Consider the following 72,089-nt stretch of genomic DNA (forward strand, 5'->3'; position numbering starts at 1 on the left):
AACCAGGTCAAAAGGGGAATGTTGGGATGCGATGTGGCGTGACATTGCAGATTCACAAAATAATCGCCCGGCTATTGATTCAAATCAAATGTAACCTCTATGTCTACTATTCAATGGCATTTTGGGATGTGAAATCATGCTCCCTTCTCTGCTGGAGCGCCCTTTTGATCTCATTCAAGAAAGTAGCTTCTGCAATCTGTTAATGGACATGTGTGTGATGTGCACCCGGCTCCATAGTTGGATAGAGGGCGCACTTGGCCCAAAGCCTGTTTTTCGCATGGACAGCGCCATTGAGGGCTTTCACCGTTTTGAAGTAGTAATTTGGATGGGACTTTCTATGGGTTAAGGAAGGATCAAAGAGCAAACACTACATAATTCCAGGTGGCAGTAAATCACCAACCTTGGCTTTCTACCTGTTCAGACCACAGGTATAAAGCCAGATTTGATTTGGAGATCCATCCTGGCATGTCAACACAGCTCTCTGAAAAAAAAAGTATATATTTTTGCAACCCAATAGAAACAAGTGAAGTCACACGACAACAAACTGTAGGGCTCGAGTTGCTCAAGTGTGTCGTTCATCACAGGGATGTCGAAAGACTCATCCAAAGGGAATTCAAATAAACAACTCATAACACGCATCCAAAGTAATAAACAGTCAGATTTTTCCAAGCCATCAATATGTCAAGAAATTATCCAACGGAGGCAGTTCCTGCTGTGATTCTTGTACTGTTCTCCTCTTTCACAGAAGGAGCGGTCAAGAGGTGAAGGAAGGACGAGGTGAGACTCAAGTTTGTCAACAGAAAAGTGTGTGTGTGTATGGTGTGTAGGGGGGGGGTTGTTCTTCTATCCTTGTGGGGACATCAAATCTCCAAAAGTCCCCAAAAGAATAGTAGAACAAAGAAAATGTTTCCTTGTACGGATTTCCCACTTTCCCCATGAGGACAAAGGCTATGTCAAGCTTAATGTTTAGGGTTAGAATTAGGGTTAGGGGTTTAGGAGTTATGGTAGGGTATGGGTTAAGGAAAAGAGGATTTGGAATGGAAATACATTTTAGGTTCCCACGACGATAGAAGAACAAAAATGTGTTTGTGTCAAACCAACATTTTCTTTCACTGACTATTTGTGGAGGCAATTTTGTAAAATAGTCCACTTCAAGCCAGTCATTTTATTCTTAGCAGTCAAAAGGGGAGAAATTATTCAAAGATTTGCAGTAGGCCATAGACAAAATATATGATTACAAAATATATATAATGACATCAAAGGAACATCAAAAGGAACATGGTAAAAAAAACATCTTCACAAAAAGAGGGAACATAAAAGCTGTGGCAATGTCTTCATTGATTTCTGTGGAATGCAGTAGTTAGTTACCACACAGTTCAAATAAAATGGGAAAATATTAGCTAGATAACGGCTACCTGTTTCAACTTCATTGAAATCAATCACATTTATTATTTCAAATATCTATCATTAGCAATGTTCTCTGGACATTGAGTATTATTTTATGTTTTAAATCAAACATTAACATTTTAGCAACAAAAACCTTCCCAAAATCAGACAAAATATCAACACAGAACACTGTCAGAATGTTCTTGGTGGTGAACTTCTTATTGCAGTAAGCCTAGGCCTGAGATGACATGGTAACTAAATGTACTTTTAGTATTTGCGATTTCAAATACACACAACTGGGGAAATTCATTTGGTTCAAAACAGGAGTCGACAGCACAACTGAAAGGCTGACATGTGCAGTACATAATATCAAATGAAGAGGGTGATAATGTTTTCCACACATTATTTTGGTTGACTTATACCAGGGTTTCCCCAAAACTCGGACCTCGGAACCCCAAAGGGGGCACGTTTTGGTTTTTGCCCTAGAACTACACAGCTGATTCAAATAATCAGCTAATCATCAAGCTTTGATCATTTGAATCAGCTGTGTAGTGTTAACTAAACGTGCACCTCTTGGGGTCCCGAGGACCAAGTTTGGGAAACACTGGGGACTTGTATATTTTTCTTTGCAATAACGATAGTGTCCATCTGGCATATTTCTTTGCTGTAGAGAAAAAGCAGAGAGACATGGATACTGAAAGAGGAAAATGTCCTGATATCCAGACAGGGGAAAGAAAGAAACAACCTAGACACTCGGCTGATCTTCATCACCTTCCAGCAGGGGAGGCTGCTGAGGGGAGAACGGCTCGTAATAATGGCCGGAACGGAGTAAATGGTATGGAAACCTTGTCTTTGTTGTATTTGATTCCATTCCACTGATTCCGCTCCAGTCATTACCACGAGCCCGTCCTCCCCAATTAAGGTGCCACCAAACACTAGCAACCTGCAAACAACTCACATGAATTGAAGTGAAAAACACTGTAGTCTATGGACTTGTTGATACAGACACCACAACACAACAATCACAATCACATGACTCTGTGTGCCAAGAGCAGGCTTAAAAAATACAACTAAAAAAAGGTTATTTTTCTACAAACATCATGTCACTTTATCAAAAACATAATTCATTACTACATCTTTTGGTTCTCCAAATCATCCAATAAGGATGTAGAAAAAAATATATGGATATCGTCGAAACCATCCCATGAAATTGTCTTTCGGATGTCAAAGTTGCAACCTTACATTTCAGGAGGTTCTAGCAAGGTCTCTCCAGTCTCGTTGCACTTGTGTTATTGGGTCCTTGGGTGAACGTGTCTTGCTGCTGAGTGGACAGAAAGCCCAAGGCTCGTATTCACAAAGCATCTCAGTGTAGAAGTGCTGATATAGGATCAGGTCCCCCTGTCCATGCTTTCTCATCTAAAAGGCTAAACTGATTCTAGATCAGCACTCCTACTCTGAGATGCTTAATGACTACGGGCCCTGGACACACAGGACTTTTAGTTGGTACAAGTGTTGATGTTCTTGCCATCGGCAGCGTCCTCCACTAGGGAGAGGTGGTAGTCGGTGGACAAGGTGAAGTGTGAGACGCAGCCCACCAGACCTCCACTGTACTGCCGGTTAGTGTGCAGAGCAATCTCCTTCATCCCCCCTAGGCAGAGCAGAGACATCAGGCATCAAAGTTCTAATCCTACTCGTCTTCATCATCACCATAATTACAATATGACATTTCTGACCCTCGTTTTCTTTGTCATCATCGTCATCACCATCATAACAATTATCATCACAGTCATAACCATTATCATCACAGTCATAACCATTATCATCACAGTCATAACCATTATCATCACAGTCATAACCATTATCATCACAGTCATAACTATTATCATCACAGTCATAACCATTATCATCACAGTCATAACCATTATCATCACAGTCATAACAATTATCATCACAGTCATAACCATTATCATCACAGTCATAACCATTATCATCACAATCATAACTATTATCATCACAGTCATAACCATTATCATCACAGTCATAACCATTATCATCACAGTCATAACTATTATCATTGCTGTTATTGCTATCTTAACCATCATCATCATCATCATGTCATGATCAACATAGGTTGTACTAGCTTACATTTAGTCTTCCAACCATCAGACAGACAGTGGAACCGCCAGACAGACAGACATTGGAACTGAGGAATTGCCAGACAGACAGACAGACAGACAGACAGACAGACAGACAGACAGACAGACAGACAGACAGACAGACAGACAGACAGACAGACAGACAGACAGACAGACAGACAGACAGACAGACAGACAGACAGACAGACAGACAGACATTGGAACTGAGGAACCGCCAGACAGACAGACAGACATTGGAACTACCAGACAGACATTGGAACTGAGGAACCCGCCAGACAGACAGACATTGGAACTGAGGAACCGCCAGACAGAGAGACAGACAGACAGACAGACAGACAGACAGACAGACAGACAGACAGACAGACAGACAGACAGACAGACAGACAGACAGACAGACAGACAGACAGACATTGGAACTACCAGACAGACATTGGAACTGAAGAACCGCCTGACAGACAGACAGACAGACAGACAGACAGACAGACAGACAGACAGACAGACAGACAGACAGACAGACAGACAGACAGACAGACAGACATTGGAACTGAGGATCCAGGAGACTATCCATGGAATGAATAGTCTGAAATCTGTCTTCCGCATTTAACCCAACCCCTCTAAATCAGAGAGTCGCAGGATGCTGCCTTAAATCGACATCCACGGCGCCCGGGGAACAGTAGGTTAACTGCCTTGCTCATGGGCAGAACGACAGATTTCTACCTTGTCAGCTCGGGGATTCGATATAGAAACCTTTGGGTTACTGGCCCAACGCTCCTACCCGCCAGGCTACCTGCCGTGATGATTTAGTGTAAACTACACAATAGTTTCTTAAAAATACGATGACATTGTCCTTTGGATGAAATCTGAATCAGTGGCAATTGAGAATGGAGTTAGTGGAACTGTCAGCCAGGGAGTCACGGAACTTTCAGAGGTGAAGTGACGCAATGTGCAACCCCACGAATAATATAGGTGACTAAATATCTGTGGTGGTGACATACCGACATACAAGACACCGTTGACGTTCAGCTGTCTCATCTTCCCAGGTGACCTGCCAGTCTGGGCCCCATAGTCATCCACTGTCAGCTTCCCAGTCTGGCCGTCCCTGAAGAGCACACAACAACAGGAAGGACACACAACAACAGGAAGGACGCACAACAGAATGACACACAAGGAAAGGGAGGGGAGGGAGATGAATGGATGAGAGGATCCAGATGAAAGAGAGTAATTACTTCTTTCCTCTTTCTACTCCCCCCCTGACACTCATATAATGGATGCTCAATAAAATGGAGCTAAGCAGGTCATGAGAGAATCAATCCATTTGGACCCTATGTCTGGATGTATTCTACATGAAGGTACATAAAGCTGTCCATTGATGGGGTCTTGGTGTACAATACATGTACATTTACTGTCATTCCTGTCATGTACTGTCATTCCTGTCATGTACTGTCATTCCTGTCATTTACTGTCATTCCTGTCATTTACTGTCAATCCTGTCATTTACTGTCATTCCTCAAGTCTTTTTTGTGGCCCATGAAGCCGCTCTACACTGGCCTAGAGACTGCATTGAGATACGCACACACATCAAGGCAGAGAAACACACACATGCGGGGTTAAACATAAATACACACACAGTTTTATATCTATTTCCCAGACTTGTCTAAAGAAGTCCAATTGAAGCAATGAAACAGACCTCCAAATTCTTCCCAAATGTCTTAGACACTGCCTGATTCCATACGCACAAAACGTTACAACAGATACCAGATCAAATGGGAGATTAAACTACAATGTCAAACAAGTTTGCCACCTGCAATAAGACACATTATGTTGTATTCCCAGAAACCCTAGTAGAATGTAATGCATTTTTCTTCTTTTAATTTCCAAGTGAGAAAGGCATTGAAAAGCACCTGACAGCCTTCACTCTGTGCCACCTTCCATCGCTGAAGGTTCCGTTGACAATCACATTGGCCACACCACTGCCCAGGTTATAGCTACAGACACAGGAAGACAACATTGGAATGAACTACTGCTACAACCAAGAATGAAACGATGCACATTCAACAAGGCTCAACTCAAAGGGTTGGTTTCCCAGACGCTGATTATGCCTAGTCCTGGACCAACAAAATGGTGTACGGAGCCTACTTTTTAGTCTAAGAGCTAGTTTTAAGGGTTAAGCTGGGATTCATCTTTTTCGTGCTATGCACCTTTTAAAGGCAATGTTCCCGCATTTGTGGAGAACGCATTCACGGGGAACGCTGCACATGTAAATCTCTAATCGGAAATGACATTTAAATGCAAATTTCCCTATATTGCGGATCTAACGCGAATCGCAATAAATCTTGGCCTTAATCTGTATCCAGGAAACTGTCCCAAAGATACGGAAAGAAAAGGCTGGGCAATGTTTTTACCAGCTTGGTCCCAGACCTGTGCTGTCTTACCACAGCATGACCAGGGGAGGCTTTTCTTCTGCAGGAAGCACTAGGGAAAGGGAAGGTGTGGACTAGAGGTCGACAGATTCTGATTTTTCAACGCCGATACCGATTATTGGAGGACCAAAAAAAAAAGTAGATACCAATTAATCGGCCGATTTTTATATATATATATATTTGTAATAATGACAATTACAACAATACTGAATGAACACTTAATTTTACTTAATACAATACATCAATAAAAATACATTTCTCAAATAAATGATGAAACATGTTTAAATATGGTTTAATTAATGCAAAAACACAGTGTTGGAGAAGAAAGTAAAAGTGTAATATGTGCCATGTAAAAAAGCTAACATTTAAGTTCCTTACTCAGAATATGAGAACATATGAAAACTGGTGGTTCCTTTTAACATGAGTCTTCAGTATTCCCAGTTAAGAAGTTTTAGGTTGTAGTTATTATAGGAATTATATATCTCACTATACCATTTGTATTTCATATACCTTTGACTATTGGATGTCCTTATAGGCACTATAGTATTGCCAGCCTAATCTCGGGAGGTGATAGGCTTGAAGTCATAAACAGTGCTGTGCTTCAAACATTGTGAAGAGCTGCTGGCAAACGCAGGAAAGTACTGTTTGAATGAATGCTTACGAGCCTGAATCCTGAAACTATCATTTCGAAAACAAAATGTTTATTATTTCAGTGAAATACAGAACCGTTCCGTATTTTATCGAATGGGTGGCATCCCTAAGTCTAAATATTCCTGTTACATTGCACAACCTTCAATGTTATGTCATAATTACGTAAAATTCTGGCAAAATAATTACGGCCTTTGTTAGGAAGAAATGGTCTTCACACAGTTCGCAACGAGCCAGGCGGCCCAAACTGCTGCATATACCCTGACTCTGCTTGCACAGAACGCAAGGGAAGTGACACAATTTCCCTAGTTAATATTGGCTGCTAACATTAATTTCTTTTAACTAATGCAGGTTTTAAAAAATATACTTGTGTATTGATTTTAAGAAAGGTATTGATGTTTATGGTTAGGTGCATTGGTGCAACGACAGTGCTTTTTTCGCGAATGTGATTGTTAAATCATAACCCGTTTGTCAAAGTAGGCTGTGATTCAATGATAAATTAACAGGGACCGCATTGATTATTTGCAAAACAGGACAAGCTAGTTAATCTAGTAATATCATCAACCATGTGTAGTTAACTAGTGATTATGTTAAGATTGATTATGTTTTTATAAGATAAGTTTAATGCAAGCTAGCAACTTACCTTGGCTCCTTGCTGCACTCGCGTAACAGGTGGTCAGCCTGCCACGCAGTCTCCTTGTGAAGTGCAATGTAATCGGCCATAATCGGCATCCAAAAATGCAGATTACCGATTGTTATGAAAACTTGAAATTAGCCCTAATTAATCGGCCATGCCGATTAACCGGTCATCCTCTAGTGTGGACTCCGGGGGTGTGTAACGTCAGGGGTTCATCATTAGGGAAAAGGAAGGTGGGGTCGAGGGGTGTGTGAGGTCAGGGGTTCACCATTAGGGAAAAGGAACGTGGGGTCGAGGGGTGTGTGAGGTCAGGGGTTCACCATTAGGGAAAAGGAAGGTGGGGTCGAGGGGTGTGTGAGGTCAGGGGTTCATCATTAGGGAAAAGGGAGGTGTGGTCGAGGGGTGTGTGAGGTCGGGGGTTCACCATTAGGGAAAAGGGAGGTGTGGACTCGAGTCATGTGTAACGTCAGGGGTTCATAATTAGGGAAAAGGAAGGTGGGGTCGAGGGGTGTGTGAGGTCAAGGGTTCATAATTAGGGAAAAGGAAGGTGGGGTCGAGGGGTGTGTGAGGTCAAGGGTTCATAATTAGGGAAAAGGAAGGTGGGGTCGAGGGGTGTGTGAGGTCAGGGGTTCACCATTAGGGAAAAGGGAGGTGTGGACTCGAGTCATGTGTAACGTCAGGGGTTCATAATTAGGGAAAAGGAAGGTGGGGTCGAGGGGTGTGTGAGGTCAGGGGTTCATAATTAGGGGAAAGGGAAGGTGGGGTCAAGGGGTGTGTGAGGTCAAGGGTTCATAATTAGGGAAAAGGAAGGTGTGGTCGTGGGGTGTGTGAGGTCAGGGGTTCACCATTAGGGGAAAGGGAAGGTGTGGTCGAGGGGTGTGTGAGGTCAGGGGTTCACCTAAAAATGAGTGCTCCGTCCTGCAGTCCTAAAGACAAGAAGTCACTGTTGGGCCTCACTTGGCTGTCGCCTCGCCATAGCAACAGACCATCCTTCGCCGTGCTCTTAAAGCGCATAAACATGTTGGTCCTGACGCCCGAAACCCTGGGGTGGGAAACACACAGGATATGTCAGCAGAGAGTGGCACACAGGATATATCAGCACAGAGAGGCACACAGGATATATCAGCACAGAGAGGCACACAGGATATATCAGCACAGAGTGGCACATAGGATATATCAGCACAGAGTGGCACACAGGATATATCAGCACAGAGAGGCACACAGGATATATCAGCACAGAGAGGCACACAGGATATATCAGCACAGAGAGGCACACAGGATATATCAGCACAGAGTGGCACATAGGATATATCAGCACAGAGTGGCACATAGGATATATCAGCACAGAGTGGCACATAGGATATATCAGCACAGAGTGGCACATAGGATATATCAGCACAGAGTGGCACATAGGATATATCAGCACAGAGTGGCACACAGGATATATCAGCACAGAGTGGCACACTCAGCACTTTCCTTAGAATCCCACAAACCCAGAGGGCTTTCTAGTTGACTGTGTTATACTCACATTGGCTGACTGTGTAGTGTACATCATCTGACTAAAGCTAATATACATAAACTATGTCATGCAGTATAACTCAACTACTGCTGAAGTCATAGTATTTCTGTCTGAACCTAATGCTTCAGAAAGTACTATTTTAGTGGTAGTGTTTTCACTCTAAAGCACACGTACATGCATACACACACACACACACACACACACACACACACACACACACACACACACACACACACACACACACACACACACACACACACACACACACACACACACACACACACACACACACACACACACACACACGTAGACAAACCTTTTCAGGATTTCACGATTGTCGTATGTGAGGTAGCTGCGGCCAATGAATTGTGGGATCTCAATGGCCTCTGTGACAGCTGAAAAGAAAAGGAAATGTACACAATGTGGCCACTAGATGTCCTCCTAAGCATGGTACTAACTGAGGGGGAACCAGGACACAGACAACGCTGCACAGGATAATGAACAGGGGTGTATTCATTAGTGCACACTGTAGCAAAAATATTTTGCAACTGAACACGTTTTGCAACGAATTTGAGAGTTTCTGATTTACAAATTCATGAGAGTTCCTTCCTGGTTTTTGTCTGTTTGTTCTGTGTGGTTCCTAGTAAATACACCCGAGGTAAACAAACAAAGTGTACAAACAGCGTTATTAAAGTCTGAAATGGTAGATGAACAGAGGTAGCCGAGTATTTACGAACATAATGGTGATAGAAAACTTACTGTTTAAACAGTAATTCCCACATTCTGCACAGCGAAAGCATAAACCAGATAAGACGACAGTTTAGGAGAGATTATGTTGTTCAATTATGTTACATACATTAAAATGTCAATTTAAATGCAGAATATTTTACACCAACATGTTGAAAATCTACCTTGTCCTACGGAATGTAGCCTACAGAGTTTAACTTGTGGAAAATGTTGTGGACGTGGGAACAATTTATTTTCCGTCTCTCACCCTTCTGGCAGTGCCGGCCATCGTAGCCGAGAGAGCAGTCACACTCGTAGCCATCCCATTTGGGCCTGCAGGTGCCGCCGTTGGCACAGGGACTCTGCACACATGGGTGGGCTGCGTTCTCCACATTCACCCCCAGAGCAAAGTCCTTGGTCAGTGGGATGCTGCGGTCATTCAGAACCAGCTGACACAACAAGTAGAGGGGAGGGTTGGGGAGGGGGGCAGGTAGAAGAGGTGAACATTAAATGAACAATCATTGTATTGTTTCCTTCTCCTACACAAACAAATGAATGAATGAAGTACTGAATGAATTAACAAACATTAATGAATTGAGTTGACCATTGTTAAATATATGTCAACTTGCCACAGTACACACATTAACAACAATCGAGGAGAAATATACACAAAAGTCCAAATACTGTGGTCAGCTGGGCCATCCCAACACTTTAATATGTATTTGAAAAGCCAAATCTGTTGTGTTTGTGGGATATCTGACTCTTTATATGACTCGTAATCTGACTCATAATCTGACTCATAATCTGATGCTTTATCTGAATCTTTATCTGACTCGTAATCTGACTCGTAATCTGACTCGTAATCTGACTCGTAATCTGAATCTTCATCTGGCTCTTCATCTGGCTCTTCATCTGGCTCTTTATCTGACTCTTTATCTGACTCATAATCTGGCTCATAATCTGACTCATAATCTGACTCTTTATCTGACTCTGACTCTGACTCTGACTCATAATCTGACTCATAATCTGGCTCTTTATCTGACTCTTTATCTGACTCTTCATCTGACTCTTTATCTGACTCTGACTCTTTATCTGACTCTGACTCTTTATCTGACTCATAATCTGGCTCTTTATCTGGCTCTTTATCTGATGCTTTATCTGAATCTTTATCTGACTCGTTATCTGACTCATAATCTGAATCCTTATCTGACTCTTTATCTGACTCATAATCTGGCTCTTTATCTGGCTCTTTATCTGATGCTTTATCTGAATCTTTATCTGACTCTTTAAATGACTCGTAATCTGACTCGTAATCTGACTCGTAATCTGACTCGTAATCTGACTCTTAATCTGACTCTTTATCTGGCTCTTTATCTGACTCTTTATCTGACTCTTTATCTGACTCTTTATCTGACTCTTTATCTGACTCTTTATCTGACTCATAATCTGGCTCATAATCTGAATATTTATCTGACTCTTTATGTGACTCATAATCTGGCTCTTAATCTGGCTCTTAATCTGGCTCTTTATCTGATGCTTTATCTGAATCTTTATCTGACTCATAATTTGGCTCTTTATCTGACTCTTTATCTGACTCTTTATCTGACTCGTAATCTGACTCGTAATCTGGCTCTTTATCTGGCTCTTTATCTGACTCTTTATCTGACTCTTTATCTGACGCGTAATCTGACTCATAATCTGGCTCTTTATCTGGCTCTTTATCTGGCTCTTTATCTGACTCATAATCTGACTCATAATCTGACTCATAATCTGGCTCATAATCTGAATCTTTATCTGACTCTTTATCTGATGCTTTATCTGAATCTTTATCTGACTCTTTAACTGACTCTTTATCTGACTCTTTATCTGACTCATAATCTGACTCATAATCTGGCTCTTTATCTGATGCTTTATCTGAATCTTTATCTGACTCTTTAACTGACTCTTTATCTAACTCGTAATCTGACTCGTAATCTGACTCGTAATCTGACTCGTAATCTGACTCGTAATCTGGCTCTTTATCTGGCTCTTTATCTGGCTCTTTATCTGACTCTTTATCTGGCTCTTTATCTGACTCATAATCTGACTCTTTATCTGACTCTTTATCTGACTCTTTATCTGACACTTTATCTGACTCTTTATCTGACTCATAATCTGGCTCTTTATCTGGCTCTTTATCTGGCTCTTTATCTGACTCTTTATCTGACTCTTTATCTGACTCTGACTCTTTATCTGACTCATAATCTGGCTCTTTATCTGGCTCTTTATCTGGCTCTTTATCTGGCTCATTATTTACTCAGAACTCTGTGACACATGCAGTAAGAACCTAACAACTGGGCTGCGTTCAATTAAAAACAGAAACAGGTGATGTTCTGAACGACCAGTTGGGAAAAAAACGGGAAGGGGTTGGGTTGTGGCTTGGGGAACGCCGTCGGAATAGCCCCTGCCCTTTAAATACGTTCACTCACTGCTTCAAGCCACACCTCGCCTCACCCACCAAACGAAGCAAACGTACCTCAAAATCAAGAATGTTCAAGAAACGTGTCGTTCAGTACAAGACGTTACACAATTTAGCAAACATGTACTCGAACTGAACGGACCCCCGGAGAGACTGTGGCACCCAATTCTCCTACATAGCGCACTATCTTTGACCAGAGCCCTATGGGCCATTTGGGACGCAGCCGGTGTAACAGGGCAGGAGGTACGGCTGTTTCTGCCCCTCAACCTGAGTCATCTATACAGTAACAGTACCTTCTGGATGGTGCCGCTGAAGGGGCGGAGCACGGCCGCGGCGCTCTTGGTTTTGTCATATTGTGGTACTCCGCCGATGTACAGAGGAGAGCTGCACTTGATCTGAGTGAAGGCTCCCTGGAGGAGGAGGAGTCACAGTAGAGTAGAGACACAGTAGAGTCACAGTAGAGTAGAGTCACAGTAGAGTAGAGTTACAGTAGAGTCATAGTATTCACAGTAGAGTAGATTCACAGTAGTGTAGAGTTACAGTAGAGTCACATTAGAGTCATAGTATTCACAGTAGAGTCACAGTAGAGTAGAGTCACAGTGGAGTCACAGTAGAGTCACAGAAGAGTCATAGTATTCACAGTAGAGTCACAGTAGAGTCACCGTATTCACAGTAGAGTTACAGTAGAGTCACAGTAGAGTGGAGTCACAGTAGAGTAGAGTTACAGTAGAGTCACAGTAGAGTCATAGTAGTCACAGTAGAGTAGAGTCACAGTAGAGTCACAGTAGAGTCACAGTAGAGTCATAGTATTCACAGTAGAGTCACAGTAGAGTCACAGTAGAGTGGAGTCACAGTAGAGTAGAGTTACAGTAGAGTTACAGTAGAGTCACAGTAGAGTAGAGTTACAGTAGAGTAGAGTTACAGTAGAGTCACAGTAGAGTCATAGTATTCACAGTAGTCACAGTATAGTAGAGTCACCGTAGAGTAACAGTAGAGTCACAGAAGAGTCATAGTATTCACAGTAGAGTCACAGTAGTCACCGTATTCACAGTAGAGTCACCGTATTCACAGTAGAGTAGTGGTACAGTAGAATCACCGTATTCACAGTAGAGTAGAGGTACAGTAGAGTCACCGTATTCACAGTAGAGTAGAGGTACAGTAGAGTCACCGTATTCACCGTAGTCACCGTATTCAAATTCAGTTAAAATTCCACGTGAGTATTGAGTCATGGTAATCTCCTTTTATGCACTCTGGACACAGTGGCAGAATAAATTCAACCACACATTTGTTTCATGACAAAACTGGAGAGCCACATCTGTCCGGCGAAGTCAACAAAACATATTGCATGTAACAAACAGTTACATGACTTATAGCAAGGTTTTCGGACTATTAAAAACAACTATTGATTTAGGACCACAGGGAGTTACCGCAAGTTGAAAAGAAAACAGGAGCTGCCTCCCCTATTCTAGCACTATTTCAACATCATCTAATTACCTATGCTTACTCTAATACAGTGACAACTAAAATATACCAAAAAAACATTTAGTCCAATCAAAGTAAGCTAAATATGACATGGCTGTCCATGGTATTGATTTCTGTGTGTGTTTGTGTGTGCATGTGTGTGTGAAAACGTGGATTTACTCGTACTTGTAGGAAAACGCCAATGCCATGCTCCTCTTTCATGTTGCCTAAACAGACTCTTTCATACAGTACACGCTATTATGTTTTGTTGTCCTAGGTTACTTGGCTAAAATACTTGCTCGCTAGCTTAATTTCATGGGCAACGGCACGCCAGGCCAGCTAGTTAACATTAGCATACTAAGTCTAGCTACATCTTGAACTTCCATCCTCTCAGGCCAGGGGCACAACAATGTATGTTTTAATGGTTGGATCAGAACCACCGCTATAATCATTGGCCAGTACGGAGAATTAAATACAACCACAAGTCCATCATCATCCATGGCTAATTTAGGAAAGGGATGATTTTAGCTCGCTAGCCACCGGAGGAAAACAACACAATGAGATGCAACAATTCATGTTTTTTTCCTGTCAATAATGGCGTTTGGCTCGTGATGTGATTGGTCTGAAGACAAAACCAAACTGGCTTCCCTTGACACTTTTTTTGTGTGCACCAGGACCAATCACAGCTGAGCTCACTCCGTTTAGCTCAATGCTGATTGGCTATTATTTTATATATTTCTTTATCAAGGGAGGCCAAATGCTCGCTGGCTTTCCTTCCATTCAATGCTATGGGCGGAAAACAATGTTTTTGCGACTTTCTCAAATCATCAGTAGCCTATAGTCGCATCATGCAGCCCAAATATATTTGATTTCTAAGACATTATAAGGTTTGTATCATTCACAACTAATGTTGTCAAAGAACTCTAAATCCAGTGTATAGGACCAGTGTATAGGACCAGTGTATAGGACCAGTGTATAGGACCAGTGTATAGGACCAGTGTATAGGACCAGTGTATAGGACCAGTGTATAGGACCAGTGTATATCACCAGTGTATAGGACCAGTGTATAGGACCAGTGTATAGGACCAGTGTATAGGACCAGTGTATAGGACCAGTGTATATCACCAGTGTATAGGACCAGTGTATAGGATCAGTGTATAGGACCAGTGTATAGGACCAGTGTATATCACCAGTGTATATCACCAGTGTATAGGACCAGTGTATAGGACCAGTGTACAGGACCAGTGTATAGGACCAGTGTACAGGACCAGTGTATAGGACCAGTGTATAGGACCAGTGTATAGGACCAGTGTATAGGACCAGTGTATAGGACCAGTGTATATCACCAGTGTATATCACCAGTGTATATCACCAGTGTATAGGACCAGTGTATAGGACCAGTGTATAGGACCAGTGTACAGGACCAGTGTATAGGACCAGTGTACAGGACCAGTGTATAGGACCAGTGTATAGGACCAGTGTATATCACCAGTGTATATCACCAGTGTATATCACCAGTGTATATCACCAGTGTATAGGACCAGTGTATATCACCAGTGTATATCACCAGTGTATAGGACCAGTGTATAGGACCAGTGTACAGGACCAGTGTATAGGACCAGTGTATAGGACCAGTGTATAGGACCAGTGTATAGGACCAGTGTATAGGACCAGTGTATATCACCAGTGTATATCACCAGTGTATAGGACCAGTGTATATCACCAGTGTATATCACCAGTGTATAGGACCAGTGTATAGGACCAGTGTATAGGACCAGTGTACAGGACCAGTGTATAGGACCAGTGTACAGGACCAGTGTATAGGACCAGTGTATAGGACCAGTGTATAGGACCAGTGTATAGGACCAGTGTATATCACCAGTGTATAGGACCAGTGTATATCACCAGTGTATATCACCAGTGTATAGGACCAGTGTATAGGACCAGTGTATAGGACCAGTGTACAGGACCAGTGTATAGGACCAGTGTACAGGACCAGTGTATAGGACCAGTGTATAGGACCAGTGTATAGGACCAGTGTATAGGACCAGTGTATATCACCAGTGTATATCACCAGTGTATATCACCAGTGTATAGGTCCAGTGTATAGGACCAGTGTATAGGACCAGTGTATATCACCAGTGTATAGGACCAGTGTATAGGACCAGTGTATAGGACCAGTGTATAGGACCAGTGTATATCACCAGTGTATATCACCAGTGTATAGGACCAGTGTATAGGACCAGTGTATAGGACCAGTGTATAGGACCAGTGTATAGGACCAGTGTATAGGACCAGTGTATATCACCAGTGTATAGGACCAGTGTATATCACCAGTGTATATCACCAGTGTATAGGACCAGTGTATAGGACCAGTGTATAGGACCAGTGTATAGGACCAGTGTATATCACCAGTGTATATCACCAGTGTATATCACCAGTGTATAGGTCCAGTGTATAGGTCCAGTGTATAGGACCAGTGTATAGGACCAGTGTATAGGACCAGTGTATATCACCAGTGTATATCACCAGTGTATAGGACCAGTGTATAGGTCCAGTGTATAGGTCCAGTGTATAGGACCAGTGTATATCACCAGTGTATATCACCAGTGTATATCACCAGTGTATAGGACCAGTGTATAGGACCAGTGTATAGGACCAGTGTATAGGACCAGTGTATATCACCAGTGTATATCACCAGTGTATAGGACCAGTGTATAGGACCAGTGTATAGGACCAGTGTATAGGACCAGTGTATATCACCAGTGTATAGGACCAGTGTATAGGACCAGTGTATAGGACCAGTGTATAGGTCCAGTGTATAGGACCACTGTATAGGACCAGTGTATAGGACCAGTGTATAGGACCAGTGTATATCACCAGTGTATATCACCAGTGTATAGGACCAGTGTATAGGACCAGTGTATAGGACCAGTGTATAGGACCAGTGTATAGGACCAGTGTATATCACCAGTGTATATCACCAGTGTATATCACCAGTGTATAGGACCAGTGTATATCACCAGTGTATAGGACCAGTGTATAGGACCAGTGTATAGGTCCAGTGTATAGGTCCAGTGTATATCACCAGTGTATATCACCAGTGTATATCACCAGTGTATATCACCAGTGTATTGGACCAGTGTATATCACCAGTGTATTGGACCTGTTTCAAATGATCACTTTAATGCACAAAATAGGACACTTCATATGTACACTTGTTCCGGACTGGGAAAAATATAGAATTATATTCGTATAACTATGAAATAAAATAATGGCACAGGAATTAAGCCTAGCTTGTCTGCTAAATGAATAAGCCTACAGCCTTGGCATGGCACATAGCCAGATAAAATACAATGGGCCGACTCATATTGTGTTTTTCTGAAATACATTTTCTTCATATCATAATGTTTCTTTAGACCTGCCTAAAATAAATCATGTATTTATTGTGATGGTGTATTTTATTCAATTAATTTGTTTGACTTTTTAAAATGTAGATGTTCCAAAGGTCTGGCATCAGTGGCTTGTATGTGTGGAAGCCAGGAGATGCTAAACATGTTCATGTTAACACGGCTGACAAAATGTTTTCTGGAAATCCCAATCGAACAATTCCCAGAATCAGGATAGAAAAGGACATCTGTAATTCTCCAACCAGGATTTCTGGAAAACCTGGGAATTTTTGGGAAAGTTATTGGAAAAGTCAAATCCTAGTCCAGTCCTGTACCTCAGCTATGCCCTCCATGGGCTTCTGGTTGTCCACCTGCAGGATGCCACTCTTGGCTGTACGAGAGACCCGCAGCTCATGCCATGTGCCTATACTGACCTGCTCCTCACTCCTACACACACATGCACACACACGCACGCACACACACAGAGACACACATACGCATACAGACACAGACACACACAGACAGGAAAAGCATTGGTCAAACAGTCATCATTTCCAATACATATGAACAAAGAGTTGCCAGCACAAGTCTACAAACATGATAAAACAGTCGTGACAGAGTCATATCCTGTAAACATAGATCTTTCAATGAAGCCTGTACCTAATGACAGACCCTCCAGAGCCACAGTCAAAGCGGAACTCCACGTATCCTTCCACCAGGTTGATGGCCAAGAAGTCCCGGCTGCTGGCGTCGTCGCTGTAGAGCAGCGTGCCGTCAGGCCTGGCCGGCTGAAAGGTGATCTCAAACTCCATGAAGGACAGGTAACTGAGGAGGGACTGGGGCCAAGGGGCGCTGGCGTACGAAAACATGGTCTCGTTGAAGAGTGGCAGAGACAGCAGGAAACCTGGCAGTGGTTTGGGATAGAGTGACAGGTTTGGGATAGGGTGACAGGTTTGGGATAGAGTGACAGGTTTGGGATAGGGTGACAGGTTTGGGATAGGGTGACAGGTTTGGGATAGAGTGACAGGTTTGGGATAGGGTGACAGGTTTGGGATAGGGTGACAGGTTTGGGATAGGGTGACAGGTTTGGGATAGGGTAACAGGTTTGAGATAAAGTGACAGGTTTGGGATAGAGTGACAGGTTTGGGATAGGGTGACAGGTTTGGGATAGGGTGACAGGTTTGGGATAGGGTGACAGGTTTGGGATAGAGTGACAGGTTTGGGATAGGGTGACAGGTTTGGGATAGGGTGACAGGTTTGGGATAGAGTGACAGGTTTGGGATAGGGTGACAGGTTTGGGATAGGGTGACAGGTTTGGGATAGGGTGACAGGTTTGGGATAGGGTGACAGGTTTGGGATAGGGTGATAGGTTTGGGATAGGGTGACAGGTTTTGACAGGTTTGGGATAGGGTGACAGGTTTGGGATAGGGTGACAGGTTTGGGATAGGGTGACAGGTTTGGGATAGGGTGACAGGTTTGGGATAGGGTGATAGGTTTGGGATAGGGTGACAGGTTTGGGATAGGGTGACAGGTTTGGGATAGAGTGACAGGTTTGGGATAGGGTGACAGGTTTGGCATAGGGTGACATGTTTGGGATAGGGTGATAGGTTTGGGATAGGGTGACAGGTTTGGGATAGGGTGACAGGTTTGGCATAGGGTGACAGGTTTGGGATAGGGTGACAGGTTTGGGATAGGGTGACAGGTTTGGGATAGGGTGACAGGTTTGGGATAAAGTGACAGGTTTGGGATAGGGTGACAGGTTTGGGATAGGGTGACAGGTTTGGGATAGGGTGACAGGTTTGGGATAGGGTGACAGGTTTGGGATAGGGTGACAGGTTTGAGATAGGGTGACAGGTTTGAGATAGGGTGACAGGTTTGAGATAGGGTGACAGGTTTGAGATAGGGTGACAGGTTTGGGATAAAGTGACAGGTTTGGGATAGGGTGACAGGTTTGGGATAGGGTTAGGGGAGAGGAGTTGGAAAATGTTTCAAAATCGAAATGCTGATCTTTCTAAGTAGTATACAGAGTGTGGCACATCTATATATATAAGTAGCATACAGGGTGTGGCTGATCTATCTAAGTAGCATACAGGGTGTGGCTGATCTATATAAGTAGCAAACAGGGTGTGGCTGATCTATCTAAGTAGAATGCAGGGTGTGGCTGATCTATATAAGTAGCATACAGGGTGTGGCTGATCTATATAAGTAGAATGCAGGGTGTGGCTGATCTATATACGTAGCATACAGGGTGTGGCTGATCTATCTAAGTAGAATGCAGGGTGTGGCTGATCTCTCTAAGTAGAATGCAGGGTTTGGCTGATCTATATAAGTAGCACACAGGGTGTGGCTGATCTATCTAAGTAGCATACAGGGTGTGGCTGATCTATATAAGTAGCATACAGGGTGTGGCTGATCTATCTAAGTAGCATACAGGGTGTGGCTGATCTATCTAAGTAGCATACAGGGTGTGGCTGATCTATATAAGTAGCATACAGGGTGTGGCTGATCTATCTAAGTAGCATACAGGGTGTGGCTGATCTATCTAAGTAGAATGCAGGGTGTGGCTGATCTATATAAGTAGCATACAGGGTGTGGCTGATCTATATAAGTAGCATACAGGGTGTGGCTGATCTATATAAGTAGCATACAGGGTGTGGCTGATCTATATAAGTAGCATACAGGGTGTGGCTGATCTATCTAAGTAGCATACAGGGTGTGGCTGATCTATATAAGTAGCATACAGGGTGTGTAGCACAAGAAAGAAACATGTCTATGTCTGATGTCAAGTATAATTGAATGGGCAGAAGTCAGTATTTAATATCTAAATGTATTCACAATTGGCATTATACAGTTTGTATTGTAGAGAAGTACAGTATGATGCATTCCAAATAGCACCCTGTTCCCTATATGGTGCACTACTTTTGACCAGAGCCCTATGGAACCCTATTCCCTACACAGTGCACTACTTTTGACCAGAGCCCTATGGGCCATGTGTGACGCAGACGAGAGGACAGAAAGATGACTCACTCTCTTCACAGAGCATGCCTCTGAAGCCCAGAGGGCACAGACAGATGTACCCGTCCGCTCGGTTGGCAAAGCAGATTCCTCTGTTGTCGCAGGTGACCATCTCACACACGCTGTCACTGCACTCACCTGGGGAACAAGCAGAAAGGATACACACAGGCGCTGCAGGGTTTAAAGAAACAGTTCACAACAACAACAACAAAAAATGTGTCCACTGTTAATACAATCCCAAGAAATTGTGCAGTCAAGTTTTCACTTTCAGAACAAAGCTACATTTCTGATGATGTGTTTTGTGTTTTATGATGATGATGAACTCTCTCTTTAACGGCCCCCTAACTCTAAATTAACTATCCCTTTAACGGCCCCCTAACTCTAAATTAACTATCCCTTTAACTGCCCCCTATCTCTAAATTAACTATCCCTTTAACTGCCCCCTAACTCTAAATTAACTATCCCTTTAACTGCCCCCTAACTCTAAATTAACTATCCCTTTAACTGCCCCCTAACTCTAAATTAACTATCTCTTTAACGGCCCCCTAACTCTAAATTAACTATCCCTTTAACTGCCCCCTATCTCTAAATTAACTATCCCTTTAACTGCCCCCTAACTCTAAATTAACTATCCCTTTAACTGCCATCTAATTCTAAATTAACTATCCCTTTAACTGCCCCCTAACTCTAAATTAACTATGCCTTTAACTGCCATCTAATTCTAAATTAACTATCCCTTTAACTGCCCCCTAACTCTAAATTAACTATCCCTTTAACGGCCCCCTAACTCTAAATTAACTATCCCTTTAACTGCCCCCTAACTCTAAATTAACTATCCCTTTAACTGCCCCCTAACTCTAAATTAACTATCCCTTTAACGGCCCCCTAACTCTAAATTAACTATCCCTTTAACTGCCCCCTAACTCTAAATTAACTATCCCTTTAACTGCCATCTAATTCTAAATTAACTATCTCTTTAACGGCCCCCTAACTCTAAATTAACTCTCTCTTTAACGGCCCCTAACTCTAAATTAACTATCCCTTTAACTGCCCCCTATCTCTAAATTAACTATCCCTTTAACTGCCCCCTAACTCTAAATTAACTATCCCTTTAACTGCCATCTAATTCTAAATTAACTATCCCTTTAACGGCCCCCTAACTCTAAATTAACTATCCCTTTAACTGCCCCCTAACTCTAAATTATCTATCCCTTTAACTGCCATCTAATTCTAAATTAACTATCTCTTTAACTGCCCCCTAACTCTAAATTAACTCTCTTTAACGGCCCCTAACTCTAAATTAACTATCCCTTTAACTGCCCCCTATCTCTAAATTAACTATCCCTTTAACTGCCCCCTAACTCTAAATTAACTATCCCTTTAACTGCCATCTAATTCTAAATTAACTATCCCTTTAACTGCCCCCTAACTCTAAATTAACTATCCCTTTAACTGCCCCCTAACTCTAAATTAACTATCTCTTTAACGGCCCCCTAACTCTAAATTAACTATCCCTTTAACGGCCCCCTAACTCTAAATTAACTATCCCTTTAACTGCCATCTAATTCTAAATTAACTATCCCTTTAACTGCCATCTAATTCTAAATTAACTATCCCTTTAACTGCCCCCTATCTCTAAATTAACTATCCCTTTAACTGCCATCTAATTCTAAATTAACTATCCCTTTAACTGCCCTCTAATTCTAAGTGAACTATCCCTTTAACTGCCCTCTAACTCTAAATGAATTTACTTGTACAGCCAGACTTGACCAATAGATGGAATGTGGATGACATTACCACAGACGAAGAGCCAAGCGTAAGTGAAGTCTATTTTTTCACTGCTGTCTATCCCTATTCTACATATCATCATTATGGGATGAGATGTGTATTTCATGTGATATTTCTTTTGACGAATCGCCTCGTTGATTTCACCTATGTGGCGCTACAGTGTGAGTTACCACTTTGACACAGAGTGAGAACCAGCGATGCATCTCCCTCGTTCTGTCCACTCTCATCAACATTGACTGTCCATTCAACTCCACACCCGGTATAAATGCACTAATCAATATGGTGTCTGACTGTTGACCTACAGAAAGCCAGACAACTCTCCAGCCTAAATCTGACCTGGGGACAGATTCATTCCACAGACATGGGATGATGGACTACAGTACATCTGAATATTCATGGGATTTGGACAAATTATTTGGACAAATAACAAATTCTGTTAGAAGTGCTAGAACTAAAACTAGAGGTAGAAGACTATGATTATAAGACTTGAATGAAAAACAAAGAAACATCAGAAACCATTGGGAATGAAGAGGATATAAGCCAGCTGGACATCCAGACGTGTATGGATCGGACCCCCCTCCCTTACCGATGTCTGCCCCGCTCAGAGCGCTGCCTAGGGGCCAGGGTCTGAGATCCGTGGCCTTGTTGTTGATGGTCAGACTCTGCATGCAGCCCTGAAAGCCCCGGTTGCTCCCTGTGGCCCTGACCAACCAATAGGCACTGGGAGCCCCTCCCAAGTACAACGGGCTTCGGAATGTGATCTTGGTGTACTGTCCCTGTGGGGGACAAAGAGAGGGTCAACCATTACAGTCAAGCAAATCTATAGCTGATCCTGACAAAACATAAAAAGAGAAATAGAAAAAGCGATGCACTAAAGCTCTCTAATGAGAGGGATTATCACCTGTCAATCATGGAGGTATGCATCCCAAATGACACCCTATTCTCTATAGTGTGCACTACTTTTAACCAGAGTCCATAAGGAAGCCCATCGGGCTCTGGTCAAAAGTGGTCCACTATGTAGGGAATCAGGTGCCATTTGATACACAGACCATTATAGATCATATTTCTATCTCAGTGAAATATCGACCCATTCTAAAATCTTGCTGTCTCCACTGGTGTGTTCTGCCCTCACCTGTGAGCGTCCTGAAATGGGCGTATCGTTGTCCATTCTCAGCCAGCCACTCATGCCGTCCCTGAATACGGTGACAGTGTGCCACTGTCCGGGCACCATGCGAGTCTCGCTGACTATCTGTGCTGCCCCAGTGCCACAGTTAAACCTGCAAAACCACAACACACTGTCTGTCTCCCCCGCCGCAACCACACTGACCCTATCACAGCATGCCTAATCACTGTCACACAGTCTGGGATGGATTTCCCCCTAAGTACAGATCTAGGATCAGCTTCTCCTCCCCCAATAATAATCTTAATTATTAGTGGGGAAAATGCAAGACTGACACAAGATCAGCATCAAGGGGCAAATTCACCCTACACCCTGACAAACCCGCCGCAACCACACTGGTCACACACCTGTAATGCAGTTTGCCTCGTACAAGAGCCAGAGAGGTGAAGTCTCCACGGCCATGCTCATTCTCCCCACAGTACAGCAACAAGCCATCCTCCGAGTCTGCCTAACACACAACACACACACACACAGATACAGACGGAAATATACATAGACATGCACGGACCACACACACAGACACGCAACCCGTGGTATAGTACTGTACCTTGAATTCAAGGGTCATCTGAAAGGTCTGGTAAGAGTTCTTCAGAGGTTCAAAGGTCATGTGGGAGTGGCCATAGAACCTTGGGAACTGCACCGTCACTCCTGGCAAACACAGAGCAGGAAACACCAGCTCATCACTGTGTTTTACAATGGCATCCATCAAGTCAGTGTGAACATGCAACACACTCAACTGAATTCAAATACTGGGGCTCAAAAACATAGGAGTACAAGGCAGAACCAGGTGGAAGATCATGATGGTATTCATTAGGGCACACCGTAGCAAAAGGCTGTACAACGGAAAGCAAAAAGAGCGTTGGTTATTGGACAAGCTCAGGTATAGTCCATCCTTGTTTTAGTTTGTTTCTTCTGTTTGGTGAATAATGAATACGACCCAGTTGAATTTAGGTGAAACACAAACATTTTCGAAACTCTGACCCCCCTTCTCCCTGTGCTCTACATGATCAATTTATGTTCATGACACAGAATTAGGCCTACACCAGAGACACCCTATCCACAGACCCTATCTCCACTAGAGAGACTTTTTCAGAGAAAGAGAGGACACAGATCATTTCCAGAACGATGTCTATAGGCCCAAACTCAGCCACTGTCTCTGGGGTACCCCCCCCCCCCCGAGGGTGAGGAGCATGTAGAGGAGCAGGATGAGGAAGAGCAGAAGCAGAGGAAGAGCAGGAGGAGGAGCAGGAGGAGGAGGAGTAAGAAAAGCAGAAAGAGGAGCAGGAGCAGAAGAAGAGGAAGGGCAGGATGAGGAGGAGCAGGAGGAGGAGGAGCAGAAGAAGAGGAAGAGCAGGAAGAGGAGGAGGAGCAGAAGAAGAGGAAGGGCAGGAAGAGGAAGAGCAGGCAGAGGAGCAGAAGAAGAGGAAGAGCAGGAAGAGGAGCAGGCAGAGGAGGAGGAGCAGAAGAATAGGAAGAGCAGGAAGAGGAGCAGGCAGAGGAGGAGGAGCAGAGGAAGAGGAAGGGCAGGAAGAGGAGCAGGCAGAGGAGGAGGAGGAGCAGAAGAAGAGTAAGGGCAGGAAGAGGAGCAGGCAGAGGAGGAGGAGGAGCAGAAGAGGAAGAGCAGGTAGAGGAGCAGGCAGAGGAGGAGGAGGAGCAGAAGAAGAGGAAGGGCAGGATGAGGAGGAGCAGGAGGAGGAGGAGCAGAAGAAGAGGAAGAGCAGGAAGAGGAGCAGGCAGAGGAGGGGGAGCAGAAGAAGAGGAAGAGCAGGAAGAGGTGCAGGCAGAGGAGGAGGAGCAGAAGAAGAGGAAGAGCAGGAAGAGGAGCAGGCAGAGGAGGAGGAGCAGAAGAAGAGGAAGGGCAGGAAGAGGAGCAGGCAGAGGAGGAGGAGGAGCAGAAGAAGAGGAAGGGCAGGAAGAGGAGCAGGCAGAGGAGGAGGAGGAGCAGAAGAGGAAGAGCAGGTAGAGGAGCAGGCAGAGGAGGAGGAGGAGCAGAAGAAGAGGAAGGGCAGGATGAGGAGGAGCAGGAGGAGGAGGAGCAGAAGAAGAGGAAGAGCAGGAAGAGGATCAGGCAGAGGAGGAGGAGCAGAAGAAGAGGAAGGGCAGGAATAGGAAGAGCAGGAAGAGGAGCAGGAGCAGAAGAAGAGGAAGAGCAGGAAGAGGAGCAGGCAGAGGAGCAGGAGCAGAAGAAGAGGAAGAGCAGGAAGAGGAGCAGGCAGAGGAGGAGGAGCAGAAGAAGTGGAAGAGCAGGAAGAGGAGCAGGCAGAGGAGGAGGAGCAGAAGAAGAGGAAGGGCAGGAAGAGGAGTAGGAGCAAGAGGAGAAGAAGCATGAAGAGCAGAGGGAAGAGGAGCAAGAGGAGGAGAAACATAAAGAGCGGGAGGAAGAGGATCAGGAGGAGAAGCATGAAGAGCAGGAGGAGGAGGAGGAGCAACAGGAGGAGAAGCATGAAGAGCAGGAGGAAGAGGAGCAGGAGGCAAAGCATGAAGAGCAAGAGGAGGAGGGGGAGGAGAAGCATGAAGTGCAGGAGGAAGAGCAGGGGGAGGAGAAGCATGAAGAGCAGAAGGAAGAGGAGCAGGGGGAGGAGAAGCATGAAGAGCAGGAGGAGGAGGAGCAAGAGGAGAGGCATGAAGAGCAGGCGGAGGAGGAGGATCAAGAGGAGAAGCATGAAGAGCAGGAGGAGGAGGAGGAGCAAGAGGAGAAGCATGAAGAGCAGGAGGAGGAGGAGCAGGAGGAGAGGCATGAAGGGCAGGAGCAAGAGGAGGAGAAGCATGAAGAGCAGGAGGAAGAGGAGCAGGGGGAGGAGAAGCATGAAGAGCAGGAGGAGGAGGAGGAGCAAGAGGAGAGGCATGAAGAGCAGGAGGAGGAAGAGCAAGAGGAGAAGCATGAAGAGCAGGAGGAGGAGGAGGAGCAAGAGGAGAAGCATGAAGAGCAGGAGGAGGAGGAGCAGGAGGAGAGGCATGAAGAGCAGGAGGAGGAGGAGGAGCAAGAGGAGAAGCATGAAGAGCAGGAGGAGGAGGAGCAGGAGGAGAGGCATGAAGAGCAGGAGGAAGAGGAGCAGGGGGAGAAGAAAGCTGGCAAGTCCCTGTCCTAATCCAAGGTCCAAGTCCTGTCATCACAGGGTTAACTCCCCCTGTCCTGACCTGGACTGACTCACCGTAGGAGCAGATGTCACCACTGCGGCCCAGGTTGCAGTGGCAACGGGAACCTCCGCTGTCGTAGTCACTGAGGCAGAAGCTGTCGGGGGGGCACACCGTGTCCTCACAGGCTAGATCGTAGAGCCTGGGCACGGGACCCATCCACTGGGTCATGGGGGGCGTGGGGGTGGTGGGAGGCAGGGTGGTGGAGGAAGTGCTGTCGGTGGTGGGGCTCATGGTGATCAGCTCAGGGGTGACGGGGGTAAGTGGGGAGCCCAGCTCTGGGTCAGATGGGGGTGAGGGGAGGAGGATGGTGTTGGGTGGGGCAGTGCCCATCCTGTAGATGACGTTCCCGCCTGGCTGAGAGGACGGCGTTCCAGACCGGGAACGGAGCTGGGATCTCTGGTTGTCACCGTTGGGAATGGCAGGGAACGGCTTCAGCTTTGAAACGGCAAGATGGAGTAAGAAGGATGCCACTGCCACGGTTAGTTTAGTTTGCTGGATTAGTTATTGGACAGACTGGGTGGATGCCTAAAACAAACAGTGTTGCCAAATGTATAGTTATACTTATAGAGCTGCTTTCCTGGACCTAAATGTATCCTATTCCTGGACCCAAATGAACCCTATTCCTGGACCCAAATGAAGCCTATTCCTGGACCCAAATGAACCCTATTCCTGGACCCAAATTAAGCCTATTCCTGGACCCAAATGAAGCCTATTCCTGGACCCAAATTAACCCTATTCCTGGACCCAAATGAATCCTATTCCTGGACCCAAATGAACCCTATTCCTGGACCCAAATGAACCATATTCCTGTCCCCAAATGAACCCTATTCCTGTACCCACATGAACCCTATTCCTGGACCCAAATTAACCCTATTCCTGGACCCAAATGAACCCTATTCCTGGAACCAAATGAACCCTATTCCTGGACCCAAATGAAGCCTATTCCTGGACCCAAATGAAGCCTATTCCTGGACCCAAATGAACCCTATTCCTGGACCCAAATGAACCCTATTCCTGGACCCAAATGAATCCTATTCCTGGACCCAAATGAACCCTATTCCTGTACCCAAATGAACCCTATTCCTGTACCCAAATGAACCCTATTCCTATACCCAAATGAACCCTATTCCTGTACCCAAATGAACCCTATTCCTGGACCCAAATTAACCCTATTCCTGTACCCAAATGAACCCTATTCCTGGACCTAAATGAACCTTATCCCTGGACCAAAAAACAATCTCAATGGATAATCTGCATTAAAAGTGCTTTTTGAACAAGGAAACCGGGAACATACGGTTGTTAAATATTTTCCCTCAGTTGTTAAATATTTGCCCTGAGAATAGCCGGATTGGGATATGACTGAGATAAGGATAAGATTGGTAGGATGGCTTTCCTAGGGCCCCTGGTTTATAGGGCCCCTGTGACCGGTCTAGGGTGAATTTGCTCCTAGACACTGATCTTGGGACAGTTTTTCCTTACCCCCGCTAATGGTTAAGGTTACGATTGAGAGAGGGTAAGAGGATCCTAGATCTGTACCTAAGGAAAACATAACCCCAGAGCCCTGATGTACATGATGACCCACCTCCTCAATGAAGACATCGTAGTCAGAGTCGTCTATGTCAAATCCGTCTTCATCTTTGACCTTGCCGTCTGTGATGTAGCGCTGGCCATAGCCGCTGCTGCCAACCTCTACTGTGCCTATGGATATGGACACTATTATGTATAGAATTAAATCGACACAGTGTACAGTACAAGTACAGTATCAGCATCACGAGACTATGACAAGAGCACAGTGAGTCACAATGTCACAGTTAGTCTGACTCTCCAGACAGATTGACAGGTGGGGAACATAGAGTTCGAAATAGCTACCCATGCTAACACGGGCCCTGTGGCGAGTAACTCTATCCAACTCTATGGTTGGGACTTGGTCGAGTGGGCAGCAAACACACAGGGAGCCCATGGTGCTGAGGATGATGATGATTAGCTAATAAATGTTGGTGGATGATCCCCTTTATAGGGATGGATGATATACAGTAGTAGCCTGGTCCTAGATCAGCTTGTGCTGTCGTGTCAAAGTTATAACAAGGAGTTTACATAATAGCACAAACAGATCTGGGACCAGGCTAATAGAGTAGTTGTCCCAGGTCTACCTGTCACAGTGTAGAGAACTTTTTTCACCACATACTGGAACCTGTGCCCCAGATATACGACTGACCATGCAGACAGAGACCAGGCTGAGTCCGGCCAGACAGTAGGAAACAAAAACGCCATGATGTTTAGAATCCCCAACCTAAATGATTTATTTCACATATAATGCTGTGTGTCTGTGCGTGTGTGTGCAGAACAACCTCAAAATAATTACTCCTAACCATAACGTAGGAGTCAGGTAAGGTTACTGCTGATCATAATGTAGGAGTGAGGTAAGGTTACTACTGACCATAACGTATTAGTCAGGTAAGGTTACTGCTGACCATAATGTAGGAGTGAGGTAAGGTTACTGCTGACCATAATGTAGGAGTGAGGTGAGGTTACTGCTGACCATAATGTAGGATGAGGTAAGGTTACTGCTGACCATAATGTAGGAGTGAGGTAAGGTTACTGCTGACCATAATGTAGGAGTGAGGTAAGGTTACTGCTGACCATAATGTAGGAGTGGGGTAAGGTTACTACTGACCATAACATAGGAGTCAGGTAAGGTTACTACTGACGATAATGTAGGAGTCAGGTAAGGTTACTGCTGACCATAATGTAGGAGTGAGGTAAGGTTACTGCTGACCACAACGTAGGAGTGGGGTAAGGTTACTGCTGACCATAATGTAGGAATGGGTTAAGGTTACTACTGACCATAATGTAGGAGTGGGGTAAAGTTACTACTGACCATAATGTAGGAGGAAATAAAATGGGTTGTGTTTAGTAAGGAGAAAACTTTTTCAATCAGAGTGAAAACAGAATGAGTCCTCAATGTGTTATGATAACGATGATTGGCATGAATTAAAATGATCCTGTCCTCTTTATTCTTTGTTTTGAGGGAGGGAACTACAAATGGGGATGTGTAACGCTCCCCTCCCTGCTTCCCTCCCCTCACGTGCCCCATGTTTTTGGTCATGCAGGGAGGTAATTTGGAGATATGGGTGCTAGTCAAGTCCTGTACAAACCCGCCCTTCCCCGCGGGGGTCAAACCTCCCCCATCCCCCCGCTCTTAATCCTGTCTGATGAGGCCAGGGCGTAACCCGATTTTCGCCCTGTGGGGGGGGGGGCAGGCTTGTGACGCAGTGTGTTGGGACAGCCTCTCTATCCAAACCAACAGGACTTAAGATGCTTCATTCAGTCCAGTTTAACCCTGTGATTGCCACCATGTGTCGGCGCGCCATCCGCCCACCCACATGGCTCTAGGAGTTGGATTGACAGGACAACACCCACAGTCCTCCTCACAACATGGCATCAGGAACCTCTCTCTGTTCTATAAAGGGTTAAACTTGTCTCCAGTACCGATTGGGAGTCTTACCTCCAACCTGTATTTATAACCGTATGTTTACCTAATACAGTGTGTGTGCACATACACGTACACACACACACCAGAGTAAAGCTCACTTGCTAATGTTTGTCCATAGACTGCCAGTCTACCATGGTCCCTTTCTCCCCTATAAAGGCAGTACTGATCCGGAGCCTCAGGGTTATCTCTGGCAGCCTCCTAAATGGCATCCTATTCTCTATATAGAGCACTACATTTGACAGGGCCCATAGGGATCTGTCAAAAGTAGTGCACTATGTAGGGAATAGTGTGCCATTTGTGACTCTCTCATATCAATAGCAATCAGCCCATAAACCTCCACCCACACTAATTGTAATTTACATTATTACAACAGGAAAATACAAATCTCTGGACCCGGTCTAAGTCTATCGCTTTATCTCCATGGACTTAAAGAACTGGACAGAAAACGCACGCACGCACGCACGCACGCACACACACACACACACACACACACACACACACACACACACACACACACACACACACACACACACACACACACACACACACACACACACACACACACACACACACACACACACACACCTCTCTCTCTCTCTCTCTCACGCTCGCACACACACACACACTCTCGCATACACACACACATACACACGCACGCACACACACACGCACGCACACACACACACCTCTCTCTCTCACGCTCGCACACACACACACACACACACTCTCGCACACACACACACACGCGCTCGCACACACACACACACACACTCTCGCACACACACACACACACACACACACACACACACACACGCACGCACGCACGCACGCACGCACGCACACACACACACACACACACACACACACACACACACACACACACACACACACACACACACACACACACACACACACACACACACACACACACACACACACACACACACACACACACACACACACACACACACACAGTGGCGGGGCAGTTACCAGGGGTGCGGATGGGGTTGTTGATGGCACTGGGAGGGCTCACTCCATGGACGTTGGCGGCTCGGACCACAAACTGGTACTCCGTGTCGGGACTTAACCCTTTCAGTACCATGGAGTTGGCTTCAATGGGCTCCCTGATGTAGGTCCACTCTGTGTCCATCTCAGGCCTGTATAGAGGAGACCATTCATATAGGAATTACACTGGTGCACTGACTAAAACACTATTCAGGTCATGCATTGAGAGAAAAAAACAATATCTCATGAAATAATGCATTTATTTATTTATCTTTAACTGGGAGGAATATGGAGTGTGCAACTTAATTCATGGTCTGCGTTAGTCTGTACCTTGTGAACAGGTGTGTTTCTCCAGCCTCGTGCTCTACTAGAGGGCCACTGACTGCATAACTTACAGGTTAGCTTACAGGGTTCTCACCACAAACTGCACACCTGTCCTGCACACTTCCAGTCCCAACATGGTTCACAGGCCAATGTTGAGTCTAAACACACTCGTCTTAACACAGAAACACAACTCATTCTCAACTGACTGGCAGGCAACACCGTTGATAGTGTTTTCAGCAATTGTTCATGTGAAATTGAACATATGCTGTGGTCTAGAAATATAAGAGATATATTGATGTAGCTCCATTTAAACAACCATTTCTACTTTTTTTCAAAGTTGCCATTTTATATTAGAATCGGGCAACGGATCAACCCAATTCCAAGTACTTGGCTTGTTCTAGCAGGCGTGAAACAGTATCTTACTCTATTGGCTGGGAACATGAGGATATTACAAATCAGACAATTGTCTTGTCAGAAGCTTGGCAGGGTGAGGAGATCAGAGTTGAACATGTACAGCTGGTACTTTCATTACGGTCCATCTCGCTTTCCTCAGTCAATGTTATTTTTTTAAATCAATACTTCTCATTTTAAATGGACTGTGTGAAGAAAACAGCTGTTCAAATAGAACCACTGTGGTTCGGTAGAGTTGAGAATTTAAACTGAAACATGCATTCTAGAGTGGAACAAATCTGCAAAAAGGTATGTAAACATTACTGTCTTCAGAGGGCTTTTCTTTTCTTTCTTCTTTTTCTCCCCGATTTCATGGTATCCAATTGGTAGTTACAGTCTTGTCCCATCGCTGCAACTCCCCTACGGAGTCAGGAGAGGTGAAGGACGAGAGCTGTGCGTCCTCAACCAAGCCGCACTGCTTCTTGACACAATGGCCACTTAACCCCAGAAGACAGCCGCACCAATGTGTCGGGGGAAACACCGTACACCTGGCAACCGTGTCAGCGTGCACTGCGCCCGACCCGCCACAGGAGTCGCTAGTGCACGATGGAACCCTCCACTAATCACTCCTTCCGTGGCCTCCAACTGCTCTTAAACGCTAGCAAAACCAAATGAATGCTTTTGAACCGTTCGCTGCCCGCACCCGCCTGCCCAACTAGCATCACTACTCTGGACGGTTCTGACCTACAATACGTGGACAACTACAAATACCTAGGTGTCTGGCTAGACTGTAAACTCTCCTTCCAGACTCATATCAAACATTTCCAATCCAAAATCAAATCTAGACTTACCCAAACTTACCCTCGTAAAACTGACTATCCTACCGATCCTCGACTTCGGCAATGTCTACAAAATAGCTTCCAATACTCTACTCAGCAAACTGGATGCAGACTATCACAGTGCCATCCGTTTTGTTACCAAAGCGCCTTATACCACCCACCACTGCGACCTGTATGCTCTAGTCGGCTGGCCCTCGCTACATATTCTTCGCCAGGCCTACTGGCTCCAGGTTGTCTATAAATCTATGCTAGGTAAATCTCCACCTTATATCAGCTCACTGGTCACCATAGCAGCACCCACCCGTAGCACGCGCTCCAGCAGGTATATCTCACTGATCATCCCCAAAGCCAATTCCTCCTTTGGCCGCCTTTGCTTCCAGTTCTCTGCTGCCAGTGACTGGAACGAATTGCATAAATCACTGAAGCTGGAGACTTACATTTCCCAAACTAACTTTAATCATCAGCTATCTGAGCAGCTAACCGATCACTGCAGCTGTACATAGTCCATCTGTAAATAGCCCACCCAACATCATCCCCATATTGTTTTTATTTACTCTGCAGCTATTTTGCACACCAGTATCACTACTTACACACCATCATCTGCTCATCATCTGTTCATCTATCACTCCAGTGTTAATCTGCTAAATTGTAATTACATCGCTACTATGGCCTATTTATTGCCTTACCTCCTCATGCCATTTGCACACACTGTATATAGACTTTCTTTTTTTCTATTGTGTTATTGACTATACGCTTGTTTACTCCATGTGTAACTCTGTGTTGTTGTTTGTGTCGCACTGCTTTGCTTTATCTTGGCCAGGTCGCAGTTGTAAATGAGAACTTGTTCTCAACAAGCTTACCTGGTTAAATAAAGGTAAATAAAGGTGAAATAAAAATAAAATAAAAATAACTGTGCGCCGTCCCATGGGTCTCCCGGTTGCGGCCGGCTGTGACAGAGCCTGGATTCGAAACCAGACTCTCTAGTGGCACAGCTAGCACTGATGTAGTGCCTTAGACCACTGCGCCACTCGGGAGGCCGGAGGGGTTTTCAGAGGTCGACACAGTAGTGGCAAGGAATCTTAATAACCTTTACATTTCGGGTACTGACATAAATAAACCTTGTTGTCATTTTGGATATTCTTAAGATATTTGCTTGGATGTACACTAAAACAGACCACATCTAGGCACATCTGGGCTCCCGAGTGGCGCAGCGGTCTAAGGCACTACATCTCAGTGCAATAGGCGTCCCTACAGTCCCCGGTTCGAATCCAGGCTGTATCACATCCTGCCGTGATTGGGAGTCCCATGAGGTGGCTCACAATTGGCCCAGCGTCGTTAGGAGCGGGTTTGGCCGGGGTAGGCCGTCATTGTAAATAAGAATTTGATCTTAACTGACCTGCCAAGTTAATTAAAGGTTAAAGAAACAAGTAGAAGAATGACTAGAATTGTTTACCGCTAAAAGCGTAAGCTAAATAGTCACTGTATAAACGTACCTGATGTAAGCAACAAGAAAGTGTAGAACTGGTGCACTTCCCTCACTCTCACCCTGTGTCCACGACAACGCAAGCTCTGTGTCCGATACGGCCACGACAGTGGGCTGAGTGGGAGGGGACGGAGGCATACACATCTCTGCGGATGGGAAAGAACAACCCTGTCATCTGACATTTAAATGTCCCGCTGAACTCAATGTAAGATCATGCTCGATGTACAAAGTCAAATAAATTCATCCTAGAGGGGAAATTACAAGGAAGGAAACAATAAACAACAACATGACAACGGGAAGAAAATGAATATACCACCACATCCTGTATACAATACATGATATTAATATACCACCACGTCCTGTATACCATACATGATATTAATATACCACCACGTCCTGTATACAATACATGATATTAATATACCACCACATCCTGTATACAATACATGATATTAATATACCACCACGTCCTGTATACCATACATGATATTAATATACCACCACGTCCTGTATACAATACATGATATTAATATACCACCACATCCTGTATACAATACATGATATTAATATACCACCACATCCTGTATACAATACATGATATTAATATACCACCACATCCTGTATACCATACATGATATTAATATACCACCACATCCTGTATACCATACATGATATTAATATACCACCACATCCTGTATACCATACATGATATTAATATACCACCACATCCTGTATACCATACATGATATTAATATACCACCACATCCTGTATACCATACATGATATTAATATACCACCACATCCTGTATACCATACATGATATTAATATACCACCACATCCTGTATACCATACATGATATTAATATACCACCACATCCTGTATACAATACATGATATTAATATACCACCACATCCTGTATACAATACATGATATTAATATACCACCACATCCTGTATACAATACATGATATTAATATACCACCACGTCCTGTATACCATACATGATATTAATATACCACCACATCCTGTATACCATACATGATATTAATATACCACCACCTCCTGTATACCATACATGATATTAATATACCACCACCTCCTGTATACCATACATGATATTAATATACCACCACATCCTGTATACCATACATGATATTAATATACCACCACATCCTGTATACCATACATGATATTAATATACCACCACATCCTGTATACAATACATGATATTAATATACCACCACATCCTGTATACAATACATGATATTAATATACCACCACATCCTGTATACCATACATGATATTAATATACCACCACATCCTGTATACAATACATGATATTAATATACCACCACGTCCTGTATACAATACATGATATTAATATACCACCACGTCCTGTATACAATACATGATATTAATATACCACCACATCCTGTATACAATACATGATATTAATATACCACCACATCCTGTATACAATACATGATATTAATATACCACCACATCCTGTATACAATACATGATATTAATATACCACCACATCCTGTATACAATACATGATATTAATATACCACCACATCCTGTATACAATACATGATATTAATATACCACCACGTCCTGTATACAATACATGATATTAATATACCACCACATCCTGTATACAATACATGATATTAATATACCACCACATCCTGTATACAATACATGATATTAATATACCACCACATCCTGTATACAATACATGATATTAATATACCACCACATCCTGTATACCATACATGATATTAATATACCACCACATCCTGTATACAATACATGATATTAATATACCACCACATCCTGTATACAATACATGATATTAATATACCACCACATCCTGTATACAATACATGATATTAATATACCACCACATCCTGTATACAATACATGATATTAATATACCACCACATCCTGTATACCATACATGATATTAATATACCACCACATCCTGTATACAATACATGATATTAATATACCACCACATCCTGTATACAATACATGATATTAATATACCACCACATCCTGTATACCATACATGATATTAATATACCACCACATCCTGTATACAATACATGATATTAATATACCACCACATCCTGTATACCATACATGATATTAATATACCACCACATCCTGTATACCATACATGATATTAATATACCACCACGTCCTGTATACCATACATGATATTAATATACCACCACATCCTGTATACAATACATGATATTAATATACCACCACATCCTGTATACCATACATGATATTAATATACCACCACATCCTGTATACCATACATGATATTAATATACCACCACATCCTGTATACCATACATGATATTAATATACCACCACATCCTGTATACCATACATGATATTAATATACCACCACATCCTGTATACCATACATGATATTAATATACCACCACATCCTGTATACCATACATGATATTAATATACCACCACATCCTGTATACAATACATGATATTAATATACCACCACATCCTGTATACAATACATGATATTAATATACCACCACATCCTGTATACCATACATGATATTAATATACCACCACATCCTGTATACCATACATGATATTAATATACCACCACATCCTGTATACAATACATGATATTAATATACCACCACATCCTGTATACAATACATGATATTAATATACCACCACATCCTGTATACAATACATGATATTAATATACCACCACATCCTGTATACAATACATGATATTAATATACCACCACATCCTGTATACAATACATGATATTAATATACCACCACATCCTGTATACAATACATGATATTAATATACCACCACATCCTGTATACAATACATGATATTAATATACCACCACATCCTGTATACAATACATGATATTAATATACCACCACATCCTGTATACAATACATGATATTAATATACCACCACATCCTGTATACCATACATGATATTAATATACCACCACATCCTGTATACCATACATGATATTAATATACCACCACATCCTGTATACCATACATGATATTAATATACCACCACATCCTGTATACAATACATGATATTAATATACCACCACATCCTGTATACAATACATGATATTAATATACCACCACATCCTGTATACAATACATGATATTAATATACCACCACATCCTGTATACAATACATGATATTAATATACCACCACATCCTGTATACAATACATGATATTAATATACCACCACATCCTGTATACATTTACATTACATTTAAGTCATTTAGCAGACGCTCTTATCCAGAGCGACTTACAAATTGGTGCATTCACCTTATGACATCCAGTGGGACAGTCACTTAACAATACATGATATTAATATACCACCACATCCTGTATACAATACATGATATTAATATACCACCACATCCTGTATACCATACATGATATTAATATACCACCACATCCTGTATACCATACATGATATTAATATACCACCACATCCTGTATACAATACATGATATTAATATACCACCACATCCTGTATACAATACATGATATTAATATACCACCACATCCTGTATACAATACATGATATTAATATACCACCACATCCTGTATACAATACATGATATTAATATACCACCACATCCTGTATACAATACATGATATTAATATACCACCACATACTGTATACCATACATGATATTAATATACCACCACATCCTGTATACAATACATGATATTAATATACCACCACATCCTGTATACAATACATGATATTAATATACCACCACATCCTGTATACAATACATGATATTAATATACCACCACATACTGTATACCATACATGATATTAATATACCACCACATACTGTATACCATACATGATATTAATATACCACCACATCCTGTATACAATACATGATATTAATATACCACCACATCCTGTATACAATACATGATATTAATATACCACCACATACTGTATACAATACATGATATTAATATACCACCACATCCTGTATACAATACATGATATTAATATACCACCACATCCTGTATACAATACATGATATTAATATACCACCACATCCTGTATACCATACATGATATTAATATACCACCACATCCTGTATACCATACATGATATTAATATACCACCACATCCTGTATACAATACATGATATTAATATACCACCACATCCTGTATACAATACATGATATTAATATACCACCACATACAATACATGATATTAATATACCACCACGTCCTGTATACCATACATGATATTAATATACCACCACGTCCTGTATACAATACATGATATTAATATACCACCACATCCTGTATACCATACATGATATTAATATACCACCACATCCTGTATACCATACATGATATTAATATACCACCACATCCTGTATACCATACATGATATTAATATACCACCACATCCTGTATACCATACATGATATTAATATACCACCACATCCTGTATACCATACATGATATTAATATACCACCACATACTGTATACAATACATGATATTAATATACCACCACATACTGTATACCATACATGATATTAATATACCACCACATACTGTATACCATACATGATATTAATATACCACCACATACTGTATACCATACATGATATTACTATACCACCACATACTGTATACCATACATGATATTACTATACCAACACATACTGTATACAATACATGATATTAATATACTGTATACAATACATGATATTAATATACCACCACATACTGTATACCATACATGATATTACTATACCACCACATACTGTATACCATACATGATATTAATATACCACCACATACTGTATACAATACATGACATTAACACAGGATTTCTTGTACTTTTTCTGCACACAACAACAAAAAGTTGACACTAGAAAATTCAGGGGATCCAACTGATAAAAAAGTATATTCCTTGTGTATTACCGCTGTAGGTTCATTATTCACAGAATGTTATCATTACACACAATAATGTATAAGGTGTAAAAGGATCTTAGTTGACACTAAAAGGTAGTGTTAAAAAAAAAGATTACAGATTTTCTCAAGGGACCTAATTTGAGTTTCAGACCCCACGTTTGGGAACCACTGCATTAACACATACACATCAAAATCCAATCACATTTTATTGGTCACATATACATGGTTAGCGGATGTTACTGGTCACATACACATGGTTAGCGGATGTTACTGGTCACATACACATGGTTAGCCGATGTTACTGGTCACATACACATGGTTAGCCGATGTTACTGGTCACATACACATGGTTAGCCGATGTTACTGGTCACATATACATGGTTAGCCGATGTTACTGGTCACATACACATGGTTAGCCGATGTTACTGGTCACATACACATGGTTAGCCGATGTTACTGGTCACATACACATGGTTAGCCGATGTTATTGGTCACATACACATGGTTAGCCGATGTTACTGGTCACATACACATGGTTAGCGGTTGTTACTGGTCACATACACATGGTTAGCGGATGTTATTGGTCACATACACATGGTTAGCCGATGTTACTGGTCACATACACATGGTTAGCGGATGTTACTGGTCACATACACATGGTTAGCGGATGTTATTGGTCACATACACATGGTTAGCCGATGTTACTGGTCACATACACATGGTTAGCGGATGTTATTGGTCACATACACATGGTTAGCGGATGTTACTGGTCACATACACATGGTTAGCGGATGTTATTGGTCACATACACATGGTTAGCGGATGTTATTGGTCACATATACATGGTTAGCGGATGTTATTGGTCACATACACATGGTTAGCGGATGTTATTGGTCACATACACATGGTTAGCCGATGTTACTGGTCACATACACATGGTTAGCGGATGTTATTGGTCACATACACATGGTTAGCAGATGTTATTGGTCACATACACATGGTTAGCGGATGTTATTGGGCCACATACACATGGTTAGCAGATGTTATTGGTCACATACACATGGTTAGCAGATGTTATTGGTCACATACACATGGTTAGCAGATGTTATTGGTCACATACACATGGTTAGCAGATGTTATTGGGCCACATACACATGATTAGCAGATGTTATGGGTCACATACACATGATTAGCAGATGTTATTGGGCCACATACACATGGTTAGCAGATGTTATTGGGCCACATACACATGATTAGCAGATGTTATTGGTCACATACACATGGTTAGCAGATGTTATTGGTCACATACACATGGTTAGCAGATGTTATTGGTCACATACACATGGTTAGCAGATGTTATTGGTCACATACACATGGTTAGCGGATGTTATTGCGAGTGTAGTGAAATGCTTGTGCTTCTAGATCCGACAGCGCAGCAGTATCTTACAGGTAATATCTAATAATTCTACAGCAAAACCTAATATCTAACAAATTCCACAACAAAACCTAATATCTAACAAATTCCACAACAAAACCTAATATCTAACAAATTCCACAACAAAACCTAATATCTAACAAATTCCACAACAAAACCTAATATACACAATCTAGGAAAGGAATGGGTTAAGAATATATAAATATAAAATATATGGATAAGCAGTGACAGCACACCTCAGACAGGTCTAGCTTGTAGAGTAAAAAAAGAATACAGCACAGTATTGTGGTCACCTTTGCTGTCACCTCTGCTGTCACCTCTGCTGTCACCCTTGATTACCTTGTGAAGAAGTGCTGATGTCCCTGGGCATGCTAGGTCGGCCCTCGCCTGCCCATCCATACGCACCAACACTAACTCTGTACTGAGTGGCAACTTTAAGGTTACCAATGTCCACATCCTAGGAGAAAGGGTGCGAGAGAGTGAGAGAGTGCATAGTAAGCTTGTCTGCTCTGAAACTTCCATTCACACACAGCACCAGTAAAAGGTTTGTACACACCTACTCATTCTACGGTTATCTTTATTTTTGCCATTTTCTACATTGTAGAATAATAGTGAAGACATGAAAACTATGAAATAACACATATGGAATCATTTATTAACCAAAAAAGTGTTAAACGAATAAAATATATATTTTAGATTCTTCAAAGTAGAATGCATAGTCTTTGTCACGTCTGCTCCTGGTGCTGGAGGGCGTCAGGTTGCCCTGCATCCCGCCTACCTCGCTGCAGCGGGATTGACAGGTGTCTTGCCGCAGCCGGATTGTCTGGCTTCCATGCCTCAGCCGGCTCGCCAGGCTCTCACGCTCCTGCCGGTTTGTTGGGCTCCCACGCCCCAAGCGGCTTGCCCAGCGCCCATGTCTCGGCCGGTTCACCCAGGTGGGATGCCGGGTGGCACCCCAAGAGGGGGGGGGTTACTGTCACCTCTGCTCCCGCTATTCCCTCTTCCCTGGTGCTTGAGGGTGCCAGGCTGCCCTGCATCACGCACTCCTTCCATCCATTACGCACACCTGCCTTCCCTCGTCATGAGCATCAGCGATATTGGACCTGGACTCAATTATCACCTGTTTATTTCCTCCCCTATATTTGTCAGTTCCCCATCACCTGTTTATTTCCTCCTCTATATTTGTCAGTTCCCCATCACCTGTTTATTTCCTCCCCTATATTTGTCAGTTCCCCATCACCTGTTTATTTCCTCCCCTATATTTGTCAGGTCCCCATCACCTGTTTATTTCCTCCCCTATATTTGTCAGTTCCCCATCACCTGTTTATTTCCTCCCCTATATTTGTCAGTTCCCCATCACCTGTTTATTTCCTCCCCTATATTTGTCAGTTCCCCATCACCTGTTTATTTCCTCCCCTATATTTGTCAGTTCCCCATCACCTGTTTATTTCCTCCCCTATATTTGTCAGTTCCCCATCACCTGTTTATTTCCTCCCCTATATTTGTCAGTTCCTCATCACCTGTTTATTTCCTCCCCTATATTTGTCAGTTCCCCATCACCTGTTTATTTCCTCCCCTATATTTGTCAGTTCCCCAGCTCTGTTCCCCGCTGTTGCATTGTATTGTTTTAATATTTAGTATTAGTTTGCTGACACTGTTCCTGTCTTGTTCCATGTCCATTATTTATTAAATGTTTTACTCCCCGTACCTGCTTCGTCTTTCCAGTGTCATTCCATGTGTCACACTCTTGGCATTCTCTCAACCAGCTTCACCTGGAATGCTTTCCCAACAGTCTTGAAGGAGTTCCCACATATGCTTAGTACTTATTGGCTTCTTTTCCTTTACTCCGTGGTCCAACTCATCCCAAACCATCTCAATTGGATTGAGGTGGGTGATTGTGGAGGCCAGGTCATCTGATGCAGCACTCCATCACTCTCCTCCTTGGTCAAATAGCCCTTACACAGCCTGGAGGTGTGTTGGGTCATTGTCCTATTGAAAAACAAATTATAGTCCCACTAAGCGCAAACCAGGTGGGATGGCATATCGCTGCAGAATGCTGTGGTAGCCGTGCTGGTTAAGTGTGCCTTGAATTCTAAATAAATCACTGACAGTGTCACCAGCAAAGCACCATCACACCTCCTCCTCCATGCTTCACGGTGGGAACCAGATTTCCAAAGGACAGAAGTCTTATTGTTATTATTATTATTGGTGTCCTTTAGTAGTGGTTTCTTTGCTGCAATTTGATCATGAAGGCCTGATTCACGCAGTGTCCTCTGAACAGTTGATGTTGAGATGTGTCTGCTACTTGAACTCTGTGAAGCATTAATTTGGACTGCAATTTCTGAGACTGGTAACTCTAATGAACTTATCCTCTGTAGCAGAGGTAACTCTGGGTCTTCCTTTCTTGTGGCGGTCCTCATGAGAGCCAGTTTCATCATAACGCTTGATGGTTTTTGCAATTGCATTTGAAGAAACTTTAAAAGTTCTTGAAATTTCCCCGATTGACTGACCTTCATGTCTTAAAGTAATGATGGACTGTAGTTTCTCTTTGCTTATTTGAGCTGTTCTTGCCATAATACGGACTTGGTCTTTTACCAAATCTTACCAAAATCTTCTGTATACCAACCCTACCTTGTCACAAAGCAATTGATTGGATCAAATGCATTAAGAAGGAAATAAATTTCACAAATTAACAAGGCACACCTGTTAATTGAAATCTATTCCAGGTGACTACCTCATGAAACTGGTTGAGAGAATGCCAAGAGTGTGCAAAGCTGTCATCAAAGGGTTGCTACTTTGAAGAATCTCAAATATATATATTTTTTGATGTCTTCACTATTATTCTACAATGTAGAACATAGTACAAATAAAGAAAAACACTTGAATGAGTAGGTGGGTCCAAACTTTTGACTGGTACTGTACATAGACTGTGGATAAGATTACATTAGACAACAATTATGTAACGTTAAAGTTTTACACTCAAATATGTTTGACACAAGTAGCACAGTTCTGTCTGAATACTACTTACAAAACTTGCTTGTCCATCCAATTGCCCCTAAGAGAGAATAAGAGCCAAAATAATAAATAAGTAATTATGTTGGATTAAGTAGGATAAAACAGTCAACTGTTTGTTTTCCAAGAAACACTATGTGACCTCAAAAACGGATTTAAAAAAACTTGGACTTTTAAAAGAATTCCACCAGATGCCTAATCATCTACTTCTATCACACATATATTTGTTCAATTACTGTCAGGACAAATCCATACTGTTATGGTTACTGTAAGGACAAGTCCACCATACTGTTACTGTAAGGACACGTCCACCATACTGTTACTGTAAGGACACATCCATACTGTTACTGTAAGGACACGTCCACCATACTGTTACTGTAAGGACACATCCATACTGGTACTGTAAGGACACATCCATACTGTTACTGTAAGGACATGTCCACCATACTGTTATGGTTACTGTAAGGACATGTCCATACTTTTATGGTTACTGTAAGGACCTGTCCATACTGTTATGTTTACTGTAAGGACATGTCCATACTGTTATGGTTACTGTAAGGACATGTCCATACTGTTATGGTTACTGTAAGGACATGTCCATTCTGTTATGGTTACTGTAAGGACATGTCCATACTGTTATGGTTACTGTAAGGACACATCCATACTGTTACAGTTACTGTAAGGACACGTCCACCATACTGTTACTGTAAGGACATGTCCATACTGTTATGGTTACTGTAAGGACATGTCCATACTGTTACTGTTACTGTAAGGACATGTCCATACTGTTACTGTAAGGACATGTCCATACTGTTAGAGTTACTGTAAGGACATGTCCATACTGTTATGGTTACTGTAAGGACATGTCCATACTGTTACTGTAAGGACAAGTCCATACTGTTAGAGTTACTGTAAGGACATGTCCATACTGTTACTGTAAGGACATGTCCATACTGTTATGGTTACTGTAAGGACATGTCCATACTGTTATGGTTACTGTAAGGACATGTCCATACTGTTACAGTTACTGTAAGGACATGTCCATACTGTTACAGTTACTGTAAGGACATGTCCATACTGTTATGGTTACTGTAAGGACATGTCCATACTGTTACAGTTACTGTAAGGACATGTCCATACTGTTATGGTTACTGTAAGGACATGTCCATACTGTTATGGTTACTGTAAGGACATGTCCATACTGTTACGGTTACTGTAAGGACATGTCCATACTGTTACGGTTACTGTAAGGACATGTCCATACTGTTACTGTAAGGTCATGTCCATACTGTTAGAGTTACTGTAAGGACATGTCCATACTGTTATGGTTACTGTAAGGACATGTCCATACTGTTGCTGTAAGGACATGTCCATACTGTTAGAGTTACTGTAAGGACAAGTCCACCATACTGTTACTGTAAGGACATGTCCATACTGTTAGAGTTACTGTAAGGACATGTCCATAATGTTACTGTAAGGACATGTCCATACTGTTACTGTAAGGACATGTCCATACTGTTAAAGTTACTGTAAGGACATGTCCATACTGTTACTGTAAGAACATGTCCATACTGTTATGGTTACTGTAAGGACATGTCCATACTGTTACTGTAAGGACATGTCCATACTGTTAGAGGTACTGTAAGGACATGTCCATACTGTTACTGTAAGGACATGTCCATACTGTTATGGTTACTATAAGGACATGTCCATACTGTTACTGTAAGGACATGTCCATACTGTTATGGTTACTGTAAGGACAAGTCCACCATACTGTTACTCTAAGGACATGTCCATACTGTTATGGTTACTATAAGGACACGTCCATACTGTTATGGTTACTGTAAGGACATGTCCATACTGTTATGGTTACTGTAAGGACAAGTCCACCATACTGTTAATGTAAGGACATTTCCATACTGTTATGGTTACTGTAAGGACAAGTCCACCATACTGTTACTCTAAGGACATGTCCATACTGTTATGGTTACTATAAGGACACGTCATACTGTTATGGTTACTGTAAGGACATGTCCATACTGTTATGGTTACTGTAAGGACATGTCCACACTGTTATGTCCATACATATACAGCTAACAGTATCACTGTCATCACTCTGAGGAGAGGACACGTTACTTACGGTGGTCAGCATGTCCAGACTGAGAGGCACCTCCAGCGTCACGGCAGTACTCACTGGCCGACTGTTCCTCATCTCTGTGTAGAACACCTGACAAACACACACACACACACACGAACGCACACACAGCCTGGGTTCAAGATTGTGCAGTATACTATCGTCAGGCTTAGAAAATGTACAAGGTGGCAACAAGGTGAAGTGCCCTTCTGTGATGTGGAGAGAATGGTAAGTGGGGTAGTGTATGGCAGAGGGTGTGTGTGTGCATATGAATGGCATGTATGCAGGTGTGTGTGTGTATGTACTTGTGTGTGTACAGATGTGTGTGTGTGTGTGTGTGTGTGTGTGTGTGTGTGTGTGTGTGTGTGTGTGTGTGTGTGTGTGTGTGTGTGTGTGTGTGTGTGTGTGTGTGTGTGTGTGTGTGTGTGTGTGTGTGTGTGTGTGTGTGTGTGTGTGTGTGTGTGTGTGTGTGTGTGTGTACATGTCTCACAGCTAAAGCCTGGGTCCAGTGCTGTCCTCTCTTTATGAGGAAGAGGAGCAGAAATATAATCCTGTCCTCTCTTTATGCGAATGAGGAGCAGAAATGTAATCCTGTCCTCTCTTTATGTGGAAGAGGAGCAGAAATGTAATCCTGTCCTCTCTTTATGTGGAAGAGGAGCAGAAATGTAATCCTGTCCTCTCTTTATGTGGAAGAGGAGCAGAAATGTAATCCTGTCCTCTCTTTATGTGGAAGAGGAGCAGAAATGTAATCCTGTCCTCTCTTTATGTGGAAGAGGAGCAGAAATGTAATCCTGTCCTCTCTTTATGTGGAAGAGGAGCAGAAATGTAATCCTGTCCTCTCTTTATGTGGAAGAGGAGCAGAAATGTAATCCTGTCCTCTCTTTATGTGGAAGAGGAGCAGAAATAGTATCCTCTCTTCTCTTTATGAAGAAACAGGAGCATCAATGCTTCTTGATTCACGATGGTAATGAGGCCTTAGCTGACGTTCACCACAAGGTATTCAGACTGCTGTCAAATAAGAGACACCGTGTGTCCCAAATGGCACACTATTCCCGACTTAGTGTACTATTTTGAGTAGTGATGGGGGGGAAACATCGATACAGTTACATATCACAATGTTAAGTGTTGATTTGTAAAAAATGATATAGAAACACTGAACACACAGATCCATAGATTATGGCCTAATGAATTTATTTTAATTGACTGAATCCTTTATATGAACTTTAACTCAGTGAAATCTTTTACATTGTTGCATGTTGGTTTATATTTTTGTTCAGTGTATATACAGTTAATTCGGAAAGTATTCAGACCCATTTTGTTACGTTACAGCCTTATTTTAAAATGTATTAAATAATTTTTTCCCCTCATCAATCTACACACAATACCCCATCATGACAAAGCAAAATCGTTTGCTAATTTATAAAAAAAAACTGAAAAACATGACATTTACATAAAAATTCAGACCCTTCACTCATACTTTGTTGAAGCACATTTGGCAGTGATTACAGCCTCAAGTCTTCTTGAGTATGATGCTACAAGCTTGACAGACCTGTATTTGTGGAGTTTCTCCCATTCGTCTCTGCAGCGTAGCCTAGTGGTTAGAGCGTTGGACTAGTAACTGGAAGGTTGCGAGTTCAAACCCCCGAGCTGACAAGGTACAAATCTGTCGTTCTGCCCCTGAACAGGCAGTTAACCCACTGTTCCCAGGCCGTCATTGAAAATAAGAATGTGTTCTTAACTGACTTGCCTGGTTAAATAAAGGTAAAATAAATAAATAAAAAATTTTTTTTAAAGATCCTCCCAAGCTCTGTCAGGTTGCGCGGCTATTTTCAGGTCTCTCCAGAGATGTTCTATCAGGTCCAGGCTCTGGCTGGGCCACTCAAGGACATTCAGAGACTTGTGCCGAAACCTCTCCTGCATTGTCTTGGCTGTGTGTTTAGGGTCATTGTCCTGTTGGAAGGTGAACCTTCACCCCAGTTTGAGGTCCTGAGTGCTCTGGAGCAGGTTTTCATCAAGGATCTCTCTGTACTTTGCTCCGTTCATCTTTGCCTCGACCCTGACTAGCTACCAGTCCCTGCCGCTGAAAAACACCCCACAGCATGACGCTGCCACCACCATTCGTCACCGTAATGATGGTGCCAGGTTTCCTCCAGACGTGACGCTTGGCATTCAGGACAAAGAGTTCAATCTTTGTTTCATCAGACCAGAGAATCTTGTTTCTCATGGTCTGAGAGTCTTTTGGTGCCTTTCAGCAAACTCCAAGCGGACTGTCATGGGCCGTTTACTGGGAAGTGTTCCGCCTGGCCTCTCAACCATAAAGGCCTGATTGGTGGAGTGTTGCAGAGATGGTTCTCCTTCTGGAAGGTTCTCCCATCTCCACAGAGGAACTCTAGAGCTCTATCAGAGTGACCATCGGGTTCTTGGTCACCTCCCTGACCAAGACCCTTCTCCCCTGATTGCTCAGAGTCTTGGTTGTTCCAAACTTATGCCACTGTGTTCTTGGGAACCTGCTGCAGACATGTTTTGGTACCCTTCCCCAGATCTGTGCCTCAAAAGAATCTCAATAAAATCACAGTATCCAATCACAATACATATAGAATCATGAGAATCACAATACATATAGAATCATGAGAATCACAATACATATAGAATCATGAGAATCACAATACATATAGAATCATGAGAATCACAATACATATAGAATCATGAGAATCACAATACATATAGAATCATGAGAATCACAATACATATAGAATCATGAGAATCACAATACATATAGAATCATGAGAATCACAATACATATAGAATCATGAGAATCACAATACATATAGAATCATGAGAATCACAATACATATAGAATCATGAGAATCACAATACATATAGAATCATGAGAATCACAATACATATAGAATCATGAGAATCGCAATACATATAGAATCATGAGAATCACAATACATATAGAATCATGAGAATCGCAATACATATCGTATCGGTACCTAAGTATCGTGAGATCCCGGGCAATTCCCAGCCCTACTTTTGACCAGGGCCCAGAGGGCTCTGGTCCAAAGTAGTGCACTATAAAGGGAACAGGATGCCATTTGGAATGCATCCATTCACACAGTTGCAGATAGAGACAGTTATGCTTGACCTCATCTCATGTAACATTAAACAAATAAGTCTGCTTGACAACATCCATCTGTTCTGGGTAGTGAACTGCACACCACGTTCCGTATACTGTGTATGGTCTCGTTCCAGACCCACGACATTGCTGTCGAGCTGATGCGGGTATCAGATTGCAATATCATATGATGTGCTTGGCTGATATGTTAAACCAGGCACTGTGAGATGTGACAGACGACTGCAAAGTGGTCGGCCAGAAACGTGACCACTGTGTCGGTGTATGTAAGCCAACTGTTACCTTGTAGCCTGTGATGGTGCTAACATGACGCCGGGGCATCTTCCACCGCACACTGAAGGCTGTGCAGTTCACCATCTCCAGCTGGATGTCCAAAGGAGGGCTGAGGCGCTCTGTATGGGACAGGAAATGATGTCATCACAATGGGTCAAAGTGAAAAGGCAGTGGGACTCATTAGGCCAAAATACCAGCAACAGTGTGTTAAAACCTTGTGAAGACTTACAGAAAATGTTTGACCTCTGTCAATTGCCAACAAAGGGTATATAACAAAGTATTGAGATAAACTTTTGTTATTGACCAAATACTTATTTTCCACCATGATTTGCAAATAAATTCATTAAAAATCCTACAATGTGATTTTCTGTTTTTTTTTCTCATTTTGTCTGTCATAGTTGAAGTGTACCTATGATGACAATTACAGGCCTCTCTCATCTTTTTAAGTGGGAGAACTTGCACAATTGGTGGCTGACTAAATACTTTTTTGCCCCACTGTAAGAGTGATCTACAACCAATATGTAATCATAAAAACAGTACAAATACTGTCCCTCTGTGAATGAGTTCAAGAGTCAAAACGCACACATTCTGTTATAAAAAGGATGTGTTTGACTGCCGCAACAGATACACTGCTAATATTTGACATGACAATGCATCTGCAGGCTACCAGAATTTTCAGAAGACCTAATGAATCTCTTCATATAATGCCCTTCTGAGTAAACACCCATAGAATAAAGCTCTGATGCAAGTCTGGAGTGTGGAAGTGACTACTCAGGATAAATTGTGTACTTCTGTAATGGTGTATTCCACACCCCAGACTTCCGAGGTGATTTAATTTATATTTCAGACAGCACCTTTAATAAGGCTTATTGAATGATGACACAAAAGATGCATTTGCTCTGCTAATAATCACAATCAGCCCCATTCTTCATGGTAAATTCCTTGTGATGCTGATGGTCTCATTGGTCTTTGCCTAATTATTTTCCCTGATGTGAAAGTGTGGAGAGTTAACACTTGTGTCATCAGTATGGCTCCTGAAGAGGACACATAACTGGGTACCCTTTCTGTCTGAATGGATCTCTGAGCGCTGAAATGGAATCCTATTCCCTATATAGTGCACTACTTTTGACCATTGCCCATGTGTAGTGCACTATGTAGGGAATAGGGTGCCATTTTGGGATACAGACAGACCCAGGCAGCCAGAATGAAACACTACATAGTAGATACATGTACCAAAACTTCCGCTATGATTCACTCGCTGGAACCTAATGTCAGCACTGCACTTAGAACAGACCTTTCCAGAGCAGTGAGAAGAGAGGAGGGGAGGGCAGAGGAGAAGAGACGGGGGAGGGCAGAGGAGAAGAGAGGAGGGGACGGCAGAGGAGAGGAGGGGAGGGGGGAGGAGAAGAGGGCCAAGCAAGGACAGATTTCCACTGGGGTACATGTCTGATAGGGAGCAGACCTCCATGGCCAAATGGAAAGGACATGTAGGGAGCCTGCACTGCTCTCTGAGCAGATAATGCAGTATGTGAAGTTGACTTGTTCCTGTCCCCAGGTGCACTTGGGTAGGTCATGTAGAACTGATTCTTAGAATCAAATTTAATAGAATTGAAATTATAGAATAGAATAGAATGCTCACGGATCTCCATGCAGACAGTACATGAAGTGATAATGTGGGGGTCTGCAGTAAGATGTAGTGGTTTAAGATAGTTTTTAGGATGTTACAAAGCATTTCCCGGTACGTTACACCAAGACTGTGCAGCGTCTAGGATAAAAAAAGACAGTTATGTCACACAAGAGTTTGTCAATCATCATTTTGTTTCCCTTTCCTCAAGCTACTATGTTTTTCTGAAGAAGACTAAAAAGGCAACTTTGCAAGCCTTTAAGGCAGGGTTCCCCAACTGGCCATTTAACGCAGGGTTCCCCAACTTGCCTTTAAGGCAGGGTTCCCCAACTGGCCATTTAACGCAGGGTTCCCCAACTTGCCTTTAAGGCAGGGTTCCCCAACTGGCCATTTAACGCAGGGTTCCCCAACTTGCCTTTAAGGCAGGGTTCCCCAACTGGCCATTTAACGCAGGGTTCCCCAACTTGCCTTTAAGGCAGGGTTCCCCAACTGGCCATTTAACGCAGGGTTCCCCAACTTGCCTTTAAGGCAGGGTTCCCCAACTGGCCATTTAACGCAGGGTTCCCCAACTTGCCTTTAAGGCAGGGTTCCCCAACTGGCCATTTAACGCAGGGTTCCCCAACTTGCCTTTTAAGACAGGGTTCCCCAACTGGCCTTTTAAGGCAGGGTTCCCCAACTATCCTTTTTAAAGAGGGTTCCCAAACTGTCCATTTAAAGAGGGTTCCCCAACTTGCCTTTTTAAAGAGGGTTCCCCAACTGGCCTTTTAAGGCAGGGTTCCCCAACCAACCTTTTTAAAGAGGGTTCCCCAACTGTCCTTTAAAGCAGGGTTCCCCAACTGTCTTTTTTTGGCAGGGTTCCCCAACTATCCTTTTAAGGCAGGGTTCCCCAACTGGCCATTTCAGGCAGGGTTCCCCAACTAGCCTTTAAAGGAAGGGTTCCCCAACTGTCCTTTTAAGGCAGGATTCCCCAACTAGCCTTTAAAGGCAGGGTTCCCCAACTGTCCTTTTAAGGCAGGGTTCCCCAACTGGCCATTTCAGGCAGGGTTCCCCAACTAGCCTTTAAAGGCAGGGTTCCCCAACTGTCCTTTTAAGGCAGGATTCCCCAACTAGCCTTTAAAGGCAGGGTTCCCCAACTGTACTTTTAAGGCAGGATTCCCCAACTAGCCTTTAAAGGCAGGGTTCCCCAACTGTCCTTTTAAGGCAGGATTCCCCAACTAGCCTTTAAAGGCAGGGTTCCCCAACTGTCCTTTGAAGGCAGGATTCCCCAACTAGCCTTTAAAGGCAGGGTTCCCCAACTGTCCTTTTAAGGCAGGATTCCCCAACTAGCCTTTAAAGGCAGGGTTCCCCAACTGTCCTTTTAAGGCAGGATTCCCCAACTAGCCTTTAAAGGCAGGTTTCCCCAACTGTCCTTTTAAGGCAGGATTCCCCAACTAGCCTTTAAAGGCAGGGTTCCCCAACTGTCCTTTTAAGGCAGGATTCCCCAACTGTCCTTTTAAGGCAGGATTCCCCAACTGGCCTTTTAAGGCAGGGTTCCCCAACTGTCATTTTAAGGCAGGATTCCCCAACTGTTCTTTTAAGGCAGGATTCCCCAACTGGCCTTTTAAGGCAGGATTCCCCAACTGGCCTTTTAAGGCAGGGTTCCCCAACTGTCCTTTTAAGGCAGGGTTCCCCAACTGTCCTTTTAAGGCAGGATTCCCCAACTAGCCTTTAAAGGCAGGGTTCCCCAACTGTCCTTTTAAGGCAGGATTCCCCAACTAGCCTTTATATCTGTTTGGGCTTCTTGCGGTCAACTTGAAGTCTACAAACTATTTGTAATTATGTTCCGGTTCACTGACCAGCCGCTCAAATGAAAATCGGGCAAAAACGTCAGCTGAGTCTAGTGGATGATCCCTGCTTTAAGGCTAAATTAGTCTGTCACTTTTCAGATGCCGCTGTACTCCTACCTACACACTTAGAAAAAAGGGTTCCAACAGGGTTCTTCAGCTGTCCCCGTAGGAGAACCCCCATAGGAGAACTATTTTTTGGCTCCAGGTAGAATAATTTTGGGTTCATGTAGAACCCTCTGTGCAAAATGGTTCAACCTGGAACCAAAAAGGATTCTTCGAGGGGTTCTCCTATGGGGAAAGCCAAAATAATAATTTTAGGTTCTAGATAGCACCTTTTTCTTCTAAGAGTGTCGACTGTCTCAAATGGCACACTATTCCCTATGTAGCACTATGTAGAAAAAAAGGGTGCGATTTGGGACGCTGCCCCAGTCTTGTGTTTTAGAGGGGATGTGATTCATGTGGACACGTCCCTGTCAACCTCCTCGTAGAATGTGATCAGAATGACTGGAAACACACCGCAGAATACAAAGACATACAGCCGTCGCTGCCCGAAAGAGATCAGGATACAAGCTGTGTGTCAGAAACAACTGCTCTGAGCACAGTCTACACGACAGGGAGATATAATAGTCTCAATCCAAAAGCCTTAGAGGTCAGGCGGACACTATCACAGAAAATAGAGAAAGGCACAGTAGATGAGAACCCAAACATTGTAACACTTAATATCCACGAAAGACATATTTGTTGTTGTTGTTGATGAGGGTATGCTCTGATACACTCCTGCTGACCAACATCAGGTCACCAAGCTGCAGTAAAATCAACACACTGCAACATTCTGAATGCTCCTCTATAGTGATAATGATCATTGATGGCCAGTGAGCCGGCCACAAGTTAACGGTTACTAATTGAGATAAATGTCAAATCAATAACTGACGTAAATAACACCTGTGAGGTGTTATAAAACTAGGCGGGGTTTCTGTATAAGCACTTTGTGACAACTGCTTATGTAAAAATGGCATAAGGATAAATACATTGATTGATTGATTGATTGATTGATTGATTGATTGATTGATTGATTGATTGATTGATTGATTGATTGATTTTGATTTAACAACAGAGTAAGGCACATCCAAGGATGTCGTTCTTTGACTGCAGTAAGAGGGACATTTTAACTTGGTAGTCATTATAGTAGGTCTGGTGCAGTAAGTTTACATCTCATTATACAGTAGGTCTGGTGCAGTATGTTTACATCACATTATACAGTAGGTCTGGTGCAGTAAGTTTACATCTCATTATACAGTAGGTCTGGTGCAGTATGTTTACATCACATTATACAGTAGATCTGGTGCAGTAAGTTTACATCACATTATATAGTAGGTCCAGTGCAGTACGTTTACATCACATTAAAACAGTAGGTATGGTGAAGTAAGTTTACATTACATTATACAGTAGGTCTGGTGCAGTAAGTTTACATTACACAGTAGGTCTGATGCAGTAAGATTACATCACATTATACAGTAGGTCTGGTGCAGTAAGTTTACATTACACAGTAGGTCTGGTGCCGTAAGTTTACATCACATTATACAGTAGGTCTGGTGCAGTAAGTTTACATCACATTATACAGTAGGTCTGGTGCAGTAAGATTATATTACATTATACAGTAGGTCTAGTGCAGTAAGTTTACATCACATTATACAGTAGGTCTGGTGCAGTAAGTTTACATTACACAGTAGGTCTGGTGCAGCAAATTTACATCACATTATACAGTAGGTCTGGTGCAGTAAGTTTACATCTCATTATACAGTAGGTCTGGTGCAGTAAGGTTATATTACATTATACAGTAGGTCTAGTGCAGTAAGTTTACATCACATTATACAGTAGGTCTGGTGCATTAAGTTTACATTACATTATACAGTAGGTCTGGGGCAGTAAGTTTACATTACATTATACAGTAGGTCTGGGGCAGTGAGTTTACATTACATTATACAGTAGGTCTGGGGCAGTAAGTTTACATTACATTACACAGTAGGTCTGGGGTTTACATTAAGTTCTGGTGCATTACATTATACAGTAGGTCTGGGGCAGTGAGTTTACATCACATTATACAATAGGTATGGTGCAGTAGGTTTACAATACAATATACAGTAGGTCTGGTGCAGTAAGTTTACATCACATTATACAGTAGGTCTGGTGCAGTAAGTTTACATCACATTATACAGTAGGTCTGGGGACAGTAAGTTTACATTACATTATACAGTAGGTCTGGATTTAGATGCAGTAAAGAGTTTACATTACATTATACAGTAGGTCTGGGGCAGTAAGTTTACATTACATTATACAGTAGGTCTGGGGCAGTGAGTTTACATTACATTATACAGTAGGTCTGGGGCAGTGAGTTTACATTACATTATACAGTAGGTCTGGTGCAGTAAGTTTACATTACATTATACAGTAGGTCTGGTGCAGTGAGTTTACATTACATTATACAGTAGGTCTGGGGCAGTGAGTTTACATTACATTATACAGTAGGTCTGGTGCAGTAGGTTTTGCCAGAGTAATATATGTCACTCTGCAATCATGCCACTTTGTTAATAAGTACAAGAGGGCACATTTTTATGTTTTACGTCTCAATGGCTGTGCATTTTTTATGGTGCCTGTCATACAGTGGTTAGACAAACTGTAGCTGGTAAGGGATGTGTAAAATGGAGGAAGGGAGGTGGAAGCCTCTGTGTGTGCCCATTTAATAACACATGCAGCATGTGTGCTCAGCACAGGAGTCTTTGGGTATCCAAAGGTCCTCATGTGGTAAATCAAGTCATACAACATGTACACCAAATATACCATGTTCCTCTATTCTCTCCTCCACTACTACTCAGGATAAATTGTGTACTTCTGCAAAGCCCCTTCCTTACTGACAGGAATAACACTGACATGTGTCTGGCACTTGGCAGCTAGTATGATAATGTGTCTGTCACCTAGTATGATAATGTGTCTGTCACCTAGTATGATAATGTGTCTGTCACCTAGTATGATAATGTGTCTGTCACCTAGTATGATAATGTGTCTGTCACCTAGTATGATAATGTGTCTGTCACCTAGTATGATAATGTGTCTGTCACCTAGTATGATAATGTGTCTATCACCTAGTATGATAATGTGTCTATCACCTAGTATGATAATGTGTCTATCACCTAGTATGATAATGTGTCTATCACCTAGTATGATAATGTGTCTATCACCTCGTATGATAATGTGTCTATCACCTAGTATGATAATGTGTCTATCACCTAGTATGAGAATGTGTCTATCACCTCGTATGATAATGTGTCTATCACCTAGTATGATAATGTGTCTATCACCTAGTATGATAATGTGTCTATCACCTAGTATGAGAATGTGTCTATCACCTCGTATGATAATGTGTCTATCACCTCGTATGATAATGTGTCTATCACCTAGTATGATAATGTGTTTGTCACCTCGTATGATAATGTGTCTGTCACCTAGTATGATAATGTGTTTGTCACCTCGTATGATAATGTGTTTGTCACCTAGTATGATAATGTGTTTGTCACCTAGTATGATAATGTGTCTATCACCTAGTATGATAATGTGTCTGTCACCTCGTATGATAATGTGTCTGTCACCTAGTATGATAATGTGTCTATCACCTCGTATGATAATGTGTCTATCACCTAGTATGAGAATGTGTCTATCACCTAGTATGATAATGTGTTTGTCACCTCGTATGATAATGTGTTTGTCACCTAGTATGATAATGTGTTTGTCACCTAGTATGATAATGTGTCTATCACCTAGTATGATAATGTGTCTGTCACCTCGTATGATAATGTGTCTGTCACCTAGTATGATAATGTGTCTATCACCTCGTATGATAATGTGTCTATCACCTAGTATGATAATGTGTCTATCACCTAGTATGAGAATGTGTCTATCACCTCGTATGATAATGTGTCTATCACCTAGTATGATAATGTGTTTGTCACCTAGTATGATGACACAGACTTGTTTCCGATTAGCGTTATGAGTTTATTACCATATAGTAATATGGCTAATTGTATTCCAAAACATGTAACAGTTCATGTACTATATGGAAATGACAATCAGAAAATTGGTCATTGTTCCTTTTGATTCTGCTGTAATTGATGTAGGCCAAATGAATATTCACAAAATTATAATATGTATGATTTTGTCTTTGATGTTTATTAAAATCAGGAGAAACATCTCTTGACCTAGGCCTACATATCAATCGAGAATATGATCAATAGTCAACTTACCCGATCTTCGAACGTTTGTCCTTTTCGCAGAAAAAGAAACGTTGATCATGCATATTGAAAAAAACAATATATAAAAAACGCTCCTCTGTTTCCTGGTAAACTCCATATCTTTGTCTAAAGTTAAAAAGGTCAAATGGTCATTTTAGGCTACATGCAACAACAAAAAACTCTTTGCGCTTAATTATAAGAACTGACGAGAGACGCAACTAATCAAAGTTTCTGATGACAAAGACAACTAGTCATTCAAAGTTCCTCACAACCTGCTCTCAAAGAATGCAAATGAAAAGGAAATTATGTTTGGAAGGCAACTGAGGTTTGACACGGGTAAGATTGCAAGCTATTAAGATCAGTTGAACGCACCACGAGTTACTGTGACATTGTCGACGCGCAAATGGAGACAAGTGTCCTGCGTAAACGTTAAAAAAAACAATCTGGAATTCCGAGTGGGTACAAATTTTACGCGCGACACTCTTCTTCTTGTCATTCGTCTTGCGATTTAGAAGTTTGCGAAATGGCAGAGGAGAGCCGAAACGTGGGGACATTTAGAGCTAAGAGGATAACAGGAGTCTAATCCACCCAGCTGGAGACTTGGCAGCTCACTACAGCCACTCAGACTAATATAGAAACACACTGACCGCGCGCGTAATAGAAAACAAATAAACAATGAATTAATTAATTAAATTCAATATTTCATATGAACTTTTAAAGAGAATTCGTATTTTTTGCACAAATATTGTAAAAAAAAACAATTGAGCATATAAAGGTATTGATGTCTTCCATAGGCTATGCTACTGTATGAAGTGCTGACTCTAATTTCAAAACAATGACCCGCTGACTCGGGTATAACATTTGACCAAGTAAGAGGACTGATTGGTAAACTCAATTTTCTTGTTGGGAAATTACTTGAGTTCTCTCGCTGTGTTTTAAAGCTCACTGATAGATACGTTTTCTGGGGAGATCAGACATATGGTTTAAGTAAATTTGCCAATTCCCTCCTCCCCCATAGAAGAATCCCATGAAGCACTCCTGTCTTATTTCCCCGGGAAATGTATTGTTACTTTATTGAAAACAGAGGCCATCTTACAAAGCCGTGTAGCAAATTAATCATCTCTAATCGAAATGAAGGAACATGTGAAATGTAGAATTAGGAGGTTAATATTTGCTGTAGCTCAGCATGTTGTTTAGTATAGCGTTCACACACACACACACAAATCGGAACCCCATAATGGATAGGATTAATAACTACCTCCGATCAATTGAATAATATAATAAATCCAATCAAAGCTCTTCATAAAATAGAAGATGTCTACTCTGTTGTGACAATCCTACTCATCATAAAGTTCAGAGGCCTCCTTTCAAATGTCCCGTATCAAACCGTTTTAATTATTCCATAACGTAAGACGCAAATGGCACCCTATTCCCTATCTATATATTACGCTACAGTACTTTTGACGAAGGCCAATAGGGCTCTGGTCACAGTAGTGCACAATATTGGTAATAGGGTGCCAGTCAGGACGTAAGTCCATGTCAAACACATTCTATTATTCTAACATGGCACAGATAAACCTTGTTCGGTGTGAAATCCATGTTGTGGGATTAGTCTGTTAAATCTACACTGACAATGTCAATGACTGTTCTGTGGTCAGTCTTATCAACACTCCTCTTCAACCTCTATTATTTTCCCCTGCAGGTCACCACAACCGTAACCTTCCTTGCCTGGGAAGGAAATGAGGAATCACAAGGAGAAGTCAAGAGGAAATTGTTGAATTCATTACCGAGCACAGAAATATTCTATTTTTCCTCTATAGGGTTATAGGAGAGTCAAGTTGATCTCTTATTTGAAACCAAGATAAGAAAGTCGAATAGAAAAAAATTAAAATGAAAGAAAGTAAAATAGAATGAGATACAGTCGAGGGTTAGTCTACACTGAGTGGACAAAACATTAAGAACACCTACAGTTTAAAGTTTGTCGACACTGAGTAGACAAAACATTAAGAACACCTTCAGTCTAGGGTTAGTCTACAATAAAAAAAATATGAAGAACACCTGCTCTTTCCATGACATAGACTGACCAGGTGAATCCAGGTGAACCCTATGATCCCTTATTGATGTCACTTGTAAATCCACTTCAATCCGTGTAGATAAAGGGGAGGAGACAGGTTAAAGAAGGATCTTTAAGCCTTGAGACAACTGAGACATGACTTGTGGTATCTGTGCCATTCAGAGGGTGAACGGACAAGACACAATATTTAAGTGCCTTTGAACAGGGTATGGTAGTAGGTGCCAGGCAGGAGCACTGGTTTGTGTCAAGAACTGCAACGCTGCTGTTTATTTAACACTCAACAGTTTCCTGTGTGTATCAAGAAATGGTCCACCCCCGAGAGGACATCCAGCCAACTTGACACAACTGTGGGAAGCATTGGAGTCATCATGGACCAGCATGCCTGTGGAACGCTTTCCACACCTTTTTAGAATCCATGTCCAGATGAATTGAGGCTGTTCCGAGGGCAAAAATGCAAGTATTCAGACCTCTTGACCCTTTTCACATTTTGTTAGGTTACAGCCTTATTCTAAAATAGATTTTTCAGAAATGTTAGCTGATTTATATTGAGAAAAAATAAGGAAATATCACATTGACAGTGGCAAGAAAAAGTATGTGAACCCTTTGGATATACCTGGATTTCTGCATAAATTGGTCATCAAATTTGATCTGAACTTCATCTAGGTCACAACAATAGACAAACAGTCTGCTTAAACTAATAACACACAAACATCTATACGTTTTCATGTCTTTATTGAACACACTGTGTAAACATTCACAGTGCAGGGTGGAAAAAGTATGTGAACCCTTGGATTTAATAACAGGTTGACCCTCCTTTGGCAGCAATAACTTCAACCAAACGTTTTCTGTCGTTGCGGATCAGACCTGCACAACCGTCAGGAGGAATTTTGAACCATTCCTTTTTACAAAACTTTTTCAGTTCAGCAATATTCTTGGGATGTCTGGTGTGACCTGCTCTCTTGAGGTCATGCCACAGCATCTCAATCAGGTTGAGGTCAGGACTCTGACAGGGCCACTCCAGAAGGTGTATTTTCTTCTGTTGAAAACCTTTTGTTATTGATTTACTTCTGTGTTTTGGGTCACTGTCCTGTTTCATCACCCAACTTCTGTTGAGCTTCAATTGGCGGACAGACAGCCTAACATTCTCCTGCAAAATGTCTTGATAAACTTGGGAATTCATTTTTCTGTCGATGATAGCAGTCTGTCACTCCACCATACTTTACAGTTGGGATGAGGTTTTGATGTTGGTGTGCTGTGCCTTTTGTTCTCCACACAGTGTTGGGTGTTTCTTCCAAACAACTCAACTGTAGTTTCATCAAACCACCAAATATTTTGACAGTAGTGCTGTGGAACATCCAGATGCACTTTTGCAAACTTCAGATGTGCAGCAATGTTTTTTTTTGGACAGCAGTGGCTTCTTCCGTGGTGTCCTCCCATGAACACCATTCTTGTTTAGTGTTTTACGTATCGTAGACTCGTCAACAGAGATGTTAGCATGTTCCAAAGATTTCTGTAAATCTTTAGCTGACACTCTAGGATTCTTCTTAACCTCAATGAGCATTCTGCGCTGTGCTCTTGCAGTCATCTTTGCAAGACGGCCACTAGGGAGAGTAGCAACAGTGCTGAACATTCTTCATTTATAGACAATTTGTCTTACTGTGGACTGATGAACACCAAGGCTTTTAGAGACTTTTGTAACCCTTTTCAGCTTTATGCAAGTCAACAAATCTCAATCTTAGGTCTTCTGAGATCTCTTTTGTTCAATGCATGGTTCACATAAGGCAATGCTTCTTGGGAATAAAAAAAACTCACATTTTGTGAGTGTTTTTTATAGAGCAAGGCAGCTCTAACCAACATCTCCAATCTTGTCTCATTGATTGGACTCCAGGTTAGCTGACTCCTGACTCCAATTAGCTTTTGGAGAAGTCATTAGCCTAGGGGTTCACCTACTTTTTCCAACCTACACTGTGAATGTTTAAACTGTGTATTCAACATAGAAAAATACAATCATTTATTAGTTTAAGCACACTATGTTTGTCTATCGTTGAGACTTAGATGAAGATCAGATCAAATTTGATGACCAATTTATGTATAAATCCAGGTAATTCCAAGGGGTTCACATACTTTTCCTTGCCACTGAACATTTGGCACTTTTGGCAGCGATTACAGCATAGTCTTCTTGTATTTGGAGAGTTTCTCCCATTATTCTCTGCGGATCCTCACAAGCTCTGTCAAGTTAGATGGGGAACATTCCTGCACAGCTATTTTCAGGTCTCTCCAGAGATGTTCGATCAGGTTCCAGTCTGGGGTCTGGCTGGTCCACTCAAGCCACTCCTGTGTTGTCTTGGCTGTGTGCTTAGGGTCATTGTCCTGTTGGAAGGTGAAACTTTTCCCCAGTCTGAGATCCTGAGTGCTCTGGAGCAGGTTCTCATTAAGGATCTCTCTGTACTTTGCTCTGTTCATCTTTGCCTCGATCCTGACTAGTCTCCCAGTCCCTGCCGCTGAAAATCATCCCCACAGCATGATGCTGCCACCAACAGGGATGGTGCCAGGTTTCCTCCAGACGTGACGCTTGGCATTCAAGCCAAAGAGTTCAATATTAGTTTCATTAGACCAGAGAATCTTGTTTCTCATGATCTGAGAGTCTTTAGGTGTCTTTTGGAAAACTCCAAGCGGGCTATCGTGTGCCTTTTACTGAGGAGTGGCTTCCGTGTAGCCACTACCATAAAGGCCTGATTGGTGGCGTGATGCAGAGATGGTTGTCCTTCTGGAAGGTTCTCCCATCTCCACAGAAGAACCCATCGGGTTCTTGGTCACCTCCCTGACCGAGGCCCTTCTCCCCCGATTGCTTAGTTTGCTCTAGGAAGTCTTGGTGGTTCCAAACTTCTTCCATTTAATAATGAAGAAGGCCACTGTGTTCTTGGGGACCTTCAATGTTGCAGAAATGTTTTGGTACCCTTCCCAAGATCTGTGCCTTGACATAATCCTGTCTCGGAGCTCTACAGACAATTCCTTTGACCTCATGGCCTGTGCTCTGACATGCACTGTCAACTGTGGGACCTTATATAGACAGTTGTGTGTCATGTCCAATCAATTGAATTTACCACAGGTGGACTCCAATCAAGTTGTAGAAACATCTCAAGGATGATCAATGGAAACAGAATGCACCTGAGCTCAATTTTCAGTCTCATACTGTAGCAATGGGTCTGAATACTTATGTAAATAAGGTACTTCTATTTTTTATTATTTTTATTATATATATTCAAAAAACCTGTTTTCGCTTTGTCATTATGGGTATTGTGTGTAGATTACAGAGGATAATGTTTTCCTCTTAAAATAGTTATAATGTAGATGCCTACCGTATGGATGTAGCCTCTCAAAAGGGTTAGGGTTAGAACGTAGATGCCTACCGTATGGATGTATCCTCTTAAAAGGGTTAGAACGTAGATGCCTACCGTACGGATGTATCCTCTTAAAAGGGTTAGGGTTAGAACGTAGATGCCTACCGTACGGATGTACCCTCTTAAAGGTTTAGGGTTAGAACGTAGATGCCTACCGTATGGATGTATCCTCTTAAAAGGGTTAGGGTTAGAATGTAGATGCCTACCGTATGGATGTATCCTCTTAAAAGGGTTAGGGTTAGAATGTAGATGCCTACCGTATGGATGTATCCTCTTAAAAGGGTTAGGGTTAGAATGTAGATGCCTACCGTACGGATGTATCCTCTTAAAAGGGTTAGGGTTAGAACGTAGATGCCTACCGTACGGATGTATCCTCTTAAAAGGGTTAGGGTTAGAATGTAGATGCCTACCGTATGGATGTATCCTCTTAAAAGGGTTAGGGTTAGAATGTAGATGCCTACCGTTTGGATGTATCCTCTTAAAAGGGCAGTAATTATTATTTTTGACTATTACATACAGGCCGTGATTGGGAGTCCCGCTGGGCGGCACACAAATGGCCCAGCGTCGTCCAGGTTTGGCCGGAGAAGGCCGTCATTGTAAATAAGAATCTGCTTTTAAATCACTTGCCTCGTTAAATAAAGGTTAAATAAAACAAATGTTTTAATTATGTATTGATAATTACACCATATTTAAATGATATCTTTTTGGAATACCTATTCTTATTCTTGTATTGGATTGACTATTCCCAAGATACTTTCGTCAAACTATTGTTCACAACCATACTGAATACACCATCCTCATAGAGAAAGCCTCTATGGCCTCTACTTCTCCAGTCACATTCCTACAGCAGACATCAAATCAGACACAATTCCTTATTTTGCAAACCAATGTCTTTGTTCATTATCACATCTTTATAGGATCCTGTGGTGCCCCTGGCTACTAATGTGGCCTCCTTGTATTCAATTTAGAACTCTCCCGAGCAAAATGCTAAAGAGCAAGTATGTGTCCCAAATGGCACCCTATTCCCTACGTAGTGCACTACTTTTTTTTTTACCAGAGCCTTATGGGCCATGATCAAAAGTAGTGCACTAAATAGGGGGAAAGGGTGCCATTTGGAATGTAATGATCTCTAACGCCTTGCATACACATCATATCTCCCTGCAAATTAAGACGTCAAATTCAGGAACCAGCACCAAACAAACTAGCTTGATGATTTGTGCAATTGTTATAAGATAACATTGTTGTTAGTCATTAAAGTTCCCACAGCAGTATGGTTTCTCTGTGTCTAAAGGCTGGTAGACGGTGCTCTGGGTTTGGCAGAGTGAGAGTTCACAGCAGTATGGTTTCTCTGTCTCTAAAGGCTGGTAGACGGTGCTCTGGGTTTGGCAGAGTGAGAGTTCACAGCAGTATGGTTTCTCTGTCTCTAAAGGGTGGTAGACGGTGCTCTGGGTTTGGCAGAGTGAGAGTTCACAGCAGTATGGTTTCTCTGTCTCTAAAGGGTGGTAGACGGTGCTCTGGGTTTGGCAGATTGAGAGTTCACAGCAGTATGGTTTCTCTGTCTCTAAAGGGTGGTAGGTTTGGCAGAGTGAGAGTTCACAGCAGTATGGTTTCTCTGTCTCTAAAGGGTGCTGCTCTGGGTTTGGCAGAGTGAGAGTTCACAGCAGTATGGTTTCTCTGTCTCTAAAGGGTGGTAGACGGTGCTCTGGGTTTGGCAGAGTGAGAGTTCACAGCAGTATGGTTTCTCTGGTTCTAGGGGGTGATAGATGGTTGCCTGGCTACCCAAACTCCTTGCTACGGCCAAACGCTACGCCACAGACGTTAGTTTCTTCTCCGCAATGACAATGAATCTGGATATGAGTAAGTCCCTAATGATTTCTAGAATGGAAATCCATTCTAGACCATCTGATTGGTCCCAGAAACGGATGAGTTGGGCCAGAGCCAGGACACACGTGGGTAAATCGCTGTTTAGAAAATTCGGCATTGGCATTGATACTCTGATTGGTTAGAGATGATCCAATCGCTGATGACTTTGTTTTGTACAACACCCCTCAGTTTGACATCAACACAAACAACTTCAATGATGGCAGTCTCAAGTTGAAGCGTGTAGTGAACGATAGAGCAGAAGAAGAATTCAGTTTGAGTTGTCAGATAGATGGTGGGGGGGTGTCACAACAGTATGGTAGATATAGAAGCCTCTGTCCTGGTTATGCTGGCCAGCAGGGCTGGACTGTTGTGAAAAATAGGCCCAGGCATTTCTAATTTCCTTTTTACCTTAAGGCCCCCAGAACCGGACCGTTTTTTCCTCGAGGCCCCCACTATTAGCCAGATAATGTTAATTCTACACAGGTAAAGGCAGGTAGTGGTTAAGTGCGTTCGGTCAGTAACCGAAAGGTTGCTGGTTCAGATCAATGAGCCGACTAAGTGAAAAATATGCCGATGTGCCCTTGAGCAAGGCACTTCCCCCTAATTGTGCCTGTAAGTCGCTCTGGATAAGAGTGTCTGCTAAATTATTCATATTATAATGTAAAATGTAAAACCTCCCAGAGTCCATTTCTTCTGGCCAGGACTAACCCTGCTGGAAACGGGACATCTGCTCTGATGAGATACAGCCAAGGAACCCAATGCACAGGTTCTAGACTACACAACCTGGAGGAGCAACCACGAAATCTGGCAATATTTAACACGTCTTATTGAGAAAGTTTATATAAACTAAAAGAAGAGGACACCGGAACAACAACGTCTGACCACCATCTTTCTGTGTCATCCTCAATAATTTTATGTCTGCACCTTGTCTGTGATATGTGTTTATAAAATGATCAAATAAACATTTGAACAAAAAAAAATGGTTAGCAGTGCTGCACTGTCATGGAGTTATAGTTGTATTAAGGTCATTGCTGTGAATACGGCGTTTTCGCCCCCGTCCCGCCCCTCTAGAAATATATTTCTCAAAACTATAGATCCAAGTGATCAAGTTTATGCGCATGTGTTATTTTATGTACAATTTCTTTCTATGTAGTTAACCGCTCACACCTCCCTTCACATTTCTCTCTTTATTCACCCTCTTCTGAACCACTAGCCTATGTCTCTGAATCATATTTCTGAACAGCTGAAATAAAAACCCTGCGGCGATATGAACGAACATTCAAGCATTTTGAAGGCTACAACCGTCTGCTGTAACGGATATTGCGGTTAAAGTGTCGTCGTGGAAGGTGCATCTGCGACAGCCGAAAGTTATGTGGTTTCCCAACGGCAAGGCTCAGATCAACATGGCAGCGTTGCCATTTTTTCTTAAAGTTTTTCTTTATAATATCAAAATAAACATGCCTCCATACACTCACAAAAATTTCAATCATACACTACAAGACCAACAGTATGTGGACACCTGCTCGTCAAACATCTCATTCCAAAATTATGGGCATTAATATGGAGTTGGTCCCACTTTGCTGCTATAACAGCCTCCACTCTTCTGGGAAGGCTTTCCACTAGAAGTTGGAACATTGCTGCAGTGACTTGCTTCCATTCAGCCACAAGAGCATTAGTGAGGTCGGGCACTGATGTTGGGGAATTAGGCCAGGCGATGGGGTTGTGGTCAGGGCCCTATGCAGGCCAGTCAAGTTCTTCCACACCGATCTCGACAAACCATTTCTGTATGAACCTCGCTTTTTGCACAGGGGCATTGTCATGCTGAAACAGGAAAGGGCCTTCCCCAAACTATTGCCACTTATGTTGGATGCACAGAATCGTCTAGAATGGCATTGTATGCTGTAGCGTTAAGATTTCCCTTCACTGGAACTAAAGGAGCCTAGCCTGAACCATGAAAAACTGACATTGCTTCCAGAGGCAGGTTGGAACTCAGTAGTGAGTGTTGCAACCGAGGACAGACAATTTTTATGAGCTAATGTAATGGATGTGAAACGGCTAGCTAGTTAGCGGTGGTGCGCGCTAAATAGCGTTTAAATCGGTAACATAGACCTTGAAGTAGTGGTTCCCCTTGCTCTGCAAGGGCCGCGGCTTTTGTGGAGCGATGGGTAACGATGCTTCGTGGGTGACTGTTGTTAATGTGTGCAGAGGGTCCCTGGTTCACGCCCGGGTATGGGCGAGGGGACAGTCTTAAGTTATACTGTTACACTAAGTGCTTCAGCACTCGGCAGCTCCCTTCTGTGAGCTTGTGTGGCATACCACTACGCAGCTGAGCCATTGCTGCTCCTAGAAGTTTCCACTTCACAATAACAGCACTTACAGTTGACCGGGGCACCTCTAGCAGGACAAAAATTTGTCAAACTGACTTGTTGAAAAGGTGGCATCCTATGACGATGCCACGTTGAAAGTCAATGAGCTCTTCAGTAAGGACATTCTACTGCCAAGGTTTGTCTATGGAGATTTCATGTCTGTGTGCTCGTTTTTATACACCTGTCAGCAACGGGTGTTACTGAAATAGCCAAATCCACTCATTTGAAAGGGTGTCCACATACTTTTGTGCCTTCGGTAAGTATTCAGATCCTTTGACTTTTTCCACATTTTGTTACATTACAGCCTTATTCTAAAATGTATGAAACAGTTTTCTTCCCCTTATCATTTTATACACAATACCCCTTAATGACAAAGCAAAAATACATTTTTAGCCATTTTTGCTCATTTATACATTTTTTAAAAAGAACATAAATATATCACATTTACATAAGTATTCAGATCTTTCACTCAGTACTTTGTTGAAGCTCCTTTAGCACTGATTACAGCATCGAGTCTTCTTGGGTATGACACAACCAGCTTGGCACACCTGTATTTGTGGAATTTCTCCCATTCTTCTCTGCCGATCCTCTCAAGATCTGTGAGGTTGGATGTGGAGTGTTGCTGCATAGCTATTTTCAGGTCTCTCCATGTTCGATTTGGTTCAAGTCTGGGCTCTGGCTGGGCCACTCAAGGACATTCAGAGATTTGTCCCGAAGCCACTCATGTGTTGTCTTGGCTGTGTGTTTAGGATCATTGTCCTGTTGGAAGGTGAACCTTCGCCCCTGTCTGAGGTCCTGAGTGCTCTGGAGCAGGTTTTCATCAACAATCTCTCTGTACTTTACTCCATTCATCTTTCCCTCAATCCTGACTAGTCTCCCAGTCCCTGCTGCTGAAAAACATCCACACAGCATGATGCTGCTACCATCATGCTTCACCATAGGGATGGTGACCGGTTTCCTCCAGACTTGTGCTTGGCATTTAGGCCAAAGAGTTCAATCTTGGTTTCATCAGACCAGAGAATCTTGTTTCTCATGGTCTGAGAGACTTCAGGTGCCTTTTGGCAATCTCCAAGAGTGATGTCATGTGCCTTTTACTGAGGAGTGGCTTCTATCTGGCCACTCTACCATAAAGGCCTGATTGGTGGAGTGCTGCAGAGATGGTTGTCCTTCTGGTAGGTTCTCCAATCTCTACAGAGGAACTCTAGAGCTCTATCTGAGTGACCATCGGGTCATTGGTCACCTCCCTGACCAAGACCCCTCTCCCCCGATTGCTCAGTTTGGCCGGACGGCCAGCTCTAGGAAGTGTCTTGGTGGTTCCAAACTTCTTCCATTTAATAATGATGGAGACCACTGTGTTCTTGGGGATCTTCAATGCTGCAGAAATGTTTTGGTACCCTTCTCCAGATCTGTGCCTCGACACAATCTTGTCTCTGAGCTCTACGGACAATTCCTTCGACCTCATGGCTTGGTTTGCTCTATCCCGGAAGCTTATAACAAATCCTGCTATGCCCTCCGACGAACCATCAAACAGGCAAAGCATCAATGCAGGACTAAGATCGAATCATACTACACCGCTCTGATGCTCATCGGATGTGGCAGGGCTTGCAAACCATTACAGACTAGAGAGGGAAGCAAAGAGCTGCCCAGTGACACGAGCCTACAGTACTAGACGAGCTAAACTATATCTATGCTCTCTTCGAGGCAAATGGCACTGAAACATGCATGAGAGCACCAGCTGTCCCGGAAGACTGTGTGATCACTAGCGATGAGTATCGTTAAGATTTTAACGGTATTGTTACTCTTACCGATACTGCTTATCAGTCTGTACTTTAATGGTATTCTTATCGGTTCTTTTTGTTATTTTTTTACGAGAAAAAATCTAATAAAAATGAAGAACAGAATTAACGTTGCTTTATTTTCTGAAATGTCAAATAAATCAAATAAACAATTATTTACAGCAAAAGAAAAAGCAATGTTTTGAACAAATCACTATTATAGACTGTAATGTTGTGATGATGGAAATATAAAACAAATGAAATAAACTATATTTTCCTGCTAAATAAAAGACAGTCGTATAGAGCAACACGGGTGGGTCATGCAGGTAGGCTGCAGAAGAAAGGACAGTCGTACAGAGCATCACGGGTGGGTCATGCATGTAGGCTGCAGAAGATAAGACAGTCGTACAGAGCATCACGGGTGGGTCATGCATGTAGGCTGCAGAAGATAAGACAGTCGTATAGAGCAACACGGGTGGGTCATGCATGTAGGCTGCAGAAGATAAGACAGTCGTATAGAGCAACACGGGTGGGTCATGCATGTAGGCTGCAGAAGATAAGACAGTCGTATAGAGCAACACGGGTGGGTCATGCATGTAGGCTGCAGAAGACAAGACAGTCGTATAGAGCAACACGGGTGGGGCATGCATGTAGGCTGCAAAGGACTAGCAGTTCTTTAGCAGTTCTTCTCAAGAAAGATCAACATATTTGCCTTCTCTGGCAGAAGTCGGGACCTCTCCTGGCTTATTATATTCCCTGCAGTTGAAAATACCCTCATGCAAGGTGTGGAGGCTTGAGCACTGAGGTAGCTTGTTGCAATGTTTATGAGGAGGGGCAGAGTAGCTCTCTCCTCCCACCACCACTACATCACCGTCTCTTCAGCCATGGGGATGGGAGGCAGGCCTTTGTAGAGCTCCACCTCAGAGAGGTTCTCCCACAACTTCTCTTTGATGGTTGCCACAAACGTTGTATCTTCACAGTGAAGTGCTCTTCCAGTTTGTGGAGGATGGGTTTGATCTGTCCACAGGTCGAATTATTTTCACATGACACACACCATGTGGATGTATAGAATTCCTCACAATCAAATGTCGACCGCATTATCTACCAAGAGAATTATCTTCGATTATAATCACAGCCGTATATATTCCCCCCCCAAGCAGACACATCGATGGCTCTGAACGAACTTTATTTGACTCTTTGCAAACTGGAATCCATACATCCTGAGGCTGCATTCATTGTAGCTGGGGATTTTAACAAGGCTAATCTGAAAACAAGACTCGTAAAATTGTATCAGCATATCGATTGGGCAACCAGGGCGGGAAAAACCTTGGATCATTGTTATTCTAACTTCCGCGACGCATATAAGGCCCTGCCCCGCCCTCCTTTTGGAAAAGCTGACCACGACTCCATTTTGCTGATCCCTGCCTACAGACAGAAACTAAAACAAGATGCTCCCACGCTAAGGTCTGTCCAACGCTGGTCCGACCAAGCTGATTCCACACTCCAAGACTGCTTCCATCACGTGGACTGGGATATGTTCCGTATTGCGTCAGACGACAACATTGACGAATACGCTGATTCGGTGTGCGAGTTCATTAGAGCGTGCGTTGAAGATGCCGTTCCCATAGCAACGATTAAAACATTCCCTAACCAGAAACCGTGGATTGATGGCAGCATTCGCGTGAAACTGAAAGCGCGAACCACTGCTTTTAATCAGGGCAAGGTGACTGGTAACATGACCGAATACAAACAGTGCAGCTATTCCCTCCGCAAGGCTATCAAACAAGCTAAGCGTCAGTATAGACAAAGTAGACAAAGCTAAGGTAACTGAGCTAAACGACTACCGCCCCGTAGCACTCACTTCCGTCATCATGAAGTGCTTTGAGAGACTAGTCAAGGACCATATCACCTCCACCCTACCTGACACCCTAGACCCACTCCAATTTGCTTACCGCCCAAATAGGTCCACAGACGATGCAATCTCAACCACACTGCACACTGCCCTAACACTGCACACTGCCCTAACTTCCTGACGGGCCGCCCCCAGGTGGTGAGGGTAGGCAACAACATCTCCACCCCGCTGATCCTCAACAGTGGGGCCCCACAAGGGTGCGTTCTGAGCCCTCTCCTGTACTCCCTGTTCACACACGACTGCGTGGCCACACACGCCTCCAACTCAATCATCAAGTTTGCGGACGACACAACAGTGGTAGGCTTAATTACCAACAACGATGAGATGGCCTACAGGGAGGAGGTGAGGGCCCTCGGAGTGTGGTGTCAGGAAAATAACCTCACACTCAACGTCAACAAAACTAAGGAGATGATTGTGGACTTCAGGAAACAGCAGAGGGAACCCCCCCCCTATCCACATCGATGGAACAGTAGTGGAGAGGGTAGTAAGTTTTAAGTTCCTCGGCGTACACATCACAGACAAACTGAATTGCCTCTTCAACCTCAGGAGGCTGAAGAAATTTGGCTTGTCACCAAAAGCACTCACAAACTTCTACAGATGCACAATCGAGAGCATCCTGGCGGGCCTTATCACCGCCTGGTACGGCAACTGCTCCGCCCACAACCGTAATGCTCTCCAGAGGGTAGTGAGGTCTGCACAACGCATCACCGTGGGCAAACTACCTGCCCTCCAGGACACCTACACCACCCGATGTTACAGGAAGGCCATAAAGATCATCAAGGACAACAACCACCCGAGCCACTGCCTGTTCACCCCGCTATCATCCAGAAGGCGAGGTCAGTACAGGTGCATCAAAGCTGGGACCGAGAGACTGAAAAACAGCTTCTATCTCAAGGTCCATCAGACTGTTAAACAGCCACCACTAACATTGAGTGGCTGCTGCCAACACACTGCCACTGACTCAACTCCAGCCACTTTAATAATGGGAATTGATGGGAAATGATGTAAAATATATCACTAGCCACTTTAAACAATGCTACCTAATATGTTTACATACCCTACATTATTAATCTCATATGTATACGTATATACTGTACTCTATATCATCTACTGCATCCTTATGTAATACATGTATCACTAGCCACTTTAACTATGCCACTTTGTTTACATACTCATCTCATATGTATATACTGTACTCTATATCATCTACTGCATCCTTATGTAATACATGTATCACTATCCACTTTAACTATGCCACTTTGTTTACATACTCATCTCATATGTATATACTGTACTCGATACCATGTACTGTATCTTGCCTATGCTGCTCTGTACCATCACTCATTCATATATCTTTATGTACATACTGTTTATCCCCTTACACTGTGTATAAGACAGTAGTTTTGGAATTGTTAGTTAGATTACTTGTTGGTTATTACTGCATTGTTGGAACTAGAAGCACAAGCATTTCGCTACACTCGCATTAACATCTGCTAACCATGTGTATGTGACAAATAAAATTTGATTTGATTTGATTTTTAGAGGATTCTCATGAGCTGGACAAACTCCTCAGCCTTATGGAAGTCCTCATCCTTCAGATGGTCCAGGTTGTCCTTGGTCATTGCTTTTCTCAATCATGGGTCCAAGGCTGCTGCTTGGATCGCTGGATACTGCTCCATAAATCTCTTATCATTCGATAGATTTTCATCTGGTCTTGATATCAAGGATGAGTGTGTGTTGTGGAAGGCCTGAAACAACAAAAAACAACATACATTTAATTACTGCACACTTGAATATTTAATTAAATTGTTAAATGTGGGAATTTCAAAATAATACTTTAATAGATTGAACTGGATTCTTACCAAGGAGCTGCTGCTTCTCCTTCAAGACTGACTGTTTTGGACACCGAGCATCTCTTAAACCACACGACCAGCTCTGATTGGGGCTGGATATCGAGGATCTCTTAAACCACACGACCAGCTCTGATTGGGGCTGGATATCGAGGATCTCTTAAACCACACGACCAGCTCTGATTGGGGCTGGATATCGAGGATCTCTTAAACCACACGACCAGCTCTGATTGGGGCTGGATATCGAGGATCTCTTAAACCACACGACCAGCTCTGATTGGGGCTGAGATCTCTTAAACCGCACGACCAGCTCTGATTGGGGCTGGATATCGAGGATCTCTTAAACCACACGACCAGCTCTGATTGGGGCTGGATATCGAGGATCTCTTAAACCACACGACCAGCTCTGATTGGGGTTGGATATCGAGGATCTCTTAAACCACACGACCAGCTCTGATTGGGGCTGGATATCGAGGATCTCTTAAACCACACGACCAGCTCTGATTGGGGTTGGATATCGAGGATCTCTTAAACCACCACGACCAGCTCTGATTGGGGCTGGATATCGAGGATCTCTTAAACCACACGACCAGCTCTGATTGGGGCTGGATATCGAGGATCTCTTAAACCACACGACCAGCTCTGATTGGGGCTGGATAGCTCTGATTGGGAT

General features: G+C 42.8%; 1 protein-coding gene across 3 annotated transcripts; it reads right to left on the bottom strand.

Moving 5' to 3' along the window:
* Positions 1–1,150: 1,150 nt before the first annotated feature.
* On the bottom strand, positions 1,151–56,716 carry LOC124034664 (pikachurin). 3 transcript variants are annotated; one of them, XM_046348131.1, is made up of 24 exons: positions 56,188–56,715; positions 48,452–48,561; positions 45,040–45,126; positions 42,916–42,942; positions 40,227–40,344; positions 33,466–33,601; positions 30,405–30,571; positions 27,504–27,619; positions 25,936–26,356; positions 23,331–23,431; positions 23,131–23,231; positions 22,736–22,880; positions 22,190–22,379; positions 19,828–19,953; positions 17,461–17,704; positions 17,136–17,247; positions 12,244–12,360; positions 9,761–9,941; positions 9,526–9,549; positions 9,083–9,161; positions 8,146–8,289; positions 5,444–5,527; positions 4,538–4,641; positions 1,151–3,034 (listed from the first exon to the last, which is right to left on the bottom strand). In XM_046348131.1, the coding sequence occupies exons 1-24, from the start codon at positions 56,291–56,293 to the stop codon at positions 2,883–2,885; spliced, it is 3,192 nt and encodes a 1,063-aa protein (XP_046204087.1). In that variant the 5' UTR covers positions 56,294–56,715; the 3' UTR covers positions 1,151–2,882. The 3 variants fall into 3 exon arrangements, 2 of the variants coding, with proteins under 2 accessions (XP_046204087.1, XP_046204088.1); XR_006838609.1 differs by having other exon boundaries at positions 2,989–3,034; positions 4,538–5,097; positions 56,188–56,716; XM_046348132.1 differs by lacking the exon at positions 9,526–9,549.
* Positions 56,717–72,089: the final 15,373 nt, after the last annotated feature.

This window comes from Oncorhynchus gorbuscha, linkage group LG04 (assembly GCF_021184085.1).
Source record: "Oncorhynchus gorbuscha isolate QuinsamMale2020 ecotype Even-year linkage group LG04, OgorEven_v1.0, whole genome shotgun sequence".
Taxonomy (NCBI): domain Eukaryota; kingdom Metazoa; phylum Chordata; class Actinopteri; order Salmoniformes; family Salmonidae; genus Oncorhynchus; species Oncorhynchus gorbuscha.

Bases quoted from the DNA above. Each gene is read 5' to 3' on its own strand.
- LOC124034664 (XM_046348131.1), bottom strand. From the start codon at position 56,293: ATGGAGTTTACCAGGAAACAGAGGAGCGTTTTTTATATATTGTTTTTT. The intron at 42,943-45,039 runs GTAAGTAACGTG...ATTCTCTCTTAG, and splicing joins GTCTGGACATGCTGACCACC to GGGCAATTGGATGGACAAGC. The intron at 12,361-17,135 runs GTACAGGACTGG...CTCCTCCTCCAG, and splicing joins CCATGGAGGGCATAGCTGAG to GGAGCCTTCACTCAGATCAA.